The 72,089-nt window shown below is 26.0% G+C and overlaps 2 protein-coding genes across 5 annotated transcripts; both read left to right on the forward strand.

Moving 5' to 3' along the window:
* Positions 1 to 8,013: 8,013 nt before the first annotated feature.
* Positions 8,014 to 19,403, forward strand: LOC145838754 (uncharacterized). Its single transcript, XM_082946380.1, has 9 exons — positions 8,014 to 8,113; positions 10,010 to 10,159; positions 11,609 to 11,751; positions 12,171 to 12,367; positions 14,552 to 15,446; positions 16,152 to 16,386; positions 17,231 to 17,461; positions 17,541 to 17,747; positions 18,651 to 19,403. Exons 1-9 carry the CDS (start codon positions 8,060 to 8,062, stop codon positions 19,401 to 19,403), a joined length of 2,865 nt encoding a protein of 954 aa, XP_082802506.1. The 5' UTR covers positions 8,014 to 8,059.
* A 7,756-nt stretch (positions 19,404 to 27,159) lies between these two features.
* LOC145831888 (uncharacterized) lies at positions 27,160 to 47,637 on the forward strand. 4 transcript variants are annotated; one of them, XM_082939241.1, is made up of 21 exons: positions 27,160 to 27,378; positions 29,355 to 29,510; positions 30,730 to 30,874; positions 31,258 to 31,404; positions 32,688 to 32,811; positions 32,900 to 32,982; positions 33,100 to 33,206; positions 33,326 to 33,396; positions 39,691 to 39,750; positions 40,476 to 40,530; positions 40,830 to 40,893; positions 41,286 to 41,344; positions 41,553 to 41,698; positions 42,336 to 42,534; positions 44,108 to 44,179; positions 45,072 to 45,186; positions 45,443 to 45,579; positions 45,831 to 46,006; positions 46,572 to 46,688; positions 46,994 to 47,132; positions 47,497 to 47,637. In XM_082939241.1, exons 1-21 carry the CDS (start codon positions 27,166 to 27,168, stop codon positions 47,542 to 47,544), a joined length of 2,433 nt encoding a protein of 810 aa, XP_082795367.1. In that variant the 5' UTR covers positions 27,160 to 27,165; the 3' UTR covers positions 47,545 to 47,637. The 4 variants fall into 4 exon arrangements, with proteins under 4 accessions (XP_082795367.1, XP_082795375.1, XP_082795382.1 ...); XM_082939249.1 differs by having other exon boundaries at positions 40,830 to 40,851; XM_082939256.1 differs by lacking the exon at positions 39,691 to 39,750.
* Positions 47,638 to 72,089: the final 24,452 nt, after the last annotated feature.

Genomic DNA, 72,089 nt, shown 5'->3' on the forward strand with positions numbered 1-72,089 from the left:
AGAAAAGTAAAAGCTTGTACGTTCGTTTGACGTTGATTATAGTTATTTTTTAATATAGGTTAGTGGTTATGCATCTGTTGGGTTTCAAATGTTATAAATATAAAGTTTTCAAGTGAATATAAAACTAAAAGGAAACTTTATGTTGATTTTAAATTTAAGCATTTACATAAAGAAATAACAAAAAAAACCTTGAAGTAAAACAACCAAATTGTGTAAGTTACTGATTCTTTATAAAGTTATACAGGTCTTTCCTGTAGTTTTTCGTAGTATTAAGAGTTTAAAATTTAGTAACTAAATGTACACACTTTAGGTAGCTTATTTTGTGAAAGTGTAGTATGACAGTTTATAAAAAATATTTAGAAATAAAAATTTATTTTCCCAGAAAATAAAAAATATTTTTTTTTAACAAGTTGCATTAGCTTACCATGCATAATTTGTTGTAGGAGCTAAAATTACTTAAAAAAACTTGTTTTGGAAGAAACTTAAAATCTCATTTAAGTTGTTTTCAAACATTAAACGTACTTAATACTTTGATCATTAAGCTTTCTTTTAATTAACGAATATCCCTTAATTTTAGAGGGTAAACGTAATTTATTGAATAAGTTTCATAAGTTTTTATCCTTCAATTTTAAGGTAACAAGATAACATTTATTAAAAAATCCACTTGTTCTTTACTTAAAAATCTTACACACACTTTTCTTTTTGCAAACTTAATACCTCTGTATTTTAAGTAGTTAAAAAACTTATTAGGATAAATAATTTCGAGTAATTTTAATTTACTTAAATCTACATTACATTTAGAGTAAGCAACTTTATAAACAAAAACAAAAACATTTTGGTCTAACCTAGTTAACGAAAAAAACTATAACTATTGTTTTGTTAAATAGGAAATTATTGTTCTATATTTTTTGTAGAAAAGTTATCCAGTTTTGAAACATAAAACTAATAAATACAACTGTACTATTAAATTATCTAAAGATTTGTAATACTTTTTTGAAGTATTTACACGAATGATTCTAAGTTAAATGCTTGGTGTTAATAAAAAAATATGTTTGCTAGTTCATTTGTATCATTTTAAGTAAACATTAGTGCATTAAAAATAATTAAGTAACCAGAATTTATTTGTTAATACTAAGACTTTGATAGTTTCTGTACAATTTTACTTTAACTAAGCAAGTGAACAGTAAAACTTTTTGCAAAAGTTTAAAACTTTGATAAACTTTATACAACAAAACTTTATAAAATGGTTACATAAAATTGGTTAAATACTATATTTTAACATTTGTTCAAAGTTCTATTTAAAAAAATCAGAAAACAGAAAGTTAATCACATAAATTTTGACCAAGAAGTAAACTTTCATAAAACTATATATATACCTTGTTAAAATAGGCAAATTGTTAAAGTTCAATAAATTTTAAAGTATAAATAAATTTCTTTGATACGTTTTATTTGCTTTTGATACGAGTTTATTTTTAGAAAACATACTGTATAGAATATGTCATATTTAAAATAAACCAACATTAAAAAAATTATTCAAATAAATGTTTTTGTATTATGCGGTTTATTTATATTTACATTCTTTTAAGTATTTAGTGGTTTGTTGTTTGCATAAACACGACCAAAATATAACATATTGGACAATGGCATTTTTTAATTGTAAAATTTATTATATTTAAAACTATTAAACGGTTTTATCGCAATCATTGCTTAAAAAACAGCTAAAAATTAAAACCTTAAAAGTATTTTTTGATGTAATTAATTTCATGTTAACAACTCTTGTCAGTAAAATACTTTTTTTTAACTAAATCAAAACAGACATATAAGTAAAGTTAATTAACGTTAAACACTTTACAAGAAAAAACCTGAAATAAAACAATTTTTAGTTGAAAGATCACTTTAAAATAAACCAGTTAAGCTGATCAAAATTGTAAGTTTCAAACGAAAAATTTAAACTTTCTAATAAACGAATTCTTACTTACGGCACGCCAGATATACGATAAGTCGATTAAGCCGAGAAAAAGAGCAAAAGTGTAAACAGCTAAAAAGTATTTTCACCTTTGATCTGCCTTCAAAGATGTACAACCGTCTGTTTTGTTTATATTCTGCTAATCAATAAACATTAACCTTAAAACATGCTTGTAGGAGGTGCAAACTTTGTATGCGTTATTTTATGAGAGTATACATCAAAAGGTTTTGAGCTTGATGCATCAGTGTATCATTTTTGGCTGCATCATATCAATCTTAAGATTTCAAAACTTATTTTATTGAATATTTTCTATTTTATCTTACTTGAACACATTTACTAAGTAAATAAGGTTCGAAGTTTTCAACATTAAAAGGTATTTTAAAGTTTAAAATCTATGTGAAAATTTTAAAATATCAAAAAATTAAAATCAGTAAATTTTTATATCATTTTAATAGCTTACTAAAACAAAATTATACTTTTTCTATAACAAAATAACACATTAATGTTATGTTTTTTAATATCTCCTTTAACAAAATTCTAACAAATTTGTCTACAATCAATAGAATTGTTGTATTGAAAGTAGACCGTATGAGTAGTAAAGTTATTTTCCTTGTCATGACTAACAATTTCAAAGCAGAAACAAGCATGTAACCAAAATTAATAAATTAAATGTTCGTGTCCGCTTTGGTCTACATTGTTTTTTAAAGTAAAACACTGCTTTCAACGGAAAGTTTGTTTATACACATATACTTCACGCTACCAATTTAATTTATGACATTTTTATGTTTGTATAGTTGACACCGTTTAGTGCGAGATTCGAATAGTTGTACAGTGTTTTATTGTTTTCAAAAATTTTGCACGCTTTTTTATAATAAAAGTTTTTTTTTCAAGCTTAATAAAGCTAGTCTGTTTATTTTGTAATTTTTAATACTTGCAATTATCTGTACTTTAACCTTTTTTAAGTAGTAAAAAATGCATTTGTTAGTAATAAACGAGCAATAAATTGAACGCTTTGAGTTTTGTTAAAAATAAGCTTTAACATGCTAGTTTTTTTATTGCCACAATAAAAGCTTGATTGTATTAGTTATACATTTAAACATTGTACGGTTCTACAAGTGTATTTCTGAAACACAAATATGCTTTTACCAAGACATCATGTTTTAAAATTAAGTTTGATAAAATCTGAAAAAAACTCTAACCAAGCTTGAAATAAAATGTAGCAAAGCATACGTCCGTGCTTGTAAACTTTAAACTTCAAAGCCACGGTTTAGATTGACATTTTTGTTTATGCATTTAATAGTGAACAACCGCTATTAAGTAGTTTACTGCTTAGTTTTGAAATATCTCCCTTATCAAATTTAATGCATTATTAAATATGTACCGAAAAATTATTTAAACTATAAGATTTGTCTCGCGCTTTAACAATGATTATAGTTCGAAATCGAAAACATTTTTTTTTAGCAAACTCGAAAAAGGTCATTTTCATGTGTATAAATATAATGAAAAATAAAAGTTTTGTACAATATTTTATAAAAGAAAAGTTTTGACTTTATATAAAAATTTAAACTCGTCAATTCGAACTTGCTCTCTCAAATTTTAGCGCCTTTTTCATACAATTGCAAGAAGGCAAGCTCTCAGCGCTTAGTGAAGAGGCGTCTAAATCAATGACAGAGTAAAAGGTGTATTGAGAACGCTCAGCTAGTTAGTAGTGCTTTGATTATTATTAGTAGCATTTAGTTATGATCACAACAAGCTATTTGTGTAGTTTTAATATATGTGTTTTTAATAGATCAAAGGCTTGGTTTTGTATTATGCTACGGCATGCTTGTACGCTCATAAACCTTCAGCAAAAAGGTTGTTAGCATTTAAGGTGTTTTTATAGGCAAAAACCGCGCCTTAGATTTGCGATTTTCAATCAACCAGAAGCAATCACTTTTGTGTATTTAGGCCGAATTAAATCAAATCAATCAGGCTTCAGCGTGTAATGTAAACTGCGCTCGCTGAATGCGGCTCTCAGCAATTACAACGGCTTAGCGGCGAGCGTGAAGGTAAATTGAAATTGCCTCACAATAGAAAAGAAAACACATGAAGTTATGTATTTTGTTGAAGTTAGTGTAAACAAGAGAGAAATGTATTGATGAGACGAAGTCGCAACATTGCTGCTGCGTTCCATCACAACGCCAGCTTACCAGTGGATTAGCTTTCAAGTGGCTTGATTTCGCCACTTTTTTGCCTACACACAGTCTGAGGTAGCCGCGTCGTTTGTTTGATAGATGAGATAATAAGTTTTATTCGTTTTTATTTATTCAGAGATGGATTTGGATGAATTTGAACTTTAGAAGTTGGTGATTAATTTGTTCGCATGTCGGTGTGTGGTTTTTTAAGTTGCAAATAAACATTTGCATGATTCTTCGTTTTATCATAATTTTCTGCGTTTCACGACTTAAACATTTTTCTTGCCCGCACCGCAGAAGGCTAGATTAATAAGTTAAGCATTTATCAAAAGCTGTCTAACGCTCTCAGCTTTTCGTAAACAACCTGGACAATAGATGGCTGCAGCTGTTGACGGACATATAAAGTCACCTGCTCCAGCTCGGTTATGGGTGATTGATTGCATTTTTCATCAAATGGCCGTTATCATCTTGACTCAAGGTTATCAATATCATTATCATATCTCAGGCTTCGGCTTAATAAGTATCACGAAAAGAAAATAGGTCAGCGATGAGTTTTAGACGAAAAGTTGACAATCCTATTACTGCAGATATGATAATTTGTAAATAAAGATTAAGGTCTTATCTGAAACGTATTAGTTTTCTAGCTGGTGAATGACAAGACTGGTTTTGCTCTTTTTAGGTTTTTTTTTAAGGAAAAGTATTCTTATCTTATTTCGACTTAAAAGACATCCAGCAGTTTCTTACCTTTGAAAGATAATAAGATAAGATCTAAATCATAATATGTCTCACTTTACGCCCAAACCCAAGAGTTAAAAGATCAATTTTGTAATTTCAAACCTTTTGACGTTTTGTAATAAACAGTAAGATCCATTCAAAGGGAAGTCATAAAGTAACTATATGAAGTAAGAAAGTGTTTGTTTCCTAAGAAACTTTTATTACAGCTTAGTTTTATTTTAACTTAACGTCTTTCAAGATTAATTCTCTTATCTTTAACTTTTCCCACAATAGCACAAAGGTACCAATAGAAACTATTTAAATTTTTTTAAAGTAATTTGTTATGTAAATACTTACCTCAAGAAAATAAATAGCAGCTTTTAAGCTAAAGTTCCTAGCACTCATGTTACTAACTGACCATAATTTTCCAAATGATATAATAATGAAAGAAATACTTTTAAATGCAAAGGCAAATATTTACTTTCAAAATACACATTATATTTTTTTACCATTACGATTTTGAAAGTGCCCAGCCAGAAGTGTATTTGTAGAACACTTAAAAGCTAATGTTCGTTGAAAGGTTTTAATGGTGGTTTAGGCTTCGTGCTTTTCATTTGCTAAAGCTGCCAAAAAGGTGAGAAATTAACTTCAAAAGATTAGCTAAACGGTGAAAAGAAATTTGTCAAAAGTAACTTCGAAAGTTTTTGTTAAAAGTAATTTGTTTGATAGTTTTATGATAACAATAGAGTAGCAAAGTAGTGAGAAAGTATTTTATAAAAAGGAAGGAAAAATTTAAAGAAATTAATTTTAAGCATAAAATTCTAACATTTAGTAGTTTCTTAAATAGATTAAATTAATGCACATATCAAATATGTGATTATATTAAAAAAAATTAGCCAAAGACAAGTAATTTAAACATATCCTAACATGACACTTTACAATTTAATGGTGTTTGATATTGACATCCAGTTTAACTTTATAATTTATTTTATAATTCTAAAAAAACTAAGTTCTAGTTTTGTAAACTATTATTATAACTGAAAAAAATTATTTATTGGTTAATATTTAATATTAGTTTATGAGATTTAAACTGTTTTTTCACATAGTTATTAAACTTTCATTTGATTTATTTACAAAGAAAATATTATTTCGTTTTTTTTTGTGAATGTTTTATAATTGTTTATAAAATACATATTTTATAACTTAACTTTTAGATTCAAGTTTGAAAATGTAAACTTTAGAATTTATATTTTTTGAAATTGTATAAAAAAAATTTTCAAGTTAATTTATTTGTTTAAATTTTAACACTATTGTCAATTTAAGTAAAATAAATTCAAAAAATCACACTAATTTCTGATAGAAAATAGATAAGTCACGTGTCCATCACTAGCTTCTGTGAGCTGGACTTCCTGTAAGTAGCTGTGAAATTTTCTCAATGCTAAAGCACTAAAGCTGTTTTACTACTACGTATTAAAACTTTATTTAAACTTTTTGCTTTTTAAGTAGTAATTTTCTTAATTAAACATTATCAGATTATTGGCAATAAGCTAGCAACAGTTAGGTGATTGATTAATATAAAAATGCTTAAAATTTACTAATTTAGCTTTTATTTTTCTAAATTGATTAGTACAATGTTTTTTTGTTTGTTTAAGGAAAACCTTAAACTTTAAAGCTTAAGTATTTCAACATTTAGAACTTAAATTTTTACAACAGCTTTCTTTAATGTATTTGTGTTGGTTTTCTAACCAGCTAAGTCAAATTTTTAAGAACACGAAAGCTTGCGTTAGTTTAAGAAAAAAACTTATAACAGTATAATAGTAGAAGAATAAGTAATGGTTTTGTCATCATTCTAATTGTTTACAACTCATATCATTATAGTAGTTTTAATTGTTTCTAGTTTAGTATAAAGTTCAGTTTTTATATTTAAAACTTATTCGGCTACTTTCAACAAAAATGTGTTCATTACTAATTTTTTTAAATTAAAAAAGCAATAAAGTTGAAATCAATTTGTACTTCTCTGTTATTTTCACCTGGAGTTTTCTAGTTTGGAGATGTTTATACCTAAGATTAGTTTTTTATGGAGAACTTTTAGAACTTGATTTAGTAAGAATATAGTTTAATCAGAATGATATTTATTAAACTTATTATTGAAACAAGCTAAGCTAATCATGAATCATCACAGTTTTTACAAATACAAATGAAACACTTACATCACTAAACGTTTTTATACAATGAAGTAAGGTTGAATTTCAAAAATTGTTTTAATCATCTTTTATCATATAAAAGCCATCTTTTAAAACTACTAGTAGGTTTAAAATACAAGGGACTTCACAAGCAGTGAGCAAGGCGCACAGTTGATGCTGAACAGACTTTCGAGCCACCCCTTTGAGCTCAAACATTAATATTGGCTTATACCCGGCCCCTAGCATGAGTCAAATTTCATTGAGCGATCAATCTCACTTGACCTCGTTCGCAAACAGATGGTCACCTTATAAATTGGCAAACAAATTCGCTGTGCCTTTATCTTGAAGCGTTTGGCCGTTATCTCCATCTATCCAAATGTCAGCAGCTAAAAGTTGAGCAAAAAAAAAAGTTGTTGTAGAAATATTTTGATTTTATCGACATGTTATAATGAAAATTCCATGTTATCGACCGAAAAAGCCCTTTTTCTGCATCATTTGGGCTGCACTAATGCGCCGCTGTTTTAATGGCTTTCTCAGACTTAAATATTTGAACTTCGGGGACAAAGGATCGTTTTTTAATTTTATTTTTATATATTCAAAGGAAAGTTATATATTTATATATATGTTTTTAGTATGAATATAAAAGTAAGTAATTTGTTAAAGCAAAATATTTTAAAGATATTATAATGTATATTTATAGTTAGCTATATTGTTGTTGCAGTTATTGTTATTCTAAAAGTCAGAAAAACTTTATCATTAAAAATTTAGTTTAGATTTAAATAAAAATATGCATTTTTGTTAATTTTTTCAAGCTAAATTTAAACCTATTAAGACTGGCTTTAATTTCGACTAAAGTAGCAGGTATAATTTAATGCGTGGTGTAGATATTTTACCGATTATAAAACAGTTTTAACGGAAATTTTAATGTTTTAACGAAAATTAACTAAATTTGTTGCAAACTAAATGTTTTTTGCAGATTAAATCTTGTTTACAATCTATTTAAAATGATATAGCAGAACATCATGAAATCATTTAATAAGGCGAAATCACGTTACAAATGTTTTGCTTTACATTTGGTTAGTGAAAAAAGATTAGTTTTACTTGTTTTCGCTTGTACAAAACACCAATTAAATTTTTCTTTAAAGTATTAGAACTTCTGTTTTAATCTTATGACTTGTGGTTAAATAGTAATAAAAGTTGACCAGTAAACATTTTCAATAGTCACTATTTTGTTTTGTTAATTTTATATTATGTATTTGAAGTATAATTTAGTTTTTATCTATTTTTTTGTTAATTTAAAGTTTTAAATAGTTTGAAAAATAATGTTATTTATACACAGCCCTTTAAAAAACAATAAATTGCGTCATACCAAAAAGTTAAATATGAATGTAAAACTGTTTTAAATGTATCTAACAAGTAAGGCGGTTTACAGTAGATTGATTTTTATTTCAAATAAAACTCAGGTAGAAGATAGTTGAAATAAGTTTGAACTTGTAAACCAAAACTTTTAAACTGCCTTATTTTAAAGCAAAAACTAAACTTGAATAACATTATTAACAATGTTAACTTTAGTAAAGTGATATAACAGCTAATTTGAACAAAGCTAAGTTATGCAATACTTAAGTTTTGATGAATTAAAGTTTTATGCTTTTGAATAAACTTATAGTTTTTTTTTTATTTCCCCAATATCTGCCTAAAACTAACTGTTCGTCAAACTAAAAACTTAAACTGCGCCAAAAATTGCGATTACGTTTGTATTGCATTGTGTCTTTGACATAATTTTACTTGTAAACTAGCTTTAACTTACTTAAAGTAAAAATGAAAAAATAAGTGTTGCTGAAGTTTCTTTTACAACTATTACTACTTTTAAATATTATAATAAATATATGTACATATTAAACTACTAAAAAAGATATAAGTTATATTATTATATTTGAAACTAAATAGTTATAAATAAATTTCAATAGAAATTATTATCCGCTTCTTGTTTAGCGCCAATTTTAAAAACTTTCTAAAAATTAAACAGGTATTAAATCGATTTTGATTATTAAAATTACTGTTTACATATTAAGACTTTGGTAGTTGAAATTTATAAAAAAAGTTGCTATCAAAAGATAAAAATGTTACATTGCTTACATTGAATTTTTTTGTCAAAATCATTTTTACGTAAGATCAAAGTTATTTGATCTTTTTGATTTTTATTATTTACTTAACAATTAATTTACCAAAAGCTTATTTGTGTATTTAAACAGTATTATCCAACAAATAAAAAGCTTTTATAACGAAAGTGACTAGTTTAAGTAAATAGTATTTTTAAAACTATTTAGGTATTGTATCTTCAACTAAAAATAAGATACATATTTTATTAACCTATATAATGACGATCTGAGGCAATTTATGTTACATAACATAGTTTACAACAGTATTAAAATACAACTTAAAGTTACTACCGTTTAAGTAGGTTATACAGAAAAATAATAATAAAAACTACTTAAACGTTGAAAAATGATAAAAATCTTAGTAAACAAATGTATTAGTAAGTAAACAAAAACCCATTAGGAAAGAGTTCATAACGAAAATGTAAAAACTGTGCCTATAAAATAAAATGCTGTTTATAATTTTTTAATAAAAAATAGTAATATACTTTATTAATTTAAACAATGGATTACTATTTGTCTACATTGAATCAGATTAATAAGTTTATATTTCACTTATTATAAATAATTTGAATATAATTTCAAAACAAGTTATGATATAATAAATTTGTAAAAAGGTTTAATCAACACAAAAAGTCATACTTTAACACTAAAGTTTTGCAAAACCGCAAAGTTAATTATCTTTCATAAAACTTTACAGCTTTACTGTATCATCAATTGGAATATTAATTAACAAAAATCTTTTGTTTACACTCACATACGCGTAAATAATAACTCGCATTCTTTTATTAAGCTTACCTTCATATACACCCTCAGGTTTTGTTGCTGTTATCAGCGGACGGCGCGCTAAACCTTGGTTGCGTTCCAATGTGCCGATGCAAGTTAGAAGAAAATCAATTAGCAGTCAACTGCTCCGCAGCCGGATACGAGCGCGTTCCAGCGCAGCCAGAAGAAATAAAAACAAAAGTGATTGTAACTATTGTTTTTTATTGTTTACTAAACGTATAAACGGTAATTTTTAATAAGAGAAATATTTTGAATGCTTTTGAATTGGCAATTTGACTAGAAAAGTTTCTCTGTGCGGTGTAGAGTTTCTTTTGTAATACAAAAGATGAAAAACATTTCTGTAAACTTTTCAAATGGTTCTATAAATAGGTATAAGGTAGTCATTTATTTTAATTCACGATTTTCTCAACTTTAACAATTGAACAGTTAATTTACGCTAAATTTTAATTTTATATATGAAGAATTTTTGTGTTGTTCATCAAATTCTCTATTAACTTTTACAATGTTCAAACGGCTCCACACTGCGTTCTCATTTAAACTCTACGAATTACTTTTATAGATGTAGTATAAGCAAAGAGCAGTGAACAAATAATCAATAATGCATGGAAATTTTTTCCTTTGTTGTAAGATTTAAGTTTATTTGCAAAGTTATAAAACTAAGCCCCGAACTTGAATTGAAATTTACAGCACGAAGCATCAAATTTCAAACGAAACATATTCCGGCTCGATATTTTTAGTTTTCGCTTCAATAAATTAGATTAGTTAACAAAAGAATTTATTGTAAAAAAATAGAAAGATAAAAGTACTGCATTATCCTATAATTGCCCCTATTCAGTTAAAACGTTCGAATGACATTGTTTTTAGCGTAAAACGGTCGGAAAATACCGTAGATTTTAAATAATCATGTTTCATTTACGGATGATAATTTTATTGATATAAAATTTAACGAAACGCTGTTTTTGATTTATACCTCTCTTTTGTATTGCTTTTATAAAAAACGGTAAAACTTTTACTGCAGTAAAAATTCAAGGCATACTTTATGATAAATAACTTTTTTAACATAATTTGTTACCGTTGTTATTAAGTATAAAGTGTTCTTTAAGTCTGGGTTGATAAAGTAGCTTTTTTTTTGCAAACCTTGTAAAATACAGTTTTTATTGTGCTAGTTATTGAAATTTTTCACGTAATACGTCTATTGTGTTTACATCATAGTAAAAAAAAGTAAATTGATCAAACTTAAATGTTATGTTGAATTATAAATTAGGTATGTACTTTATAATATATGTAGTTTAAACGATTAAGAACAAAAAACAGGCGGTGCTTTATTGAATAGGAATTTTGTCATATAAAATTTACTAGTGTGAATAATTAATATACAACTGTGGCTGGTCGTAAATAAATTAAACTTCAACTTATCACTGGTAGTAAAAAAAATAGTCTTTTTTACGTTTTTCATTATTTATAAACATCTACTTTTTAAAAGACTTTAGCACATCATAAAAAAGTAATAAATTAAGAATTATTGACTTTTTTAAATTATGTAGTGTAGTAATCGAGTTTAATTACACTCATTAAATTTAAGTTTGAAAAACTTTTAGCCAAATCCTTTTTTAATTAAAAAACTTCTAGGTAAACAAACTAGTTTTGGATGACAATAAAATAACACATATTGCAAAGTATGATTTTGAAGGATATGACTCACTTGTAGAATTAAGCTTAAAAAACAATGGGCTACGAAGTATTGAAATTGGTTCTTTTATGCATTTTTTAAAGTTAGTTTTGAGTTTTATACTTTTTTTGTTGTCATATATATTTTCCAAGTCATGTAATTATAAAGTAAAGTTTAGTTGTTTTATTATAATATTTTTTTCATTTATCATATCCTTTTTATCTTACCGTGAACTTAAAAACTTCATTACATTATTTTTAATTAAAAAACTTTAATTAAAATATGTACATGAAACAATGTTTACGTGCTTTTTGAAACCAAACAAACTTATTTACTGTGACCTTTATGTAAAAAAGTTAAAGATTAACTCGAGTTTTTAATCATGCGAATTCTTAGAGTTCAAGTATGTCATCGTCTACGTCTTGTTACTCAACTTTAAAATATTTGCGACAACTATGGTAAAAATCCGAACATAAATAATTTTTCAATCTCGTGAATTTTATTATTGTTCGTTCACATTAGACAGGGAAGCTTGACTACGCTAGACTTGTCAGGAAACTACTTAACATCCTTCGATGAAGTGGACCGCGTCAAAACATCACTCGAGTATTTGTCGCTCGCATACAACCAGATTCGTCACATACCCGAAGGACTGCACGAAGCAAAAAACCTTCAGGTGATTGATCTCAGCCACAACGAATTGCAGATTATTCCGTCAAGTATGTTGAAGCTTTGTTCGTGAGGAAGTAGCGAAAAGTTTTAAAGTTATGCTTAAATTGTTCATACTTGTTTACTTTCAAATACTTGTCATAAACAAACTCAAAACGTTAATTAGCGTGACTGCATTGCATCACGTGATGCCGCAATTTGAAAAGTATTTAAATTGCGAAGGAAGTTTTTATCTTGAATTAAACAAGCTTAATCGACTTGGTAATTGAAAACGCTTCTTTGTTAATAGTTTCTTTTTTAGTAAAAAAATACTTTAAACTAAAAGTACATGAGAACCGAAGCGGACGCTCGCATTGATTTCTAAGATAACATTAGTCTCTCAAGTCTCAAACGCCGCCGCAATTATAAATCGATTATAAACAAAATTAAAAAGCCAACTCTAATAAGTTTCGATAACAATAAAAGTTGATGAAGCAGAGCAAAACTGGTAAATAGATGTGGGTCAGCGCTAGATTAGCTCGTACAAGCTTATTTAGATAATTCCCATTTAAACAAACACTTTTGTTTGCTTAATTCAATCACTAAAGAGATTACGTCGTAAATAGAATGCAGTCCTTTATCTAGAAAGACATTAGTTGATACATTGTTTGGCATAGAGCTTTTGCTTGAGTTTGCTGCTAAAGTTTGCTTTTAAACCGCTAAATGATTCGGTACTTTGAAGATAATTTTAAAAGTAAACCTGCTTTAGTTTTATATTAGTTTTTTTTTCAATACTATTGTTATTAATGAAGTAATAAAAACCATGTGAGTAATAAAAATAGTTAACTATTTGTTTTGTAAATTTCAAATTCAAATAGATCTAAAACTTCAATAAGGTTTTAAAATTCTTGCTTCAACTAATCAAAGGTTTTAAGTTCACTTCATGACTTATAAATAGTTTTGTCAACCATTTAAAGTAATATGTTTTTATTAAACTGTCAATTAAACTATTAAATATCCTGTCAGCATTTTTTTAAGCTACAGTTTTAAGTTATTTTAAAATAATGACATATGCTAAATAAAAAGTGTTTTATTTGAGTTTCCGAAAATTCTTTTGCAAAATCATTATTCAAAGAAATCTTTGTTACTTATAACAGGAAGTTTTAGTATGATTACGATACCAAATCTAAACTGATTTAATTTAGCCTAATTTACTTCTATATTAGCAAAAATAATCATAAATAAAAGTTTAAATCGAGTACCATCATTCAACTAAAAAGTATGCTGTTAAATTTCATACATCTAAATTAATAAATTGGTAGACACACCTCTAAATAAGTTTTATAAACAAATTTATCAACAGCTTTAATACATTTTAATTTATTTTGGTCTAATTTATTAACTTATCGTTTTTACTTTAAAAAATACTTTTAAGCGGAAACAAAAATTGAGTTAGGATTTCTTATACATTTCTAAGTGTAACAACTAATTGTATTAAGATAAGTCTAATACAAAGTCTATATATAACTAAAAAAATTAATACCACTTCTCAAAGTCTTACAAATAATCTTAAAATATTTTTTTATATATAAATACTTGTACTCTGTTTTATCCTTTATTAAGAACTTAAGGGTTGATATTTAAAAAGTATTTTTACTCTAACTATACTTGCTTATAGTAATTTAAACACATTGCTATAAACATAATCTAATTTTAATAGCCAAATCTAGAAAAGTAACTTTTTAATGTTGACAGGTTAATTAAGTGCGTGTATGTTTATCTTAAAAATTTTGAAACACGATTTTAAACTATGTCCAACTCTGAAAGTTTTATGAATTTTACGGGTTTTAATAGGCGTTTTTTTAGATTAAACAGTGAACTTTTGAAGCTTTTCTATCTAAAAAACTAAACTTAAACTTGCATTTTTCAATAGACAGAAGTAATAAACTAATTAATAATTTGCACCACAAATACATAATAATTACATTGCGGTGGCCTGTTCTAATTGACAATGCAATAGATATGCCAAACTGCTGGCGTTATCAACGAAAACGATTAGTGTTGATATTAGCAGGCGATAATTGATGAGGTAGTGTGCAAAACATAAAACAATGTCTTTTGAGTACATTTCAAAAACTTTAATACCGCACAGCTTACATTTCGTTTTACCCTTTTCTTTCGAGTGAAGCTCACACTAATACTATAATACCTCCAACAAATGCTTGAAAATTTTTAATTTTCTTTTTAACTTTCAGATTTTTTACCACCATCGTTACTTGTTGTAAATCTTTCGTTCAACGCATTTAAGAAGATTGACAACTTGGCGTTTGGAAACAATGAAAAATTGCGAGTGCTTAACGTGAGTAATAACCTTGCAACAAGTTCGGAGTCTATTTTCGACGATCGAACTTTTAAGCCGATGGTTAATCTGAGAAACCTCGACTTATCAAACACCTACTGCGGGTCCATTCCCAGGAACGCGTTTTCATTTTCAAAAAAGCTGCAAAAGTTAAACTTGAGGAACACGTACCTCAGAAAGCTTCCTTTGTTTAAAGCAGCTAGCAAGCAAACTTTTTCTAGTTTAGAAAACGCCAGCATCGGAATCGAAAACGAAACTTTAACGCGAGCCGAGTGGAATAACCCGGTCTTAAAAGTCTTGATCTTGTCAAACAATAGACGCTTGAAGCTCAAACAAACTTTGTCCGAAGTTTCGTTTCCGCCGAGCTTAGTTCACTTGGACTTGAGCGGAGTTCAGTTTCAAACAATTAACTCAAAAGTTTTCTCCAATTTGAACAACTTGGAAGTTTTACGCTTGAACAAGTGCTACATAACCTCGATAACATCGAATGCGTTATCTGGTTTGGACAGTTTGGTGGAGTTTTCCGCTTTCACCAACGGGCTGAGAAAAGTACCGGGCCTGCCGAAAAACTTAAGAGCTTTGAATTTGTCAAACCACAGAATAACGACCTTAACAAATAGCTCAATTAAACCTGGCATTTCAGACCTCAGCAAACTTACGTCAATCGATCTGAGTTTGGGAACAATTAAAGAAATATATGATTCAACTTTCTCTGAAATGTCAAAGCTTGAAACATTGAATTTGTCGACGAACCATATTTGTACCATAACAAAAACGACGTTTAAAATAAAGTGAGTTTTTATATAAACTTTTTGCGTAATGTAAAAAAGTCCTAAAATTTAAAGCTCTATTGTTTTGCTTAATTCTTAAATGTTATGAATTAAAATTAAAACTTAAAATTTATAGGTTTTTCAATGTAAACTAAATCTTTCAATCAAATTTAGTTTTAGTTTCGTTGTTTAAAAAATATTACACGTATTGAAGCTTTAAAAGTTTAGATTTTTGTAAATGCAATGCTTTTAATTTTTATCAATACAAAACCATACTATTATATGAGTAAAGCAATTAAAGCACTTAGAGGTAATTAAAGATGGTTTTATAGACAAAAAAGTAATTTTTATGTAGTAAACAAAGGAAATTATAGTTTATTTTACAAAATTTAAGTTTTGTAGCAAACAAAATATAGACGAGTACTTTTTTGAATTAACTTACTAATTAAAGTTTTTAAAATGTTCGTAACAATTTTATTCATTTAACAGTATTATTTTAAACTTCAACTTTTAATTTTACTATATTAAGTCTAAAATAAGTAAATGAAAGTACCTTTTTAAGTATATATATGATCTGTTTTGATGTTTAAATTTAAATCTGTTATGATGAACCCGGTTTACCCAACTTAAAACCAATTAAGTCTTTTTGAAGCTATTTTTCACGTTGACCAGTCAAACTTAAAATTGAAAAGCATACTTTCACACATCTTTTACTTCCACGCACAGCAATCAATCAAACTTAAAGTCGCTGGATCTGTCGAGCAACAGGATAAAAAAGCTGCAAGCCCATCCGTTCAGCGGCCACGGAAAGCTCACCCAGTTGCACCTGGAAGGCAACAGAATTGCAAACATCGACGACACGACGCTACACGGCTTAGAAGGTCTTCTGCGGCTCGACGTGTCCGACAACAACTTGAAGAAAGTGACACTTGGAGCGTTCGAAAGCCTGTGCAATCTGCAAGTGAGAGAGATTTGTTGTATTATGTTGAATTGGCGCGTGCGTGCTGTGTATACAGACCAATACACCGTTTTCAGTCGTAAGAAGATTTGCTTGACGTTAATGACAATAACTTTTTTGCCAGGTCGAAACAGCTTAATCGTTTTAAAAGCCTATAACAACACAAAGTTGTATTGTGCAAATTAAATTTTCCTTATTAAAAAAGCTTTTACAGCATTTTTTATTTATTTACTTTTTTATTGTGATTCCGACCACTTTAAATCATTTTATTGTATACCGCGCAAACCTATTATGTAAGTCAAGTCATACAAGTAGTACTTGTCAAGATGTATGCGAAAAATAACATTAAAGGCTTGATTTTATGCTATTAAGTATTTATTTTGACTCATACACTTGAACGCTTTCACTTTTTATTTGATATCTATGACGTAAAAACAAAGCAGTATGTGTATAATAATCGTAACGAATTAAAGTGATGTATACTTGTTGAAATAAGAGTGTATAACTTTTTAGTGATTTATTTCAACATACGTTTTTCACTTTTTAACCAAGTTCAAATGTATAGCTATTCAGGATAGATTTGAAAACAAAATTATTAATTGTAGTATAGTCAATAAATGAAAAATAAAGGTAATCATTAAATTTATTCAACTTCGACAATTTAAAGATTGATAATTACAAGCTGTTTAATTTTTCTTTTTATAATTTGCGTTTAACAGACCTTTTCCAAACTGTATAAGAGCCCAATCACGTAAAATTAATAAAAAATTACTTCTAACGTCATGAAAACAAAAACAAATGCGAAAACTTTTAAAGAAATTCTAAATATACAAAAAAATATTTTCAGGTGCTTTTTTTGAACAATAACAAAATTAAATTCATCACAAAAAAACATTTTACTTCTATGGCAAATCTTCGCAACATCGAGCTTTACAATAACATGTTGGAAAAATTTGAGCCTGAAAGACCATTAAATCATTTGGCTAATCTAGATTTGAGCCAAAACAGAATTGTTAAAATGCCGAATCTAGAGGCACCCAGTTTAAAAAGATTAATCCTCAAGAACAACTCCTTAACGGTGAGTTTGAATTAGAGTATTTCCTAACAACGTACACAAGTTTTTAATAAAGACTATTTACACATGTATATATACATAGAAAATCACTTCTCAAATGTTTTTTGGAACGAGAGCTTTGAAGTACTTGGACCTAAGTGAAAACAATAAGCTGAAAATAAAAAGTTTTAACGTGTTTAAACCACTGAAGTATCTTGAATATTTAGACACGTCGAATATAAGAAAATTATCTGGTTTTGTAACCTTTGAGATGCCTCATTTGAAAAAACTTAAAGTTGAGGAAACACAGGTTAGTATATTATAATTTATTTTTAAACTGTAAACACTTGCAAAAAACAAGTTTAAATCAACTCGAATGTTTTGAAATTTTTTATAGTTAAGTACTGATAATCAAGTTAGTGTATTTGTATAAAATTACTAGAAAAAAAGTTCAATAGAGTTACTCACTTAAAAGATATATTTTTAAATAAATAAAACATAATATGTTGTTTATTGAAAGATAAAAAAAAAATGCTCAAAAAGTTTGATCTAAGGACCTGGTGTACGAAAAAATCTTTCGGTTATCGAGTCATATAGTCTAAGTTTATTTTAGTAAACAAAATTAATGAAACTTTGCTATCAAAATAAAGTTTGTTTGAATATTTTAATTCCTGATACTTTAAAATTTATAATTAAAAATGATACTTATCCTGTTAAAAAACTCTAAAGTCAAAACTTAGGAATGAAAATTAATTTTGATCATTGAACAACAAATTTTCTTATCAACATTCAGTTTTAATGAAAAAACTTTATTTATGCAAAAAGTATGCGGATTTAAAATTGCTTTAAATTATCAGTATATATGAGTTTACTAATTAAAAACTGAAGAAAAAAATATGTAAGTCTGATTTTCATTATCCTTAATCACTAGATTGATCTAGTACTACGTAAGTTGTTTAAATATTTATTCGTCAAAGTAAAAAGCTACAGTATGGCATCTTTTTAAAGAGACTAGCGTTTTACAAAAAAATAAGTTGTTCTATTTTTGCTGTGTAACTAAAAGTATATTTAGTAATAAACTTTTTAAAATTTTTAAACTACGTTTTTCAGACGCATAATCTTCTTTTTTACAATTTTTTAAAAATTGTGCTAATAAATAGTTTTGAATTAAGTTTTACAACACTAATTAACTATTAATTTTTATCGAAAACAGATTGATGACCGTTTGATTTACAGTGCAAAACTCAAAGATCTTTTACCAAATCTTGAAGTACTAAGTTTGTTATACAACCAAATCACCATTATCAAGCCTCATTTTTGGAACAACCTGCCAAAGAGTATCGAAACAGTTGCACTCGGTTGGAATCATTTCGACTGCAGTTGCGAAATTGCTCCGTTTGTCAATTGGATATATAGTGGAGACCAACTAACATACGCTTTTATTTCCAATGATCAATACCTTTGCGTCGGAAAACACTTCGGATTTTCGATGTTTGAAGTTTTTGCCGATCTGAACTGCACGACGGAAAGCACTACGACTTTTCCGTCACCTTCAAAGGGTCCTCCCTTCGTATCCTCGACAAGCGCTTCGAATGTAACAAGCAGTAAAGTTGCTATGAGCCTCACAACCCACGCAACAGCAACGATCACTACGAAACCTAGGAGCGCTTTCGACAGCGGTAACGTCTATCTCATCGGAATAATTTTGCTTTCTCTTTCACTTACAGTTCTACTCGTTTTGCTGATACACCGTTTTTACAAGACCCGAGCTGCACAATCATCACCGGCTGTCGACGCCAAGTTGCCAAAGGAAAACTTCGAGCTAGAAAAGCTCAACCCTCTGAAACAAGCTTCTTCTTCTGATGAAAGCATCACTATAACTTCAACGAGCGACGGCAATGACTCAGGCAATGCTAATTTTATTGAAGTGAGTGTCAACAAACAACGTAGCTTACTTGTTTCGTGAAAAACTGTAAAGTTGCGTTGGTTACTTGTAGGCAATTAGTTTTATTATCTTTAGCATTGCTGGTCAATGAAAGTTCAAGTTTGTACACTACTCTAGCACATTGTTTGTTTTGTTAAGTACCTTTAGATTTTTAATTATTGTAGCACAAAAGTTAGTTGACTTAGTTGGAAAAGGTTTAAAACTTTAAAAAGCTCTAACGACAGTTTTGTAGTCTAAATTATAAATTCAAAGTACTATCTGCTCTTTATTTTTTACATAAGTTCGCTAAAAACTCAAACCTTTGCAAGAAAAGTTCTCAGCTATAAACAAAACACGCTTGTTATTTATCTAAAACTTATTAAGAAATAAAGATTTTAAGAAAGGATTACTACATTTCATTTTGTTCAAACTAAGTTATATTTTTACTTTATGAATTAAAAAATTTTAGGTTGCAGTATGTAAAAAAAAACAATAACTTTTCGTTGTTGTAAAAGTTCGAAAACTATTTGAAAAAAAAAAGTTGTTAGCTGTAAAATATTTTGCCGTTTTCATTTATTTTGTTCAAAAATTTATGTATGCACTTAATCAGGAAACTGTTTAGTATTTTAAGTTAATTTATTCGATTTTTAGTATTTATTTTCGTTTAAAAAAATTATCAATGTACATTTCAACTTCTTTATTTTTTTTTACTCAAAACTGCCAAAACTGCTTATTCCATGAAATAAACTTTGCTGCTTGAACTAAAAGTTGTTGTTTTTTTAGAAGAAGTTTCGCATAGACTAAATATGTAAATTTAAAATAGCTAAAAGGTCAAGTATTATGTAATTTTAACTTGAAATTCTCCTGACACAATTTGTTTAAAAAAAAATCGTTCATTTTGCCTTAAGTGTAAACATTTTATGCTAGTTTACATAACCAGCTAATCGAAATTTCAAATTTCTTCTTTATATAATATCAATGTTTTAAATTAAATCAAACTGTTTTAATAAAATGTCCATTGCGTAAGCTATCTTTTAATACTTGAGCATAAAGCATCAATTTTATTAAAGTTTTCATTAAAAGTTTAAATTAATAAGTTTCTGCGCAGCGGTAAGCAATTTGCAAACCACTCATCTATAAGATCAAAACTTTAATATAAGTCTTTAATGAATCGTTTTATATTTATTTTTTGTAATATACTTAAAGGACTAATCAACCAACGCTCTCATAGATGATAAATATTAAAAATCGCGATTAATGAAAATAATTAAGTTTGATATATTGAAAAAAACACACTATAATATATTATTATCGCACTGTAAGTTTAGTTGTTTGATTAAAGCTTTTTTATACTAAAATTTACTTTGAACACTTATATTGTATCAACACAAAGTTTTAGTATACATTTATGCATTATAAGTGTATAAATTAAATATTAACAGTAGTCAATATGCGGCCAGCGAGGTACAATTAAGCTTAAAACAAGCGTTTTTGAAATAAAGTTTAAAGGTCTTTCTATTAAAAACTTACCATTACCTACTTTATCAAATTTTAGTTTAAAACAGTACTTTTGTATTGATTACAGTATACTTACTTTAAATAAATGCGGCCCTCGATAACTTATGATCAAAAAATTGGCCAACGACTTATAAAATTCTGCTGACCCATGGGCTAAAGCATCGATTCAAAAGTATTAACTAAAGGTATAGTTTCCAGTATTTACTCATATGTAGCAAAGTAGATAGATAAATGCTTAGAAAGTAATCCTAAAAAGCTATAATGGTTAAAATGTAAGGCTCATTTAATTGCAAAATTACAAATTAGGGTCAACCAAGTTTGGTTTGAAAAATATAGGATAAACTTTGCCGGGAAACTAGATTAAGTAAACATTTTTTTATCTAAAAGTTTTGTTGACTAAGTTGAAAAGTACTTTAATTCATTATTTTTCTTTGTTAAGAACACAGTTTAATCAAAAAGGATTTACTTTGAAAACCTAAAAATTTTTTGTATTAAAATGATAAAACAATAATTGACGTTTTACTTTTAGAAGCTTTCAGAGAATTTTAAAAAGTACGATTTTAGAACTCAATTAATTACTAAGTTTACCATGAGAAAAACAAACATTGTTTAAAACTGCACTTTTTCTTGATATAATCCTTAGATAAACTGTGTAAAAGTCTTTCTAAAGTATTTATATTTATTTCATAAAAAATCAGAAAGATTGTATTAATTGCAACATTTTTAACAATAATGTACGATTGTAACTGATCTTAAACTTTTCAAAAACACATGTACATCAAATATTAGTGTATTAACTTATTATTGCTATTAAGTGTAATTAGTCAATTAACCACTTGAAAACATTATAAATAAACAAAATAAAACGTATACCATTCTCTTAAGTTTTATTAATGCTGAAATTATCAATAAATTTACTTTTGTTTATTTAAGCTTTGAAACGTTTTTTATCTGTTCGTAACACATAAGTAAAAAAATTTATGACAAAATTGACTTGTAAGTTTCCTAAACCCTATAACAAAATCATTACTTATATATACTTATATAGTTACTATAAAAATAAACTTTATGTACTTTTTCTTAGTTTCACAATAACTTACGTTATTTTCTGTATTTACAATACAATCATTAGTTTAACTAGAATTTTTTTTAAGACTAAAAGTTTGCTTTTGATAAGTTTGTTTTATAAAGTGTTTGTTAAAAAACTAATGTTTTATAACTTGAAAAAATCTTGTAATTGAATTATCTTTGTAAAGGTTTAATGTGTAATAAAGTTTTATTTACAAAATTTTGTTTATTTACATTAGACGTTCACAGTTCAAAGCTGTAAAATTGGAACAAAAAGTAACAAAATGCGTTATTAATCAAATTCAGAATAAGAACGAGACATTTCAATGCAAAATGTGAATCGTTTTATAAACAAACATAACCTACAAAACTTCCACAAATGACTGTTAGAAAACTGTGAAACTTAAATTATAATTTAATAAACTTTATTTAATCAAACATCGGCGAAAGTCTAGTAGAGCCTAAGCCTGGACTTTTGCATGGCGTGAGACAAGCTCAAGTTAACAAAAAGGTTTGGTCATACTAGGGGCGTGTCTAGACATTTTTCAGTGAGGTTGCAAAATTTTTTGTTCAATAATAGAGTATGTTGTGTAGTCGGTTTTAACAACACATTTAAAAAATTATTTATTAAAAAACAGTCTAAAACTTATAAGGTACATAAAAATGTTTAAAGTTTAACAACTTGAAAACACCATTGAAATAAAATGTCAATTTCGTTAACTTTTAGTAAAATATTTCAAATAAAAACCTAAGTCCTGTTTTTATTGATAGTGTGAAAATTTTGCCTAACAATGTGAAGCTAGCATGATTTTTTTTTTATTAAACGATAACAAAGCTCTTAAAATAGTTAATTCTAGACCTGATGCACGAGAAGCCCTTTCGGCTATCGAGTCGCACAACACTTTGATACCTTTTTAATGTCATGTCGAGGACATTAGAAATCATTTTATACACAAGAAACAGAAATCAAAATTAGTAATTAAGTTGTCTTAATAATAATAAGAAATTATACGTAAATAAGTTACTTTTTTGAACACTTCCACTTAAATTAATTTAGCTGAAAATCAAATTTTAATCAAAAACTAATTATATTTTGGAAAACATACAAATAGCACAAGTAAAAATTTATTTTACAACTTGATGAAAAAAAATATTTTAAATTACAGTTTTTCTAATGGTGTAAAATTAAATACAATATATTATTTGGTCAAAATGTTCCAGAGTTAAGAATCATTCAAAAATCATTTTTTAAAACATTTTTGATTAGCTGATTTTGAGTGAAAAATTTCCATTATCAAATTGTGAACCTTTGATAATTATAAAATTTTTCTACAGAAAAACTTATAAAACTATTTCATTAAGAACAAAACCCGTGTATCAGTCTACCAGAAGTTTGTGGTCTGATAATCGAACCGGTATGTTATTGAGCTTTATATTATTGAACTTTAGTAGTGGTTTTTCGATATGTCTACAACAAGTATCTATAAGGTTGTTTTTATTTTCTAGTTTTCAAAATGTAATATAAAAGCACGAAAAATAAATTAAAGTTTATAATGTAAATCCAGGTAGTTTATCTTTAGAATTTTGCATTTTTAAAGTAATGCTTACTGCAAGTACTTCTACGACGTTTTTAGTTTTTTTTTTATTCAGATAAGGTAACAGTATGAGAAAAACAACTAAAATAACATTTTTAAATGGTTTTTCTTAACTTTTTTTAAAATATTTGTTTAATTTTTCAATATATTTGTTTTATTTAGGTCTAAAAATTCAAGTTTTGAAACGGTTGTACGTACTTTGTTTTCACTCTAATAAAACAAAATTAAAATGTTGTTTTAAATAAATGTTTTAAAAGCAAGATATTCAAAGTATAATGTATATTTTAAATGATTAAAAAAAGAAACACATTGTAATGCATTTAATATCTGCGAGAAAATAAATTCATTTTCTATACTAAAAAAGCAATTAACATAAAATGAAGTTTTAAGACTTGTATCAAAGTTCATTTAAAGTTAATAAAAAAGTTATAATATTTTTTGAAAAAATATTAATACACAACTTCCAGTGACCAAACTATCAAAACTACTTATTATTTTATTTTTATCTTTCAACATTTCTGCCGTGTTAAGATAAAATAAACATTACCAGGTAAGGTCTTTTTATAACTAGTTTTAACTTTTAAAATCAAGTATTTAGTTTAAGTATTTCGCTTTTCGTTTAAATGATCTATTGTTTTATTTAGTAGATGTTAAATTCAAATTTAAAGGCTTTATATGTTTGTAATGTTGACTATCTTGTGGTTAACGTAAGCACTACAAAGCGCCTTAAGAGAAAGTTAAAACAAAGATTGAACAACCAATAATATGCAAACTAATAAAGTTTAAATCTCAAAAACTAATGAAGAATAATATTTTAACAATAACAAAACGATCATTTATTTGCTCAAGCTGTGTAAATAATTTTGTAAAATGTGTTAAAGTTTACATTAGCAAAAATTAGAACCTGGACTTTAATTATCATACAAGCCGATCTACTTTACTTTTTTTAAACGCTTGTTTTGATGTTGAAAATAGAGTGTTTATGTCTATAAAGTGTGAAGATTTAGTTTACAAATGAGAGTTTTATTTACTGTCCAATTAATTACCGCATTTAATTTTTTACACTTTTATGTCTGCTGCTGAAGTAATTCGACAAACTCTTGCATTTGACTTTAAATCTATTTGAAAATCAGCTAGCGAAAAAAAATATTTTCAAATTATTTAAAGAAAGTTTAAAATTAAGTGGAATAAACAAAATAATTATAAATATTTTTTTGTTTAGAAACTTTTTAATTTTATAAGACATTTTAAATATTTGTAATTATTAAAAAACATCTTTTGGAATATTATTACAAGAAGTTCTTTATCACTAACCATGATATTTTTTATAAAGGGCTTTGGTACAACTCATGGTATATCTATATATATTCTAATTTTGTTAAAGTCTCACATTTAAACAATTAGTAACTTTTGATTAATTTTAGCATAAAACAAATACTGCTCAGTTGAAAATAAATTAGAAAAATTTAAACTAGATTTTATATACGTTTATAGTAATATTTACCTTTTTTAACAACAAGTTTATTAAAGCATTTAAAACAAATACTGTTTAAACAAATAATTTAAAAACAAAATTGAACGAAAAAAAAAACGCTAAAAAAGTCTGGTCTAAGGACTTAGTGTAAGAACTTTCTGGTTATTGAATCGTACACCACATGCTTTTGAAATCTATTACGAACTTATAAAATACAATTTTCTTTAATTTACGGTTTTAAACTTCAATAAAAAAAAACAATAAAAATTCCATAAAAAAAAGAAAACTAAAAGATCTAATATTAATTAACGATGTGCTTATATAAAAACTTTCAAATAAGCTCTTTCATAAAAACATAAAGACGGTTTTTGTTTTAAAGGATTCGCTAAAGTTTGACTTATTGTGTCTGATCTGTATTTGTATTATAAAATTACCATTTTTTTGAAAAGAAGATAATAAATACATTTACATAAAGCCTATAAATTAAGCCAAGCTAGGGAAAACACCCTATTTTAGTTGCTAACTATGTATTTTTTCAACTAATAAACATTTGGATTGATGCAAGCTTTTCTGAAGCTGCATCCTGACATGAAAAAAGCTGCAGTAGAATTTACTAATAGGGTCTTATAAAGTTTACTCATCCTGATAAAATACAAAATAATAGTATTTATTTACAAATATTATCAACCATAGGTGTTTGTAATTATATTTTGACATAAAACAGTTTTGAACTGTCAGGGATTTGGTGATATTTTTAAATAATTTTTAAAATCTCATGGTTTGTATCATGTTGATTTTATTTTGTTTTTGTAAAAAATAATCTTAAATTTTAAAAATCTAAAAATTGCTGAAATGCTCAGAAAAACTCTCATTAAACAAATTTTTCTCAGTCTTTTTTAACCATATTTGTTATTGTGACAACCATTGAAGTCAAAAATTTACCAACTTCTGAAACCAATTAGACTACTCTAAAATATTTATATTCAGTTTTTTTATGTTTTTAAAATCTTTGAAACATAACCTAGGATGATGTTGCACCAATAACAAGCTAAAAGTTATAATATATTAGATGTTATTTAAACCATAATTTTAGGCTAAAATTTTTTATTTTATAAATACATAAATGATATTTAATTGCTTTTATTCTACACTATAAAGAAATTATATCAGTACGATAATTTGTATCAATTATGATATTGTAAAATTAAATTGATTAAATATTTTAGTTTATACTAAATAAATTTAAGACTTACTATGTATTTATATAGCTTGTTTAAACAAAGTATGCTTTTAGATTAATCATATTAGGCTTAAATTGTTGATACTTGACCTAAAATTATTATTAAAAAGACATCAAATGTTATATAATTTCAGCTTGATATTGGTGCAAAATCATCCTAGTTCCTATTGTTAAAATAAATACTTTGGTAATTACCTAGCATGATATCACACCAATATCAAACTGAAATTACACTATATTTGGTGAACCAGCCTAAATTATGGCTTAAGTAGACATCAAATACAATATAATTTCCGTTTGATATTCGTGCAACACCATGCTAGGTAATTACTAAAGTATTTATTTTAACAATAAGAACTTTACATACGTGTTGTTCTATAGACAAACATAATGATACTGTTTGATTTTGTAATAACTTATGTATTTTTGAGTTTATAAAGGTCTAAAATTTGTCTTATGATAATATAAGTTGCTTACAAAATTGAAGCCCAACGAGACGCCAATAGACTTTTTCTTATGTATTAAATGTATTGATTTGATATGTTAAAAATACTTTGTTATGTTATAGTTTACTCATGTTCTACTATTTTACTTTATTTTGAAATATTAAAATAAGTCAGGTTAGTTTAAGATACCTTATAGTTACTCAAGCTTCAGATTGGTAAATCTGATATTATTGATTGTCTACAAACCTTATCTATGTTTAGCTATATACTAAATTTGTGTATCTGAAATTTATAGTTTGTTTTATTAAAAAAAAAAGTAATAGTTTTTACAAAAACCAAATTTAACTATAAGTAAAATCAAAAACTTCAGGCTGTTTAAAAGTTTTTCACAAGTGGTTAGAGCTTTGATAACTTATTTAGAGTACTATTTTTTGAATGTAGTTTTTTTATAGACACAACAATAATGCCTTTAAAATCAGGAGGATCTAATCCTCCAGAGTATCTTAAAGTCTTGGATATTGGAGATCATGAGTCAGTAAAAGAGATGAAGCAAAAGCTAAAAGAAAATATGGATTCAAATGACAGTTTTCTAATTGAATATATTGATGTTTACTTTCAATTTGGAAATAGAAACTTGTGTGAAGTTTTAATGGAAATAAGGCAATCACAATCAAAAGTAAGTAAATTTAAGTTTTGTTTAGTTGCCACATTCCCATTGTCTAAATAAAAACAAGTTTTGATTGCTTTATTATATGAAATTTTTTGATGTTAAAATTGTAAAGGTAAGCGTGATATGATTTGTAAACAATATTTGTCAAAAGAATGCTTAATTAATTAATTAATTTATTTTTTTAAATTTTAAGTTCTTTTATGTAGAATGTTTGTTAATAATTGTTAAGAGTTAAGTTTAAGGTTGACATTATAGCAGAAAAGTTCTTGATAGTTTGAAAAAATATTCAACAAATTTATTTAAGATTGTAACAATTTAAACATCAGGCTTATTTTGAAACTTTACAGAATAGATGAAATGACTCAAATTCTTTCTTTGCCAACGTGTTTTATAAATTTTTGACAGGAAAAATACAATTGAAACAATAAACTAAGATAAAACACAAACAATATATATTACATAAATAACTAAATTTAAGCATAATCAACACAAAGATAATAGAAAATTAAATGGCTTTTAAGTAAATAAGCCTAAAGTGCAATCAAGTTCTTTTTTTTTACATAAATTAGGTTTGTTTAAATGTATTTGTATGGCTTTTAGTCTTATTAATTCCAAAGTATTTGAACATTGTCTCATAATGACAAACTTTGAAATATCAAAACTTTTCCACAACAAGTATTGTTTACTAAATGTTCAGCTATGGCTGATTTTCATTGCATTTTTGACTGCTTCACTCTTTAATATTTTATGTCACTGTTGTGCAAGATAATACATTTTGGAACATGATCTTTTATTGCTATTAGGTGACGGGAAGTTTGTCCAATGTGACTACTTTCACAGTAGCATTTAAACTTGTAGACTACAAGACTTTCTTCTTCTGGTAACATTGGGTCTTTTCCTGATCGTTGGAGTATTGATATAGACGTAAAGCGAATTCTTCTTTTTCTTAAAGGTTCTGTTTGTCATGTCAACTATCTTTTTCTTCATTAGTTTTGACTCATACCTACATATGGTAGTTTCAATAATATTGGACACTTTTTCGGTCCATAAGGTTTAGCTTTGTTGCTACTTTTTTATTCTTTTCACTAATGTTTCAGGGTAACAATTTAGTTTTAGAAATTTTTTTTTATTGTTTAATTCATCTTCTCAAAACTCAGGTGAACATATTTGCTGTGCTCTACTATGTAGAGTTTTAGTCAGACCAATTTTTCTGCATTTGCTGCAAAAGGATTCTAAATTCAAATAATTAATTGTAAAGTTGGTTTTCTATCTACTTTAGTTTTAAATTTATCATCTTGTTTGACATCCAACTCATCCAAATAAAGCTAATTGATTATTTGCTTCACATTCATTTGTGAACTTGATAGCTTCATGGGCTTCATTTAGCTCTTGAAATAAAAGTTTATTTTCCTCTTTACAACTTGTTATTACAAAAAAGTCGTCGACATATCTCAAATACTTAGTGTTAGGGTACTTAGTTATAACTTTTGGGATTAAATTGAGTTCAATATATCCCATACGGATATTAGCTAAAATCGGGCCTAAAGGAGATCCCATAGCAATTAATTAAGATACTATTAGTATTTTTAATTTATTTTGATGTATTATGGGGTTATGGGGTACTCCATTATGTTAGGCCACGAAAAAAAGTTAATGTGTGACAAAATATAAAAAAGTATTAAAAAAAATACAACAAAAGTATGTAGATATGCGATTTAAAAGCATAATAACTTGTTCTAAGCATTAAACTACATTTTTTACACTAGAATATAGTATCCAAATGAATTTTTCCATTTTTAGTTAAGTGTAAAACAATTTTGATAAAATATTTGTTTGAAACTTTATTTGAAGAAAAAAAAAGTGATCAAATTTTTTTTCTGTTGTTTTTGTAATTATTTTTTTGTAACAAAAACATTGTATTTTTAGACTAATTGTTTAAATATAATTTAGTTTCGAAAAGATATACTTAATTTTGCCAACAGCTTGTTCTCAACAAAATAGATGAGTACATGAACAAGTCTTCGACTAAATTGAAAGCTATTTCACTTTTCGCACACTATCTAAGAAAAGACATCACTTGGGTTCATGAAATTGTTCCATCCAAAAGCGTATTTAAAACATTGATGAAGTGTTTACAAGTATGTTTAAGTAGTCAGCTATCAGCAAATCAGTTTTATTATTGTTAACTTGTTAAGATTAAATTTTATGAAGTTTCATGTAAATTTGAAATTTAAAACAAGAATTAATTTAATAATAATTTGTACTTAACATATAAGATTTTAAAAAATTTTTAAATAAAAATGTGTATAAGATTTGGCTTTGTTCAGTTTTAGGGTACAGTTATTTGGGTAAATTGTAAAAGTCAGATCATTGTTTTATTTACTATGGTAAAAAAGTGTGTATTAAAGTGGAAATAAAATGAAGATTTAGTTTATTAGTGAAATAATTTTTTGTAGTACTCATTTTCATTTTAAAGTTTACAATTTGTATCTGAGTTTTCATTATGTTTTTCATTCCTCACATTGATCTGAACAATTATTTTTTCATGTCTTTATTTAGCTAACTTTTTGTTTTTATAAGCTTACTGTTTTTTCTTTAGTTAAGTATTAAGCCATTTTAAACTTAATAACTGCTATCTAAAATTTAATTTTAGTTATTATAATTATGTTAGATAAACAGCCCAGAGTTGATAAAACTTTTAAGTTTACCATACTTTTAAATTAGCTTTTTTGTTAATAGTAGTTTTTTTTTGTAAAACAGATTTTATATTATCTTTTAATTTAAAACGTATATAAACAATGAACTTCACCGCACGATCTACAACAACAGCATCCGAGACAATCCTACGACCGGTTTCGTCAGTCACAACAGCGTTTTCTCGCGACTATTCCTGCCTGATGAGTCCTAATAAGGACGAAACCGGTCGTAGGATTGTCTCGGATTCTGTTGTTGTAGATCGTGCGGTGAAGTTCATTGTTTATATTCGATGGCATAAAACATCTCAACTTGTTGACGATGGCCAAAATAAATACTGGTTAATTTAAAACGATAATTTCATACAAATTCCACTCGCCAAAAAGTTTTAAAGCTTATTGAAGTTGCAGAATATTATGATTTATTTTTTAATAACATAGCTTAATTCACATTACTTGTTTTTACTTAATAAACAATGAACTTTACCGCAAGATCAACAACAACAGCATCCAAGACAATCCTACGACCGGTTTCGTCCTCATTAGGACTCATCAGGCAGGAATAGTCGCGAGAAACCGCTATTTATACATTTTATTTTACTATTATTATTTATATTACACTTAAAATGTAACGCAAACTGTTTTGTACAAAGTTATGTCACAGGAGGACACGGACCTGCCAATACTAACATCAGCCTTGTACGCTCTGTTAACTCTCATCCCCAAAGTTGCTTACCAGCTGCCAAGCTATCTTCTAAGCTTGATTAAAATCTTTTACAGATTAGTATCTTGGCATTCTATTAAACCTGGTTGGCTGATTTTTTTTATTGCAACTAACTTATCTAAAAGCAAGTCAATTAATTATTCATGTTAATATATGGTAAAAGCTATATACAATTAATGTACATCAAGCTAATTCAATACCTAAATTTTCTAATTGATGCAAGATTATTCTGCAAACTTAATAAAACAGTTATAAGATGTTTTAAATCAAATTTAAGTATGTATTCATTGTGCAATCATTTTTAGATGTAATCTTTGAAAAACCATAGTAAGTATAATTAGTTTGACATTAAAAATAAGCTAAGTAGTCTAGACTTAATTAATGTATTGCTGGTATAAATATATTCTGAATAAAGGTTGTTTTTACCTGATCTAGCAAAACAGTTAAGGTTTTTTTAATTGTTCACAGAAGGAGCCAATGACCAGTGTTTAAGGTTTCTTCACGCGGCTGTTTACAACTTGTTCTTGACTTTATATGGAATATTTCCCAACTATTTTATTAAAGGACTCGGTGAAGTGTACAAGCTCCACATAAAGTCTTTACCTAAAATGAAAGGTAGTTTTTTTTTAATGAAGTTTACTAAAAAATTTGGATTTAAAGTAGTCCATAATTTAGTTTTTATTGTTTTTATCTTTAATTAAATATTTTTTATAATTTAAAATGTAAGTTAGATCTATAACTAGGTCTGTAAGCTTATAAAGTAGTTTGTAAAACCCAGTAAAAAAATTATGAAACAGTCACTAAGTTTTTATTTCCCACTTTGTAGTAAGCACAAAGTATTTAAACATTGTTTGTCTTGATAAATTTTAAATGAATATTTTTTTATCCATTGTTGTTCAATTATAATGAATAATACTATTTTTTATAAAAAGCTAGTAGATAGAGTTAGTTCAGTACAACTCTGTCCTATTTTTCAAACTTTTTCTAAACAGACTTTTATACTTTATGACGTAACTATCTTTTGTTAGACTTTTCAAATTCATTATATATAAGTAAAATTACTCTATAATATTCACAGTTTTTAGCAATTTTATTCCGAAGAGAGCTAAACGAAATTAATCAATAAACTTTTTTTCGAAAATGAGTCAGTTATGTTTAAACTTTTTAATTAAAAAGCTAATTGTTAAAATATTTAATTTATAAGATATATATCAACTTATTTATATTTGTTACCCATACAAGCTAAAATTAGTATTAATAATAATCTGATACTCAATTTATGCTATTGATTTTGACATTAAGCTAAATAATATTACAATTGCATTACCATTTGCTGTACATTAGGTAGCCGGATAATGTATAAACTTTTTCATGTAGTTTTTTGATATGTAGCACAATTATTTTTAAGTAAATTTTTATTAATTTGAACTAGATCATCTTTTTATGAAAATAAGTAGATAATAAGTATTGTTTTCTTTAGAAACGTAAATGTTGTCTCCAAACTGTAAGGTACGTACTTTTGCCTGTGTTCTAGGTGTGGTGCATACCTTATCATTATCTTCACTTTATATCGAAAAAACTTTGTTTCATTCTTTAGTTTTGTGAATTACTTAGTTTTACAATATGAATCTAAGTCCTCTTACTAATTATAATTTTACTTTAACATAAAAAGCTGTCTACATTTTAGTAAAGAAAAATGTTTTGGATATTTCTTTAACTGCATATACAGTCTGTCAAACTGAGTTTAAATACTACAAAGTTAGTTGTTTAGTAAATTTTTGGTTTTAGTTTACTAACATATCAAAAAAAAAACAAATAAATCATTGTAATTTGTTATTCATTATAACTTTTCGACTAACTAAAAGGGTTGCACAAGTTTTTATTTTTCTAAACATCAGGTTCCAATGTGTACATGGAAAAAATGAGGTTGTTTGAAAATAGTATTCAGCCCCTGCTGGAGCAAGTTAGATTCAACACAAACTTGATAAGTGTATCAGCTGAAAACGAGGTGAACCCTGAAAAGTATGTTTACTTGCAAAATTATACATATATATATTGTGTATGAAATATTAAAATAGTAAAAAAACCAAATGTATTATTTTTTTCGTAGATTGAAGGAGTTGAAACCATATGATTTAATTGCAAACATACGACGACTTTCGTTGGACAAAACTGAAAATTCGCAAATATTTGGTTTGTTTCAATAATAAATTGTTAACTGAACGTAATTTAAATTGATGTAACTTTCGACACACAGTTTAAATGGTTTTTGTTTTTGAATTTCTTTTTTAAAACCTATCTTGTTTACAGAACCTCTTCAAATAAATTCAACTCACAAAAGTTTAACCCCATGTTTAAATTTTCAAAAAGCTAACAACTCCAGTCCTGTAAAAAGGAATTCTCCGTTAGTCAACTTGGTAAGACTTTAACATGTAATATATTAGTTTTTACTTAAAAAATAACTTACGTTTTAAATTCTTAAAAAAATTTGCTGTTAACTCAAAGGACTCATAGCTCAGCTGATTTTTTTTAACAGGCAACATTAGATGAGAACTCAATTTTCAATTTTAACAATACTACTCCTGAAAGAACCTTTGAAGTAAATAGGTGAAATAAGTTTTTTGTTTTTATTTTATAAATAACTTTTTTATAATTATGCTTTACTGGTAAAAAGGGGTGTGCAAATATTGAGCATTGTATTTAATTTAACTTTGAAAGGTATTAGTTGTGGTTTCTATATGTGAGTAAAAACTGTATATTTGTTGATTTGATTTGACGTTGTAAGTATTTTTAGGATAAAGTAGTGTACGGTTGTTTTTAAAAAGTCAGTAAATACTTTTAATCACAAACTAACAGGGTTGCCACAAAGTCAGGAAAAGTCAGAAAAAAAAAGACCAAGGTCAGAGAAAAACGGGGCTTTCGATAAAAAGTCAGGAAATTTGACATAAATTTTAAAAAGTTTATTATCACTAAAACTGCATTTCGCTAATGTTGTTTTCTAAAAAGTATTACTTTTGCAAATTATAGCCTTTCAGAGTCTAATTGAATATTTAAAATAAGTCGAAAACTTTATGACCTCACGTAAGTATTTACTATGTTGTAGAGAGTGAGTTTATATTTTGTTTTAAGATATTTAATTAGAATTACTTGTATAAAAAACTAATACTTTATGTATAGGGTTTTCAAACTAAAACTAATCATTGTTGTTTTTCTTTCCAAATCAGATTTTAATACTTAGGTAAATTTGTTATACGTATATGATATTTTAATTATTTCAAAGTAAAAACCAATCTTTCTAAAGAATATTTCTGAATGGCTCATTAAAGAAGAATTTTTAATGCAAGTGGTGTTCATTAGGGTCGAACTATAAATACGACAACCTTTTTTCAGTTTTCAGCTAAATAAATTATTATATTAAAAATCTTGGTGGAAAACGATTTTATAAAAGTTTTCTGAAATTTTAGCTGGAAGTTTTTACACATGTGACAATTATCACAAAAACACATTGTGCACAATTTAAGACAATTAAAGAAATTTTTATGTTGTGATACTTCATGATTTTTTGAACATGAAAACTGGAAATTCAAGAAAACTTACAAAAAGTGATAAAATTTACATTAAAAAAAGTCAGAAAATTACATAGAAAAGTCAGGAAATATTTTCAGCTCTATATGTGGTAACCTTAAACAAAAAAGTTTTTTTTACAAGAATTCATTCCCAGTTGGTAAGATAAGATTATAATTGAGGTATATTTAAACTTATTCACTAATAATGGTATAAATTATCAATTCTACAGATATACAAGTTTTTTGTTTTTTATTAAGGCATATAAGTGTTAATAAACTTCAACTTAAAAATATTTTTACGTTCTTTAAATAGTATACCTACGTTTTTGTTTTGACGGCTAATGTGTGTTTTAAGATTTAAATAGTTTTATAATAATAAGAAAAATTCTAAGCATTATCCAGTAAAAGTATATTTTATTGTATACAAATTTCAATATGATAATTGTAGTATGTTATTTTGAGCAAATACTAATTAAAATAATTATTTTAATAGTTTACATTTTTAACTAATACCTGATAAAAATAAAAGTATATAATAAAATCTGAAAACTATAAACCTAAAAGTATCTATAAACTGTATTTTTTTTATAATTAAGTAAAAAAGTTGAACTGAGAACTCAGTTGTTTAAAATTTGATAGTAATTCGTATGACTGTATTTTAACTAATTTTATATTATCAGAGTTATTAAATTAATACTATTTATAATAAAAATCTCTATGATTTTTTACTGTGATATGAAGTTTACGTTTAAAATTTCAATACCTAGTTTTATCAAAAACTTGTACTGTTTTTACTTTTGAAATAAAAAATTTTGGGAAAAGTTTCAAGAAAGTTTTGATTTTTAATTTTATTATATATTTAATTGTTTCAAGTTAAATATACAAATTTTATATTTTTGGTGTAAGAATGTAATTTTGTATAGGATTATTCTTTTACTCTAACGTTAGTTGTCTGAGTCCACTTTTAGTTGTACTGGGCTACAGGGGTCCATTTTTTTCACAAAATTAACATTAACTTTTAAATGAAAGCTTAGAGTATATATTATAAGATACCTTTTATACATCTAAAACATTTCAATTAAAATAGTTTAAAAAAAAACCTACCCAAACTTATTGTTTAAAAATAAATTATGGCCAACTCTCTCAGAAGTTTGAAATATTCACTAAAAATCTATATCCTCTTTCATTTCAAAGCAATTTACTTAAAATTTTTAGAAAAAAGTTCTTAATAGTATAACAAACAGCTTAAAATAATTTTTTTTGAAAAACTAGTTGAAAACATTTATGACCAAAAAAATTGTTTAATATTTATAAAAAATGATCACTAGAAAAATAAACTACCTGTTTCCTACAAGTATTAATTTTTTTTCAAGGTTAGACTGGTAGATTTTTAAAAAATATGCTCAAAAACCAAAGGAGGAGATAAATTTTTATCAAAATAGTCTGTTTTGCTTTTTTTAGTTTGTGCAAAAGAAATGTTTAATTCTCTAACTGGTTGCTTATTTTTAAATGTAAAAAGTAAGACTAAAATTTAAAAAGAGTGATTTATTTCCCATTATGGCGTTAATAACTAATAGCATAAGGTTGTACTTCTAGTCCTTACTGTAAACATATATTTTGCCTTCGTGTTTCAAGAAATTAAAAAAGTCTTTTTATCACATATTTTAAGAGTAAACAGTAATTTTAAACTCAATGTTTATTTTATAATTCTCTTATCACCTCTAAAACCTTTATATTAACATAACTTTTCTTACTTTATCTTTTACAACAGTATTAAAAGAAAGCATGGTGCAATTAAAAACTGCATTATTTACTTACTTTAATTTTATGCCTGCTGCTAGAGTTATGTACATGTCATCACTAAACGTGTATACTTTACAAAATACTTAGGTTGTTAACCTGTATTACAGAGCAGTTATATTCGGTCACATAATTTTATTTGTAGTTTAGAACAAGAAATTTCAGAATGGGTTGAAAATGTGTTTCAAATACATACCGTTTACCTAAGATGGTATACAAAGGAGTTATATAGGTTTTGTTAGAAACTTTATACAAATAAATTTTTGGTGCACAAAAGACACTAAAAAATAAGCATAAATTTAAGATTTTTTTGCTAATCGAATATAAAAAGAAACACACTTTATTGCAAATAAATCTTGTTGAAAAAGTATACATAAGATATATATATAATGATGTTATACATCAAACCACCAATTTTCTTTAGCGTCAGTATCACAAAAAAGTATAACTAATTAATACATGCGGAGTTTCAAATGTTTTTTAGCTTACTAGCGCATTTAAAAAACACTTAACATGTATGTTTGAAAATTCTACCCTGAACTGAGCAGTATCTAATGGTGAGAAAACATATCGCCTTTGCTGATGATAGCAAAAAATTATTTTACATAGTTATCAGCCTTTAAAGTTTTGTATAATTAGTGGTTAACAAATTAAAGCTTACTTTGTAAAAAGGTGAAAAATTACCGATGCATCAGTCAGGGTTCGTGCGCGTCAGGCTAAATCAGGCTAAGTCAGGCTAAATCAGTTTTTTTTTTAATTTGAGAATCTCAGTTTTTCTCAGTTCGAATGCTTGAAAATTTTTAATTAAAAAAATTGAGAAATCTTTTTAAGATCAAATTGGGATGTGAATTTATTTCTAAATAAATATTTAGTTATTAAAGACAAAATCAGTCAGTATTTGTAAAAATAAATGCTTAAAACCTTTTGTTGAATCTCTAAAAAAATTTCAAGAATCTTCAATATTTTGTTTTGAGTAGATTATATACGTCATAATCATGAAAATTCATGAAAAAAATACAGTTTAAACATTACAGTTTAGTTCAACAACTTAGCTGTTTGTTTAAATTGGTTTACATCAGCTATGTTTTTCAGAGCTTGATTGGTTGAACTGTTTTAATTTCTAATTTAAAGGCTTTATACCAAATACTTTTTAGGTTAAAACTATTCACAGTTTATTCATATATTTTACTGTTTGTTTAGAGTTACTAGAGATAATCACAACACTAAAATTTAGCTTTAAGATATAAGTGCTTAGTTTTGTGGGAGTACAAATTTTAGGTACAAATCATTTTCTTTATAAGAACAAAATATTAAAGGTTTTTTTTAAATTTAAGTGTAAGCTTTTTAAATCTGATATGACATCAACAATCACTGTATTTATTTAGAGTTTAGGATTTATAATTATGTATGTATCAATTTTAAGTATTAGTCGAAATACTATAATAAACATTTTTTACTTATTTTAATACTCGTGTGTAAGCATTTCATTTTAAATTTTAATGAAACACGACAATGCACGTCGTTTTATTATAAATCTTCTGGTTGTAATGTTTTTGATTAAGGCTTAATCAAATTGAACAATTGTGTTAAGTAATATATATTAAGTTTTTACACTAGTAATAGATGAGATATAACACTTATTTTAAAACTTATCACTGAATTTGTCATATTAAGGGCATAGGGGGGTAAATCACTTTTTTCACAATTTAGTCTTATTTTATAGAGTTGTAACTAAGCTATGAGTTGCTTTTTACAGATTTTAAAAGCTCAAAATATTTTGAGATAAAGCTGGTTGAAGTCAGAGACTACAATAGTACTAATCAAGACCCCCAATACCTAAAATGACTTCTAAAGGGGATTTTCCTTACTTAGAAAAAATGTCAGGCTAAATTGGTCTCAGTCAGGCTAAATAAAAAAATTTTGCGCACAAACCCTGATCAGTTTTAAAAAGTACTGCGAAAAGATATGACTAAATATGTGAACTTAAAGTAGGGTGAATTCTACAGCCCGCGGCGTACTTTTGTATTCAAAATATTTTGTGTAAATCAAAAAAAAAAATTTTAATTGCTTTTAGTACACAGAAGTAAGTAGTTCTGATTAGATGATTATTGTTTTACAATTTTCTTAAAAATAAACTGTATAATAAAAAAATTCGAAATTACGCTGCCGGCTAAGATTTTAATTAACAATTGTGGCCCTCAAAATTTTTTTTTTGTCTACTAGTATATCTGGCTCTCCTACTAGAAAAGTTTCCCTTTCCCTAATAACAAAAAGCATAGTTTTTGAATTTTTTTTTAACTACAGGGTTGAAAAAAAAACTGGAAAACTTTATTATATAAAGTTATTCTGGTTTTGTTGAAAATTATTTAAATTAATAACTGTTCATACACTATAAACTAAATAATTTTTTTAAATGGTCTACTATCTCTATTTATCGTGTACGTGATACTGTTTCTAACTTCACTGTTTATAAAGTTTTACCTTCACTATATTATTTACTATACTTTTACTTTCATCTGAATTGCATAAAAATAATCAAAATAAAAGCTTGCTTATCAAGACAATTTACTCTCTACTCTCTAATTCAGATAGCCGTTTTAAAAATTTTTACTATGTAAGAGCAAAGTGGGTCAAAAAATTTTTATACTTCATTATTTTTAAATTAAGTTAAAATAGTGTTTTTTTTATATACTTTATACACGAACTTATTATTATAATAGTTAAGTTTCAATTAACTACAAGTAAGACGAGCTTGTAAATGGAAATCTTTGCCTTTTTCAGCAAATTACATAACTTTTATTCAGTATTTAGGCCTATAAATCATGATCATATACGAAAATGTTCAGTTGTTCAGTCCTTCAAAATAACAAAATATTTTATTTTGTGCTTAATTATTTTGCTAGAAAATTTGACTGCGTTCCTAGAGAAAAGCAATAAAAAATTTTTTAAACAATAAATATTAATTTTCGTAATAACAATCTTAGTTCTTAGTTAAACGTGTTATTATTATCGAGCGAATACATAAACAATCTACTAACTGTTAAAATAGTTTTAGAAGTATTTTAATTAAAAGTTGCAATGAAAGTTTGATATTGACAAGGCTAAATATAAAATAAACGAAGACTTTTTTTTGGTTTAACAACTAGATTTGTATCACGATTACATTGTTCATCAGTTCAGAGCAGGGTATACCAAACTCATTTTTATAACCATCCACTTAACAGAAGTTTATAAAAAAATTACCCCTTTGTTAGGTGTCGTCCTCTTACTAGTCATTACCCATCTGATAGCAAAAATTGATCCCAAGAGAGCGACATTACCAACTTTGGGAAACCTTAATTTAGAGCGATAACTTGTACCGAATAATTGATAACTGGTTTGACTAAAGTTAAAAGTCTTCCTCAAAAAAAAAAACGGTTATTATCATATTAAGTAGGTAGTAAAAAGTTTATTTACCTTTGAATTCGTTTTTTGCTTTGGTTGAGAAACTCCGAAAAAGTGAACATATAACTTTTATAACTTATCTTTACTTCAGACCGCACGAAACTTATTCAAACTGTAACACTCCCCTCTTCACCAATTTGCGTTTTTTCAAGTACGTTTTGGTTTTACAGGGTTAAGTTTTTGCATGTACTAGCTTAGATTACCTTCAGTTGTGTTCATAATTTAGTTTCTATTATCACGTTGTTTGTGTTGACAAAAATTTTTATTTTTGTCTGTTACTAATAAAGGAGAGTATACTAACAACTTGATATCAATAATTTGTACCAATTTTAAACTAGCTATAAGTTATTTTATACTTTTTATAATCTTGTAACAACTAAGTAAGTTATTTTATTTTACCATTGCATGTATTTTCGTTTAATTACTAGCGTTTTACGTTTAAGATTTCAAGTTTTTTTTATTAGCATGCAACCTGGTTTACTACAAAGCATGATTTTTTTTAATGATGTTTCTTATATTTTAGTATTTTTTTATTTTTGTATTATATTTAGAATTTTCTCTAGTTTTAAATGTAACGATATCTGTTCAAGTCATTTTCAAGTTTTTGTGTTAGATGTTAATAAAATAATCCATAAATTTAAATTTTTTTTTAAAATCAGTTATTATTTTTAATGAAAAAATTTAAAAAAAAATTATTACTGAAAGCCTTAAAATATTTTTTATTTGTTTTCTATGTTTTTTTTCACACACAGAACAACTTATAAATAAACAGAGCTCTTTTTAGTTTTTTTCAATAATACAAACATGTTTTATTTAAATTTATATATATAATAAGCAACAAAATTAAATATTTTAGAAATAAATTTGAATTTTCAGCGCATCCCCTTCGCCTGGTGTCCATTTGAATGTAGAAAAAATTGTTGATCAAAATGTAAGTCCAAGTTCGGATTTTAGAATAAAGAAACACATCAATACAACTATTATTCATTTAGAACTGATTAGTTAACTAAAGTTGTAAAATTATGATTAAAGTAAAAAAGTTTGAAACAAATTGATAAAATAAAAATCATTAAATATTAGAATTGATTGTTTCCTGTATATTTTGCTAGACAGAAATCAAAAGTTTTATTTTACACCTTTTTGTTTTGAAACTTAAAAAGCTAATTTAAAGTTATTTTTGCTCTGTATTTCTAATATATTCACTTAGAAAACTTGATTTTATTTTTACAGACTAGCTTGAAACAAGATTTGTGTAAGTCTCTTAATTTCAACCCACCGATGTCTCTAAATAAAAGTTTGTAACAAAAAATGATTAAGTTATAAATAAGTTATGTATTTTGATTTTTCGAAAACAAATAAAAAGATCTCAACTTCTAGAGATGAAATAATATTTATATAAAAGTCTTATTCAAATAGATTCTATTTGAATAATTTTTTTTATATAAACACTTAGAGGTCTTTGACCGAAACTGAGTTTGTATTAAAAAGTCTTGAAAGAAAAAAAAAATTATAAGTTTATATGTTGTATAAATAGTTTAAATTATTAAACTTAATAATAATGAGTTAATGAGCTAATAATAATGATTTACTATACACCCTGAGTTTTATGACTACTTATTGTTGTGTACCTGTTTTATTATTATAATTTCGAACACCAGCTAGTTTTAACTTATAAATATTTAACAGATAATACGACCCCCATTCCACAACAAATTATAATTCATGCTCCTGAAGAAAATAACGATGTTTGATATATTTTATTATTTTTTTTGGTCTTTTAATTAAACAAACTACTTAAAGTTGGTTTAGTCTAAACCTCTAAAAAATATTTTGTGGCTGCTAGAAACTTTTATTCTAAAGTATAATAGCGTTAACCATAGACGAGTTATTTGTTTTCATTAAAGATAAAGTTTTGTTTGAAAAGTAAAGATATTTAAAATTAATTTTCTAAAGGAATCAAATGCCATTGCATTGGAAATGTATGAAGAGTTCAATATTATGATGGAGTCAATTGGTAGCCAATATATTGAGGAAAGTCCAAACCAAATTAGAGATCTGACAGTTAAATTGATCCAGGAAAACTATTTTAGAGATACTAAGTTTGTGTTTTTTTTTTAAGACTACTGAATATACTTCATGTGTTTTTATTCAATAATTTAACAATTTAATTTTGTATAAAAATATTATAAAATTTACTATTAGTTATTTCTTAAATAAACCGTCAAATTAACTAGAGTATTTATCAAATTTTCCTACATTGACTTTCAAACTTCGGTTATACTTTAAAAGTAGTTATAGTAAAGTTTTTACTGAAGCTAAAAACTTTGCTGTTACTAAATTGCAAAGTTTCAGCTAAAATGTACTTAAAATAGTTCTTATGATGTATACGTTGTTTCTACTTTAAATTTTATTTTTCTGATTGATAATAAATATACTTACACAAAAAACTTAAAATAGAGTAAAAAAAAGTTATTATAATTTATTTTGTTTACATTTATTTTTTATTTTAAGTTGTTCAATATTTATTTAATTTTATTTTTCTCTTTTCTTGTTGTGTGTCTGTTCAAGTGGCTCAGATTTTGATGCCTGAGTCCAACATTGCACAATAAACAGCATAATAATACTTTTTTTTGATCTTTACATAACAGAAGCCTTGCGAGCCTACATATTTCGCAGGTCATAGGAGCCTATCTGAACTTTTTCTTTTCTAATACAATTACTTTCAACAACTTACAGACAAGTGGGTTGCGGGAACGAGGATGCGGAGTGGAAATCTTCATCGTGTAGTGGGGAGGAGATGCGGCAGATGATGCTGCAGGGTCACCACACGATGGCGTACGAGAGGTGGAGGAGGGAGATGCACGCGAGAAGGAGCAGGGTGTGCATGGAGAAGTTGAACGAGATGTACTACCTGAGGGAGCAGTGCGCGAGTGCGGTCAGTTTGTATTTGAACAAGCTGTCTTGTTTGTAGTTTAGATTGTTAGGAGTGTATTTTGTTTGTTTTAAGAGTAGTTGTTTTTATGGTGTTTCTTTTGAAATAAGTTAAAAGTGTGCAAGTTCAGTGAGTTTTATATCTTAAGTGATCAACCGGATCCAGCCAGATCTTTATTTGAAATCGGTGGTTTTGCTGATAATACTACTAAAAACGTATATTTTTAAATACAGCCAGTTTAGTAAAATAATTCAAATAGAAACATATTGAAAAAAAAATTAGCTATTGAGTTCAAAACAAATAAATAAGACACAGTAATCTATCCACAAGGGAGATTAATAATAAATTATTGATAACAAAGATTACCATTTTTCTCAGAATTTTGAAAAATTTACTAGAAATCTTCCGCTTCATTTTTAAGCAATTAATCTCAAACTTTATAAGATATACATTGCATCAAAAGAAAATAATTGTATTGAAACGATTTAAGAATAACTTATGACTAAAAACAAAAAATATATTTTTACTAAAAATTTACAAAAGATCCTACAATATGATAGTTAACTGCTAAGTTAAGATTAGACTTAGAAATTTTGAGAGGTATTTTTTAAAACTCTAGGAGGAAATATAATTTTAATTAAATAACTAACTTTTTTTTTTACCCTTGTAGTTGATTCTACCATAGGGTACCTATTGAACTGTTTGACTTTGTACCATTATATTTCAAAAACTACTTGAATTTCAAAAAATGTTTAAAATCAACTGCTACCTAAGTTAAACGATCTTTAAAATCAAATAAACTTTAAAAAAAAATTAACCCCGTCATAAATAGCTTTATTAAAAATTTAATCATTTAAAAAATAGATTAAAAGCTATCTTAACTTTAAAAAAAACCTCCAGGTCTGGTGGATTGTTGATTTTGATAATAATATTAGTGAAAACCTTTAATTGAATACAACGTTTTTCAAAGGTGTTTTTAAAGTAATATTTAATTTATAAATTTATAAATAGTATATATATATATTAAAGAAAGTTTTAAACTATCAATATTTGTCTAGTTTAAATTACAAAAACAGTGCTGTTTGAACTACTTTTATAACTTCTTAAAAATAATATCAAAATTTTTCAAATCTTTTCCAATATTTTAAAAGTAAGCGGACTATTATAAATATAGTGAAAATACAGCTAGTAAAAAAAGCTAAAAAGTTTGCTGTTTTATATCATAGCTTCCCAAACTCATTTACATATTTCCCACTTAGCAGAAACTAAAAAAACTATCGCCCTTTTACCAAATATTAATTTCCCTTTACTAGCCAATTGTCCATTTACTTTTAAACATACTTTCTTTACATAGTTATTGCCTCCTGATAGCCAAAATTGCTCAAGGGGCGATTTTGCCCACTTTGGGAAATCCTTTTTTAGGTAACATTACTTGTAATGTTTTTTCTTTGTTGTTAATTTTGTATGAAATAAATCTAAGACTGTTTTTCAAATACCATTATTATGCGTTTAAACCTTATTTATTAGTTGAATTAAAATTTGACAAAAAATTTGTTTATTTTATACACTTTTTCAGGTTCTTACAGAGAAAAATTTAAAAGAAACAATATTGGCTCACCAAAAAGAAAGAGAAAATTATTTGAAAGAAGTTTGTGGTGTTTTATATGTTTAATTAATGAGTTTAAAAATAGTTTTAGTCTTTAACGACGCAATGTTTTCTTTGATATAAATTTAAAAATTTATATAAATTTTTTTCTTACAGTGCAGTGTAACTATTCATTTTAGTATTTCTTGACTGAATTGTAGTTCTCTATAGTATACATAATTTAAAAGTTTTGAAACTTTTTTTTTTATATAAAATTATATATGTTTTAAAGTTAGTTTTTTTATGTAATAATAACTTTTAAAGATTTCACAATATTTAAGATTTATACATTCTAAGATCAAAATAAGTGTTCTTCAAAACTTAACAATAAAAGTAATTAAATTTTTTTAATAATAATTTAAAAATACATTTTAACAATTTAATAGTTAAACTATACATTTATATATTTAGTAGATTACTACCACTTTTAGTTTGTTTAATTAAAAAGTTCTTTAATTTAGTTGTTCTCAACAGTTTTAGAGCTATTTTTATTTAGTTTGTTTATTCTATCAAAATTTCATGTATAATATTTTTTTATGAGTCTATTTTATTTGAAGGTAAAAATTGTTTGATATCTTTTATCACCTAAGAATGTTTTTAAGTTAACATTGTTAAATTTTCAATTCTTAGATTCAGCTTTTGTTTATTAATTCAAAAGGACTATATTTGATATTAAAGTTACAACATCAGTTTTATATTGAGTTCTTTAAAAATAATTAAGAAAATAAATATTTTATATAAAATACTTGCTGTTTTCAAGCTAAGCTTTCAATGTCCTTAAAATTATTAAAGAAACATTAAGTTCTGATACCTTTTTTTAAAATAAGTTTTACAAATTTTTTTCAGAAATTCTTTTATTATATAAAAATGTTATTATTGTGTTTTAATTTTACAGTTTAAATTGTTAAAAGAGGAAAAAGAGAAAGACCTTACTAAAAAAGACGAAAAAATACAAGAAATTTCAAATGTTTTAAGAAGCCAAGAAGATGAAATAAAAAATCTAAAAGATGGTTTTTCCTAAACATAAATTTTATAAAGTTAAATAATTTACAACGACTTTTGCTATCAGCACTTTATTTGTAATGATGTTTGATAAGATTTAGTATAGCTTTTAAAATAGTCTAATTGGTAACTAGATAAAGGTTATTGCATACATTACTGGTCTATAAAGAATGCAGAATTTATTTTGTATTTTAAAATGCTAAAGTTATGATTAACAACTAATTTTTTTTTATGAATTATATGTAAAATAAATAATCATTCCAGAAAATAACTCGCTAAACAAAACAAACAATGAACTTGTTGATAGTTTGCAAGAACACCAGCATAAATTGTTCAACCTTGAAAATTTAAAGCGAGATGAAACCATAAATAAAAAACATGTTGCTATCTTTGAAAAGAAGGTAATTTTTTATACACTTGATTTTTAAGTTGTCACCCGGTTAAGTTAAGAAATTTACTTAAACTTTTTTTTATTATATATATTTTTTTTTTAGTTATAAATATTAAACAGCAAATTTAGTTTGGTGTATAATTATTATTTAAATTGATTAAATCTTGTTATATTCTCTGTAACTATTAAACCGTCATATAGCGTTTTAAGTATATCTAAAGTTTACTACTTACAATTTTCCTTAAATGTTATTTTTAAAAGATGAATGAGTTGAAAATGAGAATGGCGCAAATAAAGTTTCAAAATGAGCAACTTTTGCAAGAAAGAAATTCCGGCAAGGAATTAACCAAAAACCAGCTTGCTGAGTACAAGATGTTCATAGACGATTATAATGATCAATATTCTAACGAAGCACACAATAATGAAAACAATTTGAGGTAAAAATAAAAATTTAAATTATTTCTTATAAAATTTGAGCATTCAATACTTTTAGTTGAATTTTTAATTTAGTGTAAACTAATGAATAGTAATTTTTATTGTTAAGTACATACTAGTATTGTTAATAGATGTTATACTTGGAACAAATTTTTAAACTTTATCTTAAATGATTGTTTTATTAGACTATCATATGTTTTTATTAACAGCCAGTTAAATGACATTTCTAATTACAAATAAAATATTTTGCATTACTCTAAGTGAATTTGTTAGACATAAGTATTTTTTAATAAGATGTCCTCACATAAAGCTCATTCTACTTTTAGAACTAAGATGTTAAAGGCAATACTATTTTATATTGTATTTGTATGTTTCAAAATTAAATACAATTTTCATTCAATACTCTTAAAAACTTGATTGTGTTGTGGTTTTTTAATTATCTTTTTAAAATAGTGTTTTCAAAAACTAATGTTTGTGAAAACCTATAAAATGCTAAGAGTAACTCTAAACATAAAGAATTGAAATTTTACTTGTACTAGATATTTTATAATGATTAACACTGTTAAGATGTGAAAATGAAGAACTGAAGGATCAAATTGAAAGATTGAAAAGACAAGTTGAAATGCAGAAAGAAACAATTAAAAATCAGCAAGCTACAATCGGTGAAATTGAAGACAACTCTAAGTTAGTTGTTTTTCAATACCTTGTAGTTTAGGTTTTCCTTCGCTACAATAGAAAAACGTTTTTTCTTTGTTATTAAAATTGTTTAGTGTTTTAGATATAATTAAGTTAATTAATTTTTTTTGATGTAATTTTTTTAATTTAAACAAGTTTAGACGGAGTTAGAACAAGTTTATAATTAAATATGGTTTGTAGCTATACCCCTACCAGAATTCATAGTAAAACTTACTTTTAACGCATAATGGAATTTTTTTCATTCGTGTACAAATTTTTGTTTTTTGTACATTTTTAACCACTATAACCATTAGAACAAAGCTGGTCGAAGCTGAGGAACAAATTAAATCGCAGCGACAGCTAAACCAAGTTCTTCAGTTGGAAAACTTTCGATTAGAACAACAGTTGGAAGAAATAACTGATAAAATGGCAATAAATCAAACAACATTTCAAGTTAGTTCTCAGTATTTTTTCCCATTCGTTTGAGCTAGTAAATGTTTTATACTATATTCTGGTAACAATTGCCATTTTTTAACCGCTTGGTTAGCAAAAAAATTACTAAATCATGAAGTTTTGAGTTAAAATAAAAAAAACGTTTATTAAGTGCTCAGTGTTCTTTAAATCTATTTTTCTGATCATGCTTATAAGTTTTTACTTTCTATAAATCTGGTATAATATTAAATGTTGTATTACAATTCATTATGTATTAGTTAATTTTAATTTAACATTTTTTTACCTTTATCAAACTATTTTTCGGATAAAAACTTAGAATTTTTCAAAATAATTTGTATGTAATAAAACATGTATTTTTGTTTAGAATGGAGAGCGGGATGAACTGTTTGTTCCGGCTTTAGACGAGGAATGAAATCCAGATAAAATATTATATAGGTTATTGTTTTCTGTAGCACAATTTTCACTGTTTAATGAAACTTTTTTATTCAAATAAATTATGTACATTTTCGTATTTATTAATGTTTACAGTTTTTGGTAAAAAGGATTTTAATGCTTGAAAACATTTAAGTTATTAGAAATTTAAAAGTTCTAGATACATAATACAGTTTGTATCCTCTTATTCAAAAGTATAATTAATTAACGCAAAAGTTGGCTTTGAATAATTGATATTAAAACTTCATGGTGTACGTACTTTATTTATTTTACCAGGCATTTCTATTGTTTATCCTATATATGAAGTAATGACCATATTATAAAATTTTAAAATGAATGATTATATAAGAAAACTTGTTATTAAATATTTTAAATTTGATTAGTTAAATCATTTTTTAATCTGCATCTCATAATTAAAGCAGTTGTCGTCAAGCTAATCATAATTTGTGAACCACCTTTAAATACATTTCTCCGCTTATAAATCGATAATAATTTTTTTTACTTGCCATCCTTGTATCAACTTAAGCTGATTTTTTAAGTTTTTTTGATAATTAATCCTCTTTTTAATGAACCTTTATGTTTTTTTTTTACCCTATTTCCACAACGAAATTTTATTTATATGGCTTTGTTTTACATATCAAGTCCCATCCTTCCATACACAATCCCTACCAAATCCCCAGTTCTATTAAATGCTTTATTGAATTTTAACCCCAGATAATGATTAATTATATGAAGTTTTATTTTGTAATTGTTATATGTATTTAAAAAAGTAGGAAAACGAAAAAAAGAGTTTAATACAGAAAAGTTAAAATCAATATATGTCTTGTTGCTCTCCTACAATATTTCTGTGTCCCAAAACCTGCGTATTTGATGCTGATATTGTTCAAATAGTTCACTGAATTTCTACACTCCAAAAGTTCAGGGTTGTAAAGGATTGTCACTTCTTTCTGTTAGACAAAATAAAAGATGAAAACTAAGCTATTATCAATATTAAAAAATCTTCAGATTTAATTTTGTATTTTATTATAAATAACTATATTTAAAGTTTATAACTGATTATAGTAATTTTATTTAGAGTTGGTCAATTTTTGATGTAAATAAGTCAGCCTGATTGACCAAACACCAGCCTGAGATTTAAAAGGCTAGCCTAAATAAAAAATAATAGTTTTAATGTTGGCCAAAAGTTAAAAAAGCTTAAATGCATCAAAAATAAAATAAACTTAACATATACACAATTAAAAAAGTGATAAATTAAATAATATTTAGATTAAGGTTCAGAAGTAATATCAAAACTTTTCTGAATTATTTTATAAATAAAAATTCAAACAAACATATGTCGAGATGAGTTTTTCAATAAAAATCATAATTTGGCTGAGTTAAAAAATAATTAAACTAGCTTAATAGTTATCCTGGGTAGTCTGAGTGAGTGACAATCCTGCTGTTTTGTAACAGCCAAATGGCATTATCTACTTCTAATCTAGTTAGATGTATAGAAAATTTAGATTAATACTTAAGCAGTTGCAAATTTCTGGTGAAAAATATATACAACCACATTAAAATTAAAACAGTAATTTTAGGTTGGTATCATACAGTAAACTAAATATTTTATTATAACTATTTAAAGCTTACTGTTGTGTTAGCTTTAACTCTGGTTAAGTTAAAAATTAATTTAGATGTCAGGGTTTCCAAAAGTGGACCCCTTAAAAGCCATGAGCAGCAAAGGGATCATAGGGGGGGGGGCATGAGGTCATAATTTGAAACTTACACTAGATATTCTTAAGTTGATGATAAAGAGCTAAAAAAAGGTCTTAGGTGTTTTTAATATTAGTTTTGAAACATACTTTTAATATTCTGGAGTTAAGGAGCCATAGCTTTTTTAATATTTTTAAAGAAAGCCTTATAAAAAAAGTTTCAGAAACCTTGATTTAGATAAAAATCCTAGTTATGGTAAGTAGAAAATATGTTAGTTGAATTAGAAAAAAATTGAAAATTACATTGCAACACTTGGCATCTAAAATAAATAAAAATGTACTAACAACAGAATTGCTACTCTTTGAAGAAAAAGTATTTGTTATTAAAATAGTAATTAAAGCAAAACACAGAAAGATTTCTCTTTGAGTCAAAACTGTCCTGTAGGACCTTAAGCTGATCTGAAATCATCTTGACTATCTTTCAAATTCTTTAAAGAAAAATTTAAGACTTTTCAAATCCAATAAAAATACAGGTCTTCAACTAAATTGGTAATAAATATTGAAACCCAATCAAATAAATATTTTTCAAAACCAGAAAAAACTGGTCTGAAGTATTTAAACTGTCCTAAGTGAAGAAAAAAGACTATTCTAAATCAGCATGAGTTAAAAAGTACAAACTAAAGATATCCAGAATTATACTGTGTCATTCTGATACTTTCAAAATACTATGAGTTATCCTGAGTTTGTGGCAACTTTTTATATTACTTAAAATATCATATTTATAACAAACAGACATAATTAAAACAAATTAAACATAAATTTTAAGACTAAAAAAGTTTAAAAATGAAAAATTGTCCTAAAGTACAGTAATTGTTTTTTAAACTAACATGAGTACTTAAAAATACTTTTACTAGTCTGAGTTTTTATAAAAGTCTCAAAAAACCTTTAACTGCTTATATTATTCAAATAACATAGTAAAAATATAGGAAAATATTTAAAAGAGATCAGAGTTAACTTTTTTCTTTCTTTTAAAAATGTTTGGGTAAAGTAAATACAAAAACATTAGAGCTGTTAAATTTTGGAAACATAAAAAAAACATAATAAATTGTTTAAAAAAAGATTCAATTTAAACACTAGAAATTTATTTTTTATTTCATAAATATCTAAATTTTATTTCGAATTATAACATTATATATTATAAAAGAACCAAAAAGAAGTCAATTTTATTAGTTTTTGTAAAGCATAGGTAACAACTACTTCTTTAACTCTCATATTATAAATCTTTTTTTTAAATGTTTAACATTGCAACCTTTGTTAGTTGCATAAAGCTAAAAACTGGCATCCCTAGTTAGTAGTTTAACCTAAATCCAAAGGATTTTTAGTTTGTAGAAGGGTTTTAGTTATTAGTTTACCTTTCTTGAAGCTAAAACAAAACCAGCTTGAGTAACTAAGAACAAGCTTGAGCAGGGTTGTTACCATTTGAGTTCAAAAACTAACCTGAGTGACTAGAAATTGTCCTGAATTGCAAAATTTTTGAAATGCTTTACAAGAATCTTTAAAATATTAAGTACAATAAAAAAAAAAAAGTTATTCAACAAAATTGGCTATAAAATATCAGAATATTCACGCTACAACAAAGTAAGGTAATTTAAGATATATATAAAAAACATTAGAATAAGATTTTTTGAAAATCTTTAAAGTATCCTTAGATATTCAAAAAATTCAAACTATCTTGAGTGCGTTGAACTCTGCATGAATTATGTACATCAAACTAGTCTATGCTTTTGATTTTTTGAAAAAAAAGGTAAAGCTTAAAAAAGTTTATAAACTATATAATTATATACAAAACTTTATGATGATTGAACATTTTAAGACCTAATATATAAAAACATATTTAAAAAAATAAAAGACATAAGTGTTTTTAGAGATCTAAGAAAAATGTCAAAGCTAGCCCAACTTTAAAAAAATAAAGTTAAACATACTTAGTCAAATTTACTCTCTTAGAAAAGTTCAACTAGGCTGAGTGTGTGACAACCTTGAATCATACTAAAACCTAGAATTTTATATTAGAGCAAAAATGTTAGTTGAGAGTAAACAAAATTTATCCTGATTTACACCAATCTAGCTTTAGTCCTGAGTTTTTGAAAAGTTCAAAATAAGAAAAATATTAGTAGACAAACTCAAAATATGAATTAAAAAAGCTAATAAAGCTAAATCCTTAAATCTTTCTTGTTAAAACAACAGAACTAAATTAGGTAAAAAAGCAATTTTAAAGAATCAAGTCCTAAAAATCATTAATTAATACAGTTAACTAGTTATTTAAAAAAACTTAACTAGCCTGAGATTTACAAAAAACCTGGGTCAGCCTGAAATTTTTAGAAAACCTTTTTAAAATTCAAACAAGCTTAGTTAGTGGCAACTCTGTATTAAGTTAAGCATATTGATTGTACGTATAGTTTGAACAATTCAAGTTATACATAACTACAATCTTAACTATTTAAAATATATAATCATTTAAATTATTAAAAACTTCAAATTGTAAGTTAGAGTTAATTCAAGACTGCTAACTCGCATCATTTAGTGAGTAGTGTAAATTTACTTCAATAAATTTTTTAAATTTAATTTCATTAAAAAAAAAATTATTAAATATTTCTTAAAGTATAAAACTTAGCTTTAAACCATAACTATATATGAATTACTTTTAGTATCATTAATGGAATAGTTATTTAATTTAAATAGGGAATAGTAATAGTTAATATTATTTTAAAAAAGGGAACTTGCATTAGTAATCAAAAGATTGTAATTTGTTACTATTACTAGATGCATAAAAATATTAACCTTTTAAAATTAAGTCCTTTAAGCTCTTCATCGTAATAGTAGCTGGATGACCGAAAGAGTTCTCCTCCACATCAACCCATGGATAACAGATGTGACCATCAACATTATTTCCATTCACTCTTAAGTGTTTACCTAAGAAGATTATTTACAAAAGAATGATATTTGAAACATTTATAAATAATATTTGTTAAAATGGGTGGCTTAGCGTTGTGTCTTTTTAAAACTTTAAGTTGTTTCCCCTAATATTAGCTGATTCAGCAAATAAAATAGCTTATTTTTTATAATTTTGTTATAAATTAAGTTATTATTATTTTTATTAGTCTTTGATATGTCTAAGTAAGGTGGGTTAGGGATAAGGGTATGAATAAATAAAAAAAAAATAAAAAAGCTTTAAGACATTTCCAGACTCAACAAATACTAGGTGAAAGACATTAATTTTATAATCGTGCCCTGTAGTGAATAAAATGGCCAGTTGGTGAAAAGTCAAAAAAACATCAGGGCTTAACTTAACTTTAATATTGAACTATGTCGCTTGAAATAAACAAGTGCAACTGAAAAATTTTTTTTTTTTGTTTAGCCTAATATTTTTGTCCACCTCAAAAAGATTTTCGTGTACACCAGTGCACACTTTGACGGCCACTGCATTATAGTATAAAAAATCAAACACTTTAAAGTTTATGAAAAATAAAGTTAATAATCTTTTTTTGTGCCCTGCGTTCAATAAAATCTACCAAAATGGTTTAAACTAATTTGGCTTTTTTATTTAATAAGAAAGCTTTTTAATGTCCACATCAGTTGTAAAAAATTGACTAGTACTTAGAAGGTGTACTTGAAAACTGATGTTAGTTAAAAACTTTCATGTTAAAACAAAAAAACTAAGTCTACTAAAACATTTTGAATAAAACAGGCTAAGTTTTTTAAACTACTTGAAAATTTTATAAAACACTAGTTTAAGTCAATTTTTTTTTAAATGGGTAACTAAAAAATGGTTGCTCTAAAAATTTTTAGATAGTTTTTATTTAACAACATAACCCATAACCTTAGTTAAAGATGTTCTAAAATTTTTAGTCTTGTTTGTTTGTTTACTTTCTTTTTTTTACTTTAAACCAAACTAGATTTTTTTTTCCTTTAAAACAAGTACTTTAATATAAACTGTAATTACCAGGGTTGCCACTCGGTCAGGAAAAATTTAAAAAATTGACAAAAGTCAGGAAAAAATGGGGAGTTTTGAAAAAAAGTCAGGAATTTTGATAAAGTTAAAAAAAAAGTCAGATTTGGTCACTGTAAATTTACAAAATTCCTTGTTTTCCAAAGCTTCAAATGATAAAAATTAATAAAAAGTCATTTAAAGTCAGAAAAATATTCCAAAATTTTCCTAGAAATTTTCAAATTTTTTTTTTCAATGCCTTTATCTGGAATAAATTAGTAAAATATCCTTTATAAAACTGCAAAAATTTTCTATTAACATATTGAACAGCTTTATATAATTTCAAGTGTTATATTATGTATTTTAGAATAATATTAATTTAAGAGTTTGAGTTAGAAAAGTCAGGAAAATTTTGGTGAATGGTCAGGAAAAGTCAGGAAATTTTTCTTAGCTTGATCAGTGGCAACCATGAATCACATTCAGAAGCCTAGAAGTATTTTAATACATTTTAATGTAGCTTTAAGTTTATTAAAGAAGATTCCGGCACGTTTATATTAATAGTATCTTTTATGTTTATCTTCATTGTATATTTGTATAAAGTATGGTTTTGAATCTAAAAATCCAAACAATCCATAAAAATTTTAATATATTTAATAATTTATGTGAACTAAATTTATTATATTTGCCATATTTTTATTCCAATTTGCTGTTTTTATACTTTTCAATTTTTTTCTTAATTTTTTTACACTTTGCCAATTTTTTATATATTTTCTATATACTGACATAGTTTTACCATTTTTGCCATATTTATTGTCAATTTTGCCATTTTTGGCTATAATTAGAAAATATTTTCCATTTTTTGCAATATTTTCTATAATTTGCAATATTTAGTCATATTTTCCAAATAATAATTTCTTAACAGATATTATTTATTACATCTACATTTGAAGTTTTTGTCCTGATGGTATAGTTAAAATTTACTGGTTATTATATATTTGAAGTTCTTCCCTGATATGATAGTTTAAATTTACTAACTAAAGTAGGTGCTTCACCTCAGAGCTACAAAAAGTCTCCTCTTTTTCTGCTACAAAATGTCTCTTTTTACACTAAGATTAAGCTTATACGTGGTTGGTTAGTAATTAATTGTTTTATATAATTTATGAAACTTGTCAGGTTGTTCTTATAACCTTGATGAAAAACAAGCAACAAGTTTAAACTCATTATTTTTAATACTTAAATAATTAGAGAGCTACAAAAAAAGAGTGTTTTAGTACTTTTAGACACTAGACACTTACGTCAACAATACGTAAGCTTATGCAAGGTTGGTTAGTACTTTATTTTATAAAGTTAAATTTATTTGTTATTAAAATAGTAGTAGAAGCAAAACACTGAAAGAAGACATTGTTAAATGAGTTTGGGTTACCTCTCTTTGAGTCAAAACTGTCCTAAAAGCAGGGTTGCCACTTTACCTGGCAAAACTTGGAGTTTGACAATTAAGGTAAATGAAACCTGGAATTTCAAACAATTTTTACATGTTTAGTAGCAAAATTTCAATTTGACACAAAAAAATGTATCAAATAGGTTAAAATATGTTGTTATCATCAAAGTTTTATTTGATTAAAAAACACATTTAAAGTAGCTTTACTATATCTTTTCAATGTTTTTATTCTATATAACACAAATTTTTACCTTAAACTTAACTTTAAGCTAAAAATAGACCCAAAAATTTGTACTTTTGAAAAAACAAAAGGCAACCCTATGAAGGACCTTAACCTGATCTGGAATCATATTGACTTTTAATCAAATTCTTTACAGAAAAATCGAAAACTTTTCAAATTCAATAAAAAAGATTAAATGAAAATTATGAATAAAATTCAATAATTATAATATTTAATGAATTTTTATATTTATGAATATGACTTATTCAATAAAATTACCAATTGGTTAAAAGTAAAAAAAAAACATCAGGGCTTAATTTAACTTTAATACTGAACTATGTCGCTTGAAATAATCAAGCGACATTAAAAAAACCTTTTCTTTTGTTTAACCTAATAATTTTATGCTCCTCAAAAAGATTTTCGTGTACACCAGTGCACATTTTGACAGCCACTGCTTTATATTATAAAAAAATATTTTGGAGTTTATAAAAATAAAGTTAAAAATATTTTTTGTGCCCTGCGTTCAAAAAAATATACCAAAATGGTTTAAACTAAATTAACTTTTTTATAAATGAAGAAAGTTTTTTAATGTTCCCATCAGTTTAAAAAAACTGATTAGTGCTTAGAAAGAGTACATGAAAACACAATAGTAAAAACTTTCATGCTGAAACAAAAAAAAACAAATCTATTAAAACATTTTGAATAAAATAGACTAATGTTTTTTAAACTACTTGAAAATTTTATAAAACACTAGTTTTAGTCATTTTTTTTAAATTGGTAACTAAAAAGTGTTCAATTTAAAAAAATTAGAAAAATATTTTTTGTTAAACAAGATAATCCAACACCTTAATAAAAGATGTTCTAATTTTTTTAGTCTTGTTTGTTTACTATTTTTTTTAAAGAAACAGAACTACTTAACTTTTATAATTATTTTTTGTAAAAAACTAATATATACAATGTTTTTAAATGTTTTCCTTTAATACAATTCTTTATTAAAAAGTTGTAATCACATTCAGAAACCTAGAAAAGTTTTCACATATTTTAATATAACTTTGGTTATATAAAAGAGTATCCCCGCACATTAATAATTATTTTTGTTCAACTTCATAGTATATTTGCATAAAGAGTTTTATAGCTTAAAATCTAAACAATCCATAAAAATTTTATTAAAATATTTTTGATATTTTATGTGATTTGAATATATCATGTTTACCTTTTTTTTCCAATTTTCCTGTTTTTGTTATAACTTTAACATATTTGCCATATTTTTCTTAAATTCTTTTATTTTGTCATAATTGCCACATATTTTCATATTTTCCATACTATGACAAATTTTACCATTTTTGCTATAATCACTTTTTTTTTTCATTTTTCAGAGTTGCCACCATACCTGGAACTTGACAAATAGGGCAAAAAAAATCCTAGAACTTTGAACAAAAATCATTAGAAACCTGGAATTTTAATAATTTTCTCATGTTCCGTAGTAAAATTTCGATTTGACTCGAAAAATCTATCATATAAATAAAAAACTTTTGTTATCTTTAGTGATGTTCCGGACTCACTATTCTGGTCCGGCTGAATATTGCCATTTTTGTCTGATATCCGGATCCGGCCAGATCTTGATTTGAAAAAAAAAATATCCGGGTCCGGTTCCGGCGGGATTCTAATTTGAAAAAAATGTCCGGATCCGGGTCCGGCCGGATCCTAACAGAGATCCGGCCGATTCGAATCTAGTTAGTAAAAAAGAGCATACAGAAAAGTATTTTTTCAAAAACAAACCCTGTGTTAATTAAAAAGAGTCATTTTCGTCAGTTAAAATTAAACACTTACCGCGATTGGCTCATTTTGTACACGTGACTAATTTACATTTGTTTACATTTAAACTATGAAATAAACATTTCAGAAATGCAACTCATTAATTAAAAATTTTACTACCAAGTTGTCAACCTTATGGCTAGCTGTTCTACTGATTATTAGATTAAAATAACTTTTTTAGTTTTAAAAAACCTCATTCTGACTCAGGCTAGTTTATACTCACTCTAGCTAGTTTTTTGACTAAAACAGTGGCAACACTGCTAGTTTGAAAATTTTTGTGAATTTTTGAAAACCTTAGGCTGCCTCGGGCTAGTTTAGTATTTTATAAAAACTCAGGCTAGTTTTAAGATTTTTTGAAAAACTCAGACTAGTTTTCTTTTAGATTTTGAATGAGTTTGAGCTGATCCAGTTTTCAATATTTTGTGATTTTCTAGTTAATTTTGTTCAAGAACTTGATTTCAGATTGTTAGTTGTAAATATTATCTAAAATTGGTCAACCTTGTGGCTAGCTGTTCTACTTATTATTAAATTAAATTATTTTTTTCAGTTTTTAAAAACACCATTCTGACTCAGGCTAGTTTGTACTCAACTTACAGGGTTTCCATATCCCTAGATTTCTCTAGATATCCCTAGATTTTTGCAATTTTCCGAAAAAACCCTAAATTTCCCTAAACAAAATTGAAAAACTCATGAATTTCCCTAGATTTCTCTAGATTTTACTTTTTTTTTTAGTGCTGAACCAATTTTTAGGATATAAATATAATATAACATAATTTTTTTTATAAAGTATATTTATACTTTAGAGTTTTAAGTTAAAAAAAGCAAAGTTCAAAAACTAGAATAAAATTAAAAATACTACAGATTTCTTTTATTTTAGACTTATTTTTTTGATAATTTTTCCCTAGATTTTTGTTTTTTTTTTTCCTAGATTTTTTATTTGAAATTTTGGTGGGAACCCTGACTCTTGCTAGTTTTTTGACTTAAACAAAGGTAACCCTGCTAGTTTGAAAGTGGACTCACTATCCGGGTCCGGATCCGGCCGGATCCTAATTTTAAAAAAAATCCGGATCCGGTACATCATTTGCTATCATCAAACATTTTTTTATTAAAAAAACATATTTAAAGTAGCTTTACAGTATCTTTTCAATGTTTCTGTACTATTTAAACAGTTTCTCACCTTAAAATTAACATTAAACTAAAAATAGACCCAAACATGTGTTTATTTAAAAACCTGGAAAAAGTTTTGAAAAAACAAGTGGCAACCCTGAATTTTTTCCAAAATTTGCCATATTATATTCGATTTGCTCTATTTGCAAAATAATAATTTTCACAAATAAATATTATTTATAACATCTGCATTGAATGGATGAACCCTTTTGGTGACTTTATTATACTTACACTTTGTCAGTTTTACTTTGACTTTTTGGACTAAATTTTGTCAGTTCTACTTTGTCTTTTTGGACTAAATTTTGTCAGTTTAATTTAGACTGTATGGACTTGAAATTTGTCAGTTCTAAACTGACTTTTCGGACTAAACTTTGTCAGTTCTACTTTGAATTTTTACACTAAATTTTGTCAGATCTATTGTGACTTTGTGGACTAAAACTGAGATAAAACCCTTCGTAACTTATTTGACTTAAACTTATCACTTTATGTGACTTATTAGAACTCAAACTTTATTAATACCCTTCTTAAATAGTACTTAATCCCCCTATGACATTTTGTTCAATATGACACCTATTGCCTATTGGTTTTCCTAACCCCCTATTCTTTCTAATTATGGCTTTTAGACCTCTAAGGCTTTTAGATGGGAAGATAATGACAGGGTTGCCACTTTACCTGAAATCCTGGAAAAACCTAGAATTTGGCAATTTAGCCAAAAAAATCCTGGAAAAACCTGCAATTTGGAAAATTTTGAAAATATCCTGGAAAAACCTGGAATTCTAACAATTTTCATATGTTTAGTCTATCAAAAGTTAAAATTATAACAGTTAAAATCTATCATATAAATAAAAAAAATTATCATCATAAAAATTTTTTTATTAAAAAGAAGCTTTACAGTATCTTTTTAATGTTTTTATACTATTAAGCACAGTTTCTTATCTTGAACTTAACTTTAAACTAAAAATAGTCTCAAAAGTGTGTACTTTTGAAAACCTGGAAGAAATTTCGAAAACCTGAAAAGAAAATTTGAAAAAATTAGTGACAACCCTGTAGTAAATGTGAGTATTGCTTTTAATAACACAAGAAAAAAACATAAATGTTTATTTAACATGAATAACATGTTTACTGCAGCAAGCTATGGCTAGAATGTTTTATGATTTAGTATTTTTTGTTGCAAAGAATTTTTTTTAAATTACTATGATAAACAAACTATTTTAAAACAATTAAATAACTTAAATAGTAAAGTTCTAAATAAATTTATTTGCTTTATATATATTTGTTTATTATTTAATTGTTAATACCATAAAACTCTAGATAAAAAGGTAAAATTTACTTCAAAATTTGCAGATAAACTTATGTAAAATATTTTTTGCTCTACAACAAGTAAAGATGTCTAATAATTCAAAACAACAAAACGAAGAAGTAAAATATCAACTTTGTGAACACCATAACTGCCCAAAGTTTTATACGCCAACCATTGGGTATTGGTCGGAATGTAGATATCCAGAAATTGTGAAGTTACCAGGTTTGTTGGTGCAGAAGAATTACTAATTCTAGACACAATTTCTTCAATTGTTTTAATTTAAGCTACTATTAAGCATATCAAAAAATTTATAAATGAAGTTTCAAGTATTTTAAAAGTTGAATTTTAGTACATTTTATGTATGTATTATAGTTTTCAAACATTTTTAATCTAACTTTGCATTTTTATATTGCATTTTTGACTTGGATCACCTGGCTTCTAGACTGCTAAAAAAGACAAGCAAAATGAAGTTCATGGCCTAAGTCGAGGACTAAGTTAGTTTTCATTTTAAGCTTTTCATGTTTTTACAGTTAAATAGAACCTTGTCATATATTTAAGTTGATTATTTAAATGTTTAAATTAACAAGACAACCCTATAGTCATTGTTTTTTTATAAGTAAAGTATTGTTACATATAGTGTTTATACATTTGTATTTTATTTTAGGCGTTCTTTACGAAGATGAGGTATTGGAAAGAATTAATGAAGTTTTAATCTGCATTGGAATGGTTCGAGACAATGTAAAAGAAAAGTGTAAATCAAGGAAGCAAATAGATTGGATGAACAAGCAAAAGCTATTTCTTGCTTCTGAAAAATGGAAGGAAAATGAAGGTCCTGGAACTAACAAACTGAAAGAAATTCTTTCCAAAGTGAATTTTATAGACTTACATGTAAAATACTATACTGAACTTTGTTCTACAATTGAATTAGAGAAGAAAAAGCAAGCAAAAGAGCTAAAAGAGTTAAAGGACTCTCGGAATAATAAATTTCAAAGAAATCATTATGCACAAAAGAGAAATAGAAGTGATGATTGGCAAAATAATCCATATGCCCCAAAGAGAAAAAGAAAAAATGATTGGCAAAATAGATCTGATGCTCAAACTTGTTCTAAAAGGAAAAAGAATGAAATAGGAAAAGGTCATTCCAATAGTTTTTCTGAAAAGGAAAATGATAACTTCAATAACAGAAAAAGATCTTATCAAGATACCTCATCTACAAGTCGCAATAAACGAGTTAAACTAGGAAATGTTTACCATTCTACTTATGGTGAAAAGGACCAACAACAACAGCTATTACTAAGATCATCTAAAAATGAAAAACACCTTAAATTAAAAGGTCAGCATAACTTAAGTTCATCAAGACCTACACAGAAAGCAAGAAACACTGAATCTACTAATTTTGATAATTCTAAAACAAAAAGAGAACAACTTCTCCAAACTCCATCCGATGTGGATCAACACCTTAAGTTGAAAAATTCTAACCACATAAGATCAGTAAAAAGCAGCTTGAAACATAAAAGACTAAACGGTATTGCATCTACTAATTCAGAAAGAGAGCCGCTTCTACCAATGGCATCTGAAAAAGATGAGCACCTTTTCAAGTCAAAAGTTCAAAGCTATAAAAGTTCAAAGCCAGTTGGACCTAAATCAATAAAAATTGAAAAAATAGAACTTAATAATATTACCAGTCAGAAAAAAGAAAGAAAACCACTTCTTCCTACATCACCTCAAAAAAACCAACTAATTAAGTCCAAAGGTCATCACCACACATATTTAAAAAAAACTAGTCCTAAGTCAAGAAAGCGTAAAGTCAATGCATCTCAGAGTAACAATTCTAATATTGGTAAAAAGTATATTAAAACTGACTTCTACGGTAAAAGGAATATGTCTCAAAACTCGTATGTTGCAAGCTGCAATGAAAAACGTGATGTAAATGGGCCTAAGAAGAGTAAAAGGATTGCATTTCAAACAAACTACTCACATCTTTTCACTGAAAACACTAAAAGTAATAGTTTAATCAATAAAAAAATGCCTAAATCTTCGTTACCTACAAACCAAAACAAACAAAAACACCTGGATAGTTATAAAGTTTGTAACAAAACTAGCAGATTTAGCAAAAAAGGGCAAGAATTTCACCAAACCCCTAATAAAAACTTGCCAATTATCAATAATGATCCAGCTAGAGCTCCCTCTAACAAAACCAGCTTCAGTTCAGGGTACAAACATAAACAGTCGCTCAGGAAAGTGAATAGCTCAAAGCAAGGACTCCTTCCTACTCCAAACATTCAAAAGAAACATTAAAAAAACTATCCTCAACAAGCTCTGAATTAATAATGCTTAAGTTTTTATTTTAACCCCTGGTGGAGCCAAAAATTTAACTCTTTTTTTGTATTTATTTTTAGGGTAAACAAGCATTTAAACAACAAATGCTTATCATTACTTTTTTGCTTTTTTTTAAGTTGCAAACTGTTCATGTTGTTTGTCAGCACTTACTTGTTATAGTTTTATGATTCAGATTTTTGTTATATTTATTTATATATGTATAGTAATTTTTCGTCTGCAGACTGCTAGAAGTTGTAGGAAATTTTTTTCAGCTTTTGAAAAACAATAACTAGGTTTTAAGCGAACAGCTACCTCTAACTTCAATGCAGGAATTACAAATATCCTATAGCAGTAAGTGTACACTAGCCTAAACACAATGATAAAGTGTAGTTGCGCAGACAAGTCTTAATGATAAAACTCAAATCTAAATTTGCTGTTTAACAAAAATAACTTTAATAAATCGCAGTTCTTTAGTGCTTAATAAATTGTTAAATATATGATTTTATTTAAATATATAACAGAAGTCCACACATTTAGTTGAACTTATAAATAGGTTTGAAATAATTTCCGTTGCATATAGACAATCCATTGTATAGTTCAGCGAACATGAGAATATATATATTAACAAATTATGTAGTATGTACTAGTATTATAACTCAAAAACTTTCCCGAAAAAGTATTATTTACTTATTGCACTAAAAGTACACCTTCAAACTTACGCTCTGGACTTCCTTGGAGTTGAAAAAAGAAAAGTTAATCATTTAATAGTTATGTTTAACTTTTAAGATAATTTTGTTCCAAAGTAATAACATTTTTTCATAAAACTTTTATTAGTTAAAACAAGCATTAACTTAAATAGTTTAATTTCTAATATCATGAAACTTTCAGAAAACCATTATGAAGCACTAACTTGTATAATTCAGAACCTAGCCTACTTTTAGTTTATAATTAAATTAAAGTAAGACATATCTTTTGAATTAAAATGTAGTAACTTCTTAATACAAAGTACTATCATGCCTTAAGTTAGAGAAAATTATGTAAAAAAATAAACTTTACATAATTTTTAGTAGTAAAAAGTTTCATTTACTTATAATAAACTACATAGCATGTCATAGTATATATAAGTAATCTAAAACTAGTTGTCTACCATATCTAGAACCACCTCTATTTACAATGATCTTGCCAAACCTATATTTAAAAAATTAGACCTGGAAATAAATTAATGAATGAATGAAAATATAATCTTTTTATTGTATAAACATATTTACAAATAAAAATTATATTTTTAAATAAATAAGTTTGTAACTAATTTTTTTTAAGAAAAATCTAATAAACAATTTAACATCCACAGTATCAGGAATTTAAAAACAAATGTGAATTACGTTTGTTGTATGTTCATAAATACTCTTAAATGTTTTATTTTTTTCGCTTTAGAAATAACAAATATATTTAATTGAAAACTTATTTCTACAAATTTTCCTTGGATTGAGATAGACAAAACATGTTGACTGATTGACCTTTAGGAGTTTTTATTCCTTCTTTAGATGATACACAAATATTTATATTTTGTTTGACTTTTTGTATTATTTAAAATTTTGAAAAACTTTTATATAAAATAGTTTAATATTTTACAATTTATAAGATGTAACGTTAAAAGGCGTTAAATCCTGGAGATCCTGATAAGCTAAGCTTATCGGAATAAGTACCACAGATGTTCTTGTGCTAAAACTTTATTTCAACTAACGGCGTTTCACTGCTCTCAAATAAATTTAAGAACAGTTCTACGGAGTCTTTAAAATATTAACACACATTAGAAAAAAAACAGAAAAAGCATGTAAAATTATGTATAGTGTTTATGTAGGTAGTAACTATAAATGAACTTTATGGTTTAAAAACAAAGTTTGGGATAATAACATATATCAATATAAAACCTTATCAGGTTAGATTATTTCATTACACAAACGCCCTCATCAAAAAGATGAGATGGCTTGCATTTTATTACGAACAAAAATTGTGTATTCTTAGAGCTTTTTGAGGTTAGTGGCTACTTTTATTAAATTTGAATTTTTTGTAGACAATTTTATAATTTTATGTTTTTATCCAAAACTTTGTTTTTAAACCATAAAGTTCATTTATAGTTACTACCTACATAAACACTATACTTAATTTTACATGCTTTTTTTATTATGTGTTAATATTTTATAGACTGCGTAGATCTGTTCTTAAATTTATTTGAGAGCAGTGAAACGCCGTTAGTTGAAATAAAGTTTTAGCACAAGAACATCTGTGGTATTTTACAATTTATCAATGTTCTTTAATTCATCTTCTCTAATTAGTTGCTGCTGTATCCTATCCACATGTCGTATGTTGTCCACTTCTGTCCAATGTAAAACTGATTGAATTTAAATCTTTTGAACCATGTTTAAATTGTTTTTTTAAGTATAATTAATTACTAGCTAGAACATAATCAGTATACTCATAATTCCAACCTGCGCACTATTTCCACCAGGGACGTCGCGTGGGGTGGCACACTATAACTTTTGTTCCAACTAGTCAAAAAAAAAGAAGAAAAAAGAAGTTTTTCATCAAGCTCAGATTTTTTATTCTTTTTTTTCATTGAATTTAATAAAAAATTTCTTTACTTTAAAGTTTTACATTCGATCTTCAAACATTCGATAAACTAGAGCTGCAAGCTCAATCTGTGTCAGCTGCATTTTAAACATACAAATTTTCCATACCAAAATTTGTTAAAAAACTTAATTTTGAACTTCATGAGCTGCAGCATCATTTTACATTTAAAAGTGATGTAGTGAATGTAAACATACTTAATATATTGAGTGAAAAAAAACAAGATCAAAACCAAGTGTTGTTTCAAGTTATTTTATATATATTTAGCTAACCTATAAACTCATTTTACTGATTTTTAAAATATAAATTAGTCTTTTAGATCAGTCAAAGATCAGCCTCTTATTGAAAGGGAAAAGAAAAAAGTAAACTTTTAGAACTTATTAAAACTGCCTCAAGCTTTTATTTATTTAAGTAATTAATCCAAAAACTCCATAAAATGTTTCTAGCTTGATTTAAAACAGATTTTCTTGACATATTTGACAATTTTAAGAAGACAGATTATGGCAAAAATTATAAAAACATTTTGTTTTCTAAGTTAAAGTATACTTTAAAGTTTAACATTTGTTCTTACAAAACCTTTACAATCTTCTATATTTTGCTAAAAAACGTTGTAAACAGTTGTTCAAATATGATGGGAAAGATAAGACTTTAGTGAAGTTGTCTTTTTTTTGCTGTTAAACACCTTACATAACGAACCTGTTGTTGACATAGTTTTAATGACTATTTTTGATTCTGAACAAAATAACTATTTTTTTTTTTTTAAACTTTGGTATTACTTCTAGATTACTGTTTGGGTTGGCTTGAAATTTAAATTGATGTTAAAGCTTTAACAAAACAAGTTTTAACAGCTTGATCATACTTTGTAGACTTTCAACTAAATTATAAGTTGTTTTAAACTGCTCTTTTGAACTAAATTTTAACACATAGCCGGTTACATTACAAAAATTTACCATGTAATTATCTACAATTCCCTTAAATTTAATAGAAGAAATAAACTATACTATCCAGATGTAGAGTGTAAAAATTTAGTTAATGAGTCAAAAACCTTTTTTAAAGAAAATAAATGCATAAGTTTGGTCTGTTTAAAATTATTGCAGACATGAAAAAAAAAAAACTTGGTTAAGTCATTCACTGAAATCCAAAGCTTTTAAACATATTAATATCAACACCAATGTGTTAAACAGAGGCTGAAATATCATTTTCAGCTCTTAAAAGAATAAACGCTTATGTGAGAAGCATTATTGGTTAGTTAAGACTAAATTCATTAAGTGTGTTATCAATTGGTTAAGATCTAATTAGTGATTGTGGTAATTTTAATTCGAAGGTAAGGGAAAAATACAATAGGAAAAAATTTATAAGGTTGCATTTATCTTGAAAGGTAAGAGTTTTTTATTAAAAGAAAAAACGTAAGTAAATTAAATTTTGTTTAGTATTTTTGATTAATATAAATTGTTATAAGGTATTAAAGATTTTTAACTTACTTGTACACATTATTTAAATTTAATTTAAAGTAAGTTTAAAAAGAATTATGTCATTTTATATAAATTTTTGATTTAAGATTTATTTAAGTAACTTTCATTTAAATTGAATACTGTTAAAGCTATTTTTTTATGAAAAACTAGCTTATTTCTTCATACTACCTTTATGATTTTTATCTAAATGCTATAAACTAGGGGATTTTTTATTTTGACGTGTTAATCTGCAGCATTCATTAAAAAAAATACCACGTGACGCCACTGATTCCCACCCGATCATTTCAAACCAAACCAATTCCTAACCGTATTTGTACTTGATTTGTTCTCAAAATTTTGTACATTCGCTTTTAGTTATCTTTTTTCATTAAGTTAAATTAAGAAAATTTAAAGTTTATCATCCAAATAATTTATTTTTGCCTAAATACTTTTAAGGCAAAACTTAAACTAATGTATTATTAGACATCTGACAAAAAAGAACAGTTCTTTTTAGCTTTAAATTTGTTGGTAATCTAGAATTTAACAAATAATTGAGATAAATTTTACTTTAACCTAGTGAATATTAAATCTAATTCAAAATGTATAACTTTTTTTTTAAACTAAAATCCAAACTATGCTTAATGAATAAAGGAAAGGTTTTTTTTTTAACTTTTTAAAAAAGTATAGGCAGGGATCGGCATACTGCGGTCTACTGAACATTAATTTGCTTCTCGCAAAGAACTTTTAAATTTTATAACATACCTTTTTAAACCAATAAAAATAATTGTGATGAAAACATAAAATTCAGCTTTTGGTTAAAAAATTAGTTTTAACTAGGAGTTTATAATTTTTTGTTTGATAATCTTTGTAGTTTAATTTAAACACAAGAACTGCAGCCCGTAGAAATCTTTTTTCGACTCGAATCATTAAAGTGAGTTTCTCAATAAAATTAATATATACTTGCTGAATAGTACGTACATGTTGTGATAAAATAGAACTAAAATAATAAAAATGATAAAACTTGATATATGTGAAGAAGAAAAAAATATTATGGAAAATTTTATAATAAAATAAATAGTTTAAATACTTATAAAACAATAATACTGACCATAGGTTTAATTATAAAAATTTTAAATTTTGTAAACTGATACTGAGTTAATTTCTAAAGTAAGAAAATGTATAAGTTCTAGTATTGAACTCACTATATTTGCTTTTGCAGCCTAAAATGTATTGAAAAAAAAAGTCGCTAAAAATTATAAAAATACCTTTTAAATAGTTTTTTTTACCTAGTCCATAGTTACTTATATTAGTTCAAATATTTCTTTAAAATTTTACTTGTTTTACTGTTTACTTACTAATTACTTACTACTAATTTACTGTTTTTTCTTATAACTGTAATATTTTTGCCATTGTTATATATAATATTTTTTTTTTCAATGTTGTTCTTAATTTTTTATATTTTGCTATAATTGCCACATTTTTTCATATTTGCCATATTGTGACAAATTTAACCATTTTTGCCATATTTATTCTCAAATTTGTCGTTTTTTGCTAGAATTACAGTATAATTTCCATAGCTCGTTTTTTTGTTGAAGTTTGCCTTATTTTGTTATATTTGCCCTAATTGCCAAAATTTTCCAAACTCGCCAAATAGTAACTTTATCATAAAATTTATAACATCTGCATTTGAAATTTTTGTCCCTGACAATATAATTAAAATTTACTAATTATATACATTTGAAGTTTTTTTCCCTGGTATGATAGTTTAAATCAAATTACTAAGGTGAAGTTTAAATACTCGATATATATTAAAAACACGTAAGCTTATACAAGGTTGCTTAGTATTTTATCTTATTATAAAATTTATGAAACTTTGTTATGTTTTTCTTATTGATGTACTCCGAACTACTTGGCTTTATGTAAAACTACCTCTGTAACAGGTTAGTTTCGTCAGGAGCCAGATTTGCAACAGCTTTGGGGCAATCTTGATTTTAGGTGATCCCTCGGTCTGCAACTAAGTGCGAGAGGGTTTAAGAGCTAATACCCTTTGCATTTTATTTATAAAACTAAAAAAAACATTACAAGTATCTATATGCTTTATTATATAATAAATAAATCAATGCACAACAACAATGGTTACGCAAGGTTCAGAACTACTTTAGAAGGCTTCTTGCAGTTCACGATTTTAGTTGTGCTGTAACAAATGGTTGCTCGTGCAACTTACTGTTTCAGAACGTAGGGACTTATACTTCCTTTTTGACACCGGATGTAGAACGCGCGAGATAAAAAAGTTACAATTTTGAAATAAAGAAATGAACGATAAAGTTAATAAGTTTATGCCATCGAATGCGTGGGTTTACGCGTGGAGTTCAATGTTTTATTGACCAAAACAAATTTTAAGAGATAAAAGTAAACGATTTTATAATGAAATTATGTAGAAATTCTACATTTGGACTATTGAAGCGAAAATAATAAAAGTTTCACGTTGTTGTCCAACAATATAACCTTGATAAAAAACAAGCAACAAATTAAAATTAATTTTCAATACTTGAACAACTAGAGAGCTCCAAAAAACGCGAGTTTTAGTACTTTTAGACCTTACCAAAAACACGTAAGCTTATACAAGGTTGGTTAGTAGTTCATTTTATTATAAATTTATGAAGCTTTGTCCTTATTGCTTTAAAGCGGGATCGGCAAACTGCTACCAGTGAGCCGCAGGCGAGCATGTAACTTTATAAGTTTAAACTACATACTCTAAGATCTGAAATGAAAATTAAAAAAAAACAGTCCTTTTGTTTCATGGTTGATACTCTTTTGTATTGAAGCTTTTGAATAGTATTTAAGCACAAGTTTTTGTTTCAAGTAGTTGCAGTTTCGTTGAAACATGAAAAATATATTTCATAGTTAGGTGTATCTAAGTATTTTTAATTAAACTAATTAACGACTTTAATCAGTAATAATCTAGTATTAAAAGTATTTATTAGGTTTAGACCATGGGTGGGCAAACTGCGGCCCGCGCGCCAACTGCGGCCCTCGAAGTGTAAATCTGCGGCCCGCGAGCATGTTCTTTATTTACAAGGAATGCGGACCGCGAAAGAAAAAACTGCGGCCCGCGAGCATGTAAATTTGGCCCGCTAAACAAAACTGTATTTTAAATTGAGTATTTCGAAAAAAAACAGTATTTTTATTAGTTTTTTTTTTAAGTTCCTGGGTATCATATAATAACTATTTATTATCTTTGCTGCTTAAGCTTAAACATGTGAAAAAAGACAGATAGTACTTAAATCAGTTTTTCTTTAAAGTTTAGATTTTGCTTTTCCTTTCAAGCAACAACATCTTGGAGTGTATGCAAAAGCTTACGTACTTGAATTTGAGTGTTTCTTAGATTCAGTAAGTCGACAATGCAATAAGTATTTTTATTTAGTATAAAAAAAATTATGTGTACAAACACTGTGCAAACACTACAGTGTTTTACTAACATGTCAATTCTCTATAACTTAGGTCTTTGGTTTGACATGTGATTATAAATATGTTTAATTTATAATTGTTTTATCACTATATTTAAACTTGCAAAGAATAATTTAAAAGAAATCAAAAACTATATACTAAATCTAAAACATTTTTTTTTATTTGTAAATTGTTTTGTTAAAATGGCAAAGTTTTTTAATCTTAGCTTTTTTACAATTTTTAACTTTTAAAAACACTGACTGGTTTGATGTAAATGATTGTAACTTTTTTGTTTCAAAAAATTTAAATAGATTATTAAAGTATTTAAAGGTTTTAAAAGAAAATATTGCGCTGTTTAAAATGAAAAAAATATATATATGTTTTTAATAATTTAAACATCAGACTTTATTTTATAATTTTTTAATGAATAAAAGAACACTCAAAATTTTTCATTCCAATATATTTCGTCAAGTTCTCTTCAGGGAAACTACAATTGAAACAATAAAATAAAACACAACACGTATATATACAAAATGATATTTTTTACAAACTAATTAACTGATCAATTAAGTAAACATAAATGTAATCAACGAAAGTGTAATCAACAAAGCTTTAAAAATCAACACAAAGTGGTCTTAACTAAATAAGGCTAGGGTGTAATCAAATTCTTTCTTTTTGCATAAATTTGGTTTGTTTAAGTGTATTAAAATGGCTTCAAGTCTGATTAATTCCAACGTATTTGAACATTGTCGCATTACACTGAAATTAGATAATGCAAACTTTTTTCCACAACTTGGATTATTCACAAGGTGTTCTGCTATCGCAGATTTTTTTATTGCATTTTTGACTGCAATACTCTTTTCGTCTTTTTCATCTTTAATATTTGATTACACCCTAGCCTTATTTAGTTAAGACCACTTTGTGTTGATTTTTAAAGCTTTGTTGATTACACTTTCGTTGATTACATTTATGTTTACTTAATTGATCAGTTAATTAGTTTGTAAAAAATATCATTTTGTATATATACGTGTTGTGTTTTATTTTATTGTTTCAATTGTAGTTTCCCTGAAGAGAACTTGACGATATATATGTTTTGTTTATACTTCAGTTAACTAAACAAAATAACTGAAACGTTCAATATGTGCTGTGCAATGTATTAAATACATAAAGATTATTTTAAACAATTTTAAAGAAAATAATAACTAATAAATAGAAGTTGATTCTATAAAACACTTAATGAAACCGAACTAGAAGAGGAAATTGGTATCAAATTTTATTAATTGGTTTATTGCTTCACCGTGTTTGTAGTTGATCTTTTAATGTTGAATATCGTGTAAATTTTTTCAAACACAAAACGTCAGATAGATTACTTATTTCATTATTAAAGAATTAGGTGGTAATGAAAAGAACAAAACCTTTATTTTCTTTGAATAAATTTATAAATAATGATAGATATAATATTAGGACATAAGTATTTTATTAAACATTAACTTTAAACTCTAAACTAAAAATACATTTTAAACAGTCCAGGCCAGACCCCTATAGTTAGATAAATGTGATTAAAACCGATTCAAAATAAAAACTGACTAAAACTGTGGCCCGCGAAAAACTTTGAAACTTGAAATTTAGCCCGCGAGAACCAATTGCCTGCCAACCATTGGTTTAGACAATGAATAAAATCAGTTAAAGCTGAGATAGCTAGGAGTAAAAAATAAAAACAATAAAGTGAGAAAATATAAATTAAATTTTAAATAAAGATGTTTTAAGTCTTTTTTGATTTAGTATTTGTTGTTTCATAAAAATTTTTTTAAGTAGAACTATAAACAAACTACTTTAAAAGAAATTGAAAATTTAAATAGTAAAGTCCGATATTTTAAGTTTTTTAAAATACAAAGGACATAAAGTATTAAATAAAAACATATAAAGTTCCAGATTAATTAATTTACTTTTCAAATAAATATTTTTTTAGTGGTAATACTATAAAATTCTTAAACTATTTACCTTAAAATTTTCAGATTAACTTATATAAAATATTTTATTAAATAAAACAAGTAAGTATGTCTACTCCTTCAAAGCAACAAAACAAAGAAGTAAAGTATCAATTCTGTGAACACTATGACTGCCTAAAATTTTGGACACCAATCATTGGGCATTGGTCGGAATGTAAATATCCGAAAATTGTGAAGTTACCAGGTTTGTAAGAAAAAAATATAAATATCTTAAAGGAAATTTCTTTAACAGTTTTAATTTAAGCTACTATTAAGCTTATCAAAAATTCATAAAAGAAGTTCCTAGTATTTCAAAAGTTAAACTTTTGTACATTTTATTTATTTTTGACTTAGATCAACTGACTTCTAGACGGCTAGAAAAGACAATCAAAAATTAAGCCAAGGGCTAACTCTAGGAACATTTAATTTTAAATTTTTCAGGTTTCTACAGTTAAGTAGAACCTCGTCATATATTCTAGTTGATTTGTTGAAAAGCTAAGTTAATAAGACAACCTTGCATTTATTATTTTTTTAAAAGTAATATTATATATAGTGTTTATTCATTTGTATTTTATTTTAGGCGTTCTTTATGAAGATGAGGTATTGAAAAGAATTAATGAAGTTTTAATCTGCATTGGAATGGTTCGAGATAATGTAAAAGAAAGGTGTAAATCAAGGAAGCAAATAGATTGGATGAACAAGCAAAAGCTATTCCTTGCTTCTGAAAAATGGAAGAAAAATGAAGGTCCTGGAACTAACAAACTGAAAGAAATTCTTTCTAAAGTAAATTTTATAGACTTACATGTAAAATACTATAATGAATTTCAATCTACAATTGAAGTAGACAATAGAGAACAAGCAAAAGAGTTAAATGACCCTCGGGAATTTAAATTTCAAAGAAAAGATTATGCGCAAAAGAGAAAAAGAATTGGTGATTTGCAAAAAAATTCATACGCTCAAAAGAGAAAAAGAAATGATGATTGGCGAAATAAATCTGATGCTCAAACTTGGTCTAAAAGGAAAAATAATGAAATAGGAAAAGGTCATTCCAATAGTTTTTCTGAAAAGGAAAATGA

This window comes from Thalia democratica, chromosome 1, assembly GCF_965202585.1.
Source record: "Thalia democratica chromosome 1, ktThaDemo2.hap1.1, whole genome shotgun sequence".
NCBI classification, from domain to species: domain Eukaryota; kingdom Metazoa; phylum Chordata; class Thaliacea; order Salpida; family Salpidae; genus Thalia; species Thalia democratica.

Bases quoted from the DNA above. Each gene is read 5' to 3' on its own strand.
- LOC145838754 (XM_082946380.1), top strand. From the start codon at position 8,060: ATGAAATCATTTAATAAGGCGAAATCACGTTACAAATGTTTTGCTTTA. The intron at 8,114-10,009 runs GTTAGTGAAAAA...ATACACCCTCAG, and splicing joins AATGTTTTGCTTTACATTTG to GTTTTGTTGCTGTTATCAGC. The intron at 17,462-17,540 runs GTGAGTTTGAAT...ATATATACATAG, and splicing joins TCAAGAACAACTCCTTAACG to AAAATCACTTCTCAAATGTT.
- LOC145831888 (XM_082939241.1), top strand. From the start codon at position 27,166: ATGCCTTTAAAATCAGGAGGATCTAATCCTCCAGAGTATCTTAAAGTC. The intron at 32,812-32,899 runs GTATGTTTACTT...TTTTTTTCGTAG, and splicing joins AACGAGGTGAACCCTGAAAA to ATTGAAGGAGTTGAAACCAT. The intron at 41,345-41,552 runs GTTTGATATATT...AATTTTCTAAAG, and splicing joins CTCCTGAAGAAAATAACGAT to GAATCAAATGCCATTGCATT.